The sequence below is a fragment of the Moschus berezovskii genome, chromosome 16 (assembly GCF_049115385.1).
Source record: "Moschus berezovskii isolate FMDL1 chromosome 16, NW_MosBer_1.0, whole genome shotgun sequence".
NCBI lineage: Eukaryota > Metazoa > Chordata > Mammalia > Artiodactyla > Moschidae > Moschus > Moschus berezovskii.
This window is the reverse complement of record NC_142475.1, coordinates 8,009,177-8,081,265: the sequence shown is the minus strand read 5'-3', so window position 1 is coordinate 8,081,265 and position 72,089 is coordinate 8,009,177. Positions and strand designations below refer to the sequence as shown.

Genomic DNA, 72,089 nt, shown 5'->3' with positions numbered 1-72,089 from the left:
GTGCGCTGCCAGTGTTCCCCGGTCCCAGCAGCCTGATGACCTCTTAGAAAAGGAAGTCAGCTAACTGAAGCGTGACTTGTGCTTCTTGAGTTCATGCTGGCTTGGAGTGATCACTGCTTCCCCTTTCCCTTCTTTTTGTAGATCTCATTCTGATTTGAATAATCTTAAATAACCTTCTCATGTGTTTAGTAGTCCTCCATATTTCATTTTTTAAAAGGTTCAGAACCCCCTAGAATCTCTCTGAAGATACTAACATGCTTATTTTAGCATTTTATTCTGTGTCCCTATATTGTGTATCCTCTGGGGTTAGATTTATTCACTGATTTTGGTGCTTTTATTTCCATCTTCTTGGTTGTTTTATCGTATTTATAGACAAAATGCTAACTTTGTGGCTGGGGAGTAAGAATTCTTATCGGCTTGACTGGAAGCTCAAGTTTGGATTAAATCAGCTTTGACTTAAGTGGGCACGTGTGGCAGGAATGTGGGCTTTCATTTAAGATGTGGATATGGTTTGTCTCAAGGATATGAAGCTCTCTTTCACCTGTGACAAAGTCCTGATTCTCTGGATATGTTGTCCGTTTTGAAAGCCTCTTGCATAAAAGAAAAATCTCACAATTCACAGCCTAGGGCAACAGAGCTCTGCCTTTGCCAGTTACCTGGCCCCTGGCCAGGAGTCTCTTCTTCCTGCCAGCTTCTGCTTATTTTGATTACAAGGCTTTTGCAGAATTCTGCTGGGACAGCTTTTATTTTTGAAGTTCTTTTTCACGAGTCGGGACTTGAGGATTGCTTATTCCATTGTGTTTTAGCATCAATATATCCCAGAAATTTGTCACTATTTAGATTGACTGTCAATAACTCCCTTCTGAATTTTCTAAAATTTTTTCTAAATTTTTACCCTTTTAAAAATATTTCTATGGGTTTTGGGAACAGAGGTAAATGCATGTGTTCAACTAGCTCTGGTGGGAAGCCACTGATTTTCTTCTTTGGTAACCAGCAGAGAGTGCTACTGGGAGTCACAGCAACCTCTCCCAACGTGTTTCTAGAAGACATTGCTTTCTCTGTTCTTAAATTAGGGCACGCGTGTATCCACGTATCTTGCATCTCTCCCATTCTCTGTGGGTTTTCAAAGACTGCCAGCAGTCCTTTGCTGACACTGATGATTCCTTTTAATGCTCTGGAAAGTATTTCATGGGGACATTGAAAATAGCTAAAAGGCCTTAACATTCCTCACCTATTCTAATGAACTTCAGTTCTCTCTTAGATGTGCTTGTTTTATCTTTTCAGGAGTTGGAACTTTTCACTGAAGATCTTTTTATTGATTAGAAAGATGGTAGCCAGACTGAAGTTGTATAGTTCTACATTTTCCCCCTGCCTGTTAAATATTACACCATCACCACTAATAATAAGGAGTCCCTTTTGTCCTTATTATCTCTGGCCTTTAATTTTTTCTCAGGGATAAACTCATTTCAAGCTTTGGCACTCCTGGCATTAGTCATAGAGGCCTGGTCATGACTCTAAATTTGTTCTTGATTTTTACCTCTGCTGTCGTCTTGTGTACCTGTTCTTTTAATGTCTGGGTGCTTGAAATGATTCCTTGTACCATCTTAGCAGCTCAAGGGCAGTAAAGGTAGAAGGAGAAACTAAAGGCTGGAAAGTAAGGAGTAAATAATTGGTGATGAAATACAGGCAGTGTGAATAATAAATTCTGAAGAATTTGCTGATAACATGTCACATGTGTAATATCTCCCCTGCTGAGACGCTGGGTTCCACCTGTCACGTCTGACCTGTGTCGTGATAACTCTTTTCGACTGACAAGACATAAAGGAGTCATCTAGACCAAGAGACTTCACCGTGTTTTACAGATTCCAAATCTCTGTCAGCTATGCTATCGCAGTTCAGTTTCAATTTTGATAACACTCCTTTGAAGGAAAAGAGGGGCCTAGTAGCTAGGGGAGAACGGACTGTATTTTCAGGCCCAGAGGAAGAGATGAGAGAGGGGAGGTGAAGTAGTCTGGTGAGAATGGGCTGCAAGTGACCTCCTTCTCGGTTCTTTGCTGTCTATAACTATTCTCTCTACTCCTTGAAACTCTGTCCTTGGCTTCATCAGTAGTATACTCTCTTGATTTTCCTTTTGCCTTTCAGGTCCATTGCAGTCCCCTTTGTTGACTTCTTTTTTTTTTTTTTAATCCGTCACAAATGGAAATCCTTTTGAAAAGGCAAAATGCTTTTGATATAGCCAAAATGTCATGTTTTAAATGAAACTTAACTCAGAACATTATTTTTGCCATGTGAGAATTACTTGCAGATTATTCAAAAGGAACTCTAACTGGAAAGGAAACAAAAGCAACCAAAAGTCTGGAAGGGTTAAAAAATGTTCTGAGACAGTCCTTAGCTTGAAAATAGAGGTGGTTTCTTAACAAATGGAAGAAATACTCTGTCACTTTGACTCATTCATTTCAAATGTGCTGACAGGAGACTAGATGACAGAGGAGAATGACTAGGGCTTACCTCCTCTAACCAAAACACATACCACAAGTTCCTGCTGAACAATCAGGGACATGAAACACTGGGACCTACCAAAGAAGTATTCTACATCCAGAGATGAAAAAGAAGCCACGACGAGATGGTAGGAGGGGAAGTTTTGTGATATAGTCAAATCCTGTACCTGCTGGGTGGGCAACCCCAAAACTGGAAAAGACTATATCATAGAGTTTCTCTAGTAGGACTGAGTGCTGAGTCCCACGTCAGGCTCTCCAGCCTGCGGGTCTGACGAGAGGGGGAGGCCCCAGAGCTTTCGGCTTTGAAGGCCAGTGGGGCTCAAGTGCAGGAGCTGCTGGACTAGAAGAGAGACTCCGCTCTTGGAGAGTGCCCATGAGGTTTCATGCGCACTGGAACCCAGGCAAAGCCGTGACTGCACAGGAATCTGGGCCAGACATATTTGTGGGTTGTGGAGGGTCTCCTGGGGAGGCAGGGTCAGCTACTGCTCACTGTGGGGGCAAGGACAGTAGTGGCAGAGGCTCCGGGGAATATTAATCAATGTGAACTCCCTCAGAGGCCACCGTTTTGGCACTGAGGTGGAGCCTGCAGCCTCCAGTGCTGGGGTGCCTCAGGCCAGACAACCAACAGAGTGGGGACACAGACCCACCTCTCAGCAACAGGCTGTCCAAAGTCACCCTGAGTGCACAGCTCCCTCCACACACACCCACTGACATGGCCATGCCCACAGAGGGACACACCTAGCTCCACCCACCAGTGGGCAGGCATCGGTCTCTCCCATCAGGAAGCCTGCAAAAGCCCCTAGACTAGCCTAACCCACCAGGAGACAGACACCAGAGCAAGAGCAGTAAGCCTGCAGCCTTAGAAATGGGGACCGCAAACCCAGAAAGTTAGACAAAGTGAGCTAGTAGAGAAATACATTCCAAATGAAGGAAAAGATAAAACCCCTGAAGAAAAGCTAAGTGAAGCGGAGATAGGCAGTCTACCTGGAAATGAACTCAGAGCAGTGATAACAAAGATGATACAAGGTCTCAGGAAACAAATGGAAACATAGACCAAGAAGATACAAAAACTGTTTAACAAGAACTAAAAGAGTTAAAGAAGAACAGAGATCAACAATACAATAAATAAGAAACACACTGGAAGGAATCAACAGCAGAATAACTGAGGCAGAACGAATAGGTGAGCGGGTAAACAGAATGGCGGAAATTACTATTGCAGAACAGGGTAAAGAGAAAGAATGAAAAGAAATAAGGACAGTTGTGAGACCTCTGGGACAACATTAAACGTACCAACATCCACATTATAGGTGTCTCAGAAGGAAAAGAGAAAGGACCTGGGAAACCGTTAATATTTGAAGATATAATAGTCAATAAGTTGCCAAAATGATGGAAATGCTCACTCAAGTTCAGAAAGTGCATGGAGTTCCCTCCAGGGTAAGTCCACAGAGGAACGTGCCCAGACTCATAATCACATTGACAAAAATTAGAGTCAAAAATAAAAATATTAAAACCAACAAGGGAAAAGCAACAAATAGCAAATGAGGGAATCCCCATAAGATTATCAATTGCTTTTTCAGCAAAACTCTGCAGGCCTGAAGGGAGTGACACAATATATTTAAAGTGATTAAAGGGAAAAATCTACAACAAACATGGCCCAGCAAGGCTGTCATTCAGATTCAATGGAAAAATCAAAGGTTTCACAGGCAAGCAAAAGCTAAGAGAATTCAGCACCACTAAACCAAAGCTTTACAAAAACTGCTAAGGGAATTTATCTAAGTAGAAAAGAAAAGGCCACAACGGGATGAAGAAATCATGAATGGGAAAGCCCACTGGTAAAGGCAAAGACGCAGTAAGTGTAGAAAATCACCCCACACAAATATGATATCAAAACCAGAAATCACTAGAAAAGGAGAGTATTAGAAATTTCAGGTTATTAGAAATTATTTGAAATTGAGACCAACAAATTATAAAGCAATCTTGCTCATATACTACTATATCAAAACCTCATGATAACTGCAAATCAAAAATCCACAATAGATACCCTCACTCACACACACACACACACAGCAAACCAAACACAACTCTAAAGACAGTTATCAAAAGAGAATAGGAAGGGAAGAAAAAATACCTGAAAAAAAACAGTCACAGCAACATCTTTTATAATCCATCTCCCAGAATAATGGAAATAAAAGCAAGAAAACCCCCCAGAAACAAATGAGACCCACTTAAACTCAAAAGCTTTTGCACAGCAAAGGAAACAATAAACAAAACAAAAAGACAACCTACAGACTGGGAGAAAACATCTGCAAATGATGTGACTGATAGGGATTAGACTCCAAAATTTACAAACAGCTTATGACACATAATAGCATCAAAACAAACAACCTACTCAAAAATTGAGCAGAAGATCTGAATAGATATTTCTCTAAAGAGGACAAACAGATGGCCAATAGGCACATGAAAAAATGTTCAAAACCGCTAGTCATTAGAGAAATGCAAATTAAAACTACAATGAGATATCACCTCATACTGGTCAGAATGGCTGTCTTCAAAAAATTCACGAACAACAAATGTTGGAGAGGGTGTGGAGAGAAGGGAAGCCTCCTGCACTGTTGATGGGCATGTAAACTGGTACAGCCACTCCAGAAAACAGTACGGAGTTTCCTTAAACTAAAAATAGAGCTATGACCCTGCAATCCCACTCCTGGGCATATATCCAGAAAAAAACATGGCCCCAAAATATACATGCACCCCAATGCTCATTGCAGCACTGTTTACAGTAGCCAAGACATGCGGACAACATAAATGTCCACTGACAGATTAATGGATAAAGAAGAAGTGTATACATATATATACATAAATGGAATATTATTCAGCTGTTAAAAACAGAATGAAACAGACTTCTGGTTCAAAATAGTGGAGTAGAAGGTCATGTGCTCATCTCCTGTGAGAGCACGAAAATCACAATTAGCTGTTGAACAACCATCAGCAGGGGCTTTCCTGGAAGCTCAGCTGGTAAAGCTTCTGTCTGCAATGCCGGAAACCCCGGGTTGATTCCTTGGTTGGGAAGTTCCCCTGGAGAAGGGATAGGCTACCCACTTCAGTGTTCTTGAGCTTCCCTGGTGGCTCAGATGGGAAAGAATCTGTCTGCAATGCAACACTGATTTTATTTTTAATTTTTTACTATTTATTGTATTAATGATTTTTTTTTATTGGAGGCAAATTACTTTACGTTACTATATTGGTTGGTTTTGCCATACATTGACATGAATCCGCCCCGGGTGTACATGTGTTCCCCTTCTTGAACCCCCCTCCCACCTCCCTCTTCCGCATATCCTCCCTCCAGGTCATCCCCGTGCACCAGCCCAATATTGATTTTAAAAATATGCAATTTAATATTTATCTAGTGAGTACAACCCACAGATTGTAAAACCCGATACTTTTCACAACTGCAGAAGTACGCATTTGAATGACACAGAAATTCCCAAATTTAAACGCCATTGGTATACATCTTGAGAAACAAATGAACCTTTCAAAAACATAATGCAATTTCTACAAAATTTAAATGTTAATGGCACTTTTGCCTAAGCCAGATTTTAAAAGTTTAAAATCATTTAACCTCAAATGATATGCTTATCTATAGTGAGCTTATTTTGCAGTTGTCTGCACTTTTTCCACAATGTCAGTGTGTTACAAAAAAAAAAGGTATAATTCTTATGTTTTCCATACTTTCATATTTAATCTTCCTTTTTTTCCTGTGCAACCTCAGATGTAATACTCACTCCAGAACATGATTGGTAGTATCAGGGCAGCGTCTTTCTCCGAGTTTCTTGGTGACACTTTTGAACAATTGTTCTTTCCCATCCCTCAATCGCCTGTCCTCCAGTCACGTTGTTCCCAGTTTCTCAGTCAAGTCCTCTTTGGGGAAAAGAGGCAAGCCTGGAGCAGCAGGGTAAACCGTGTCAGTTCTCCTTTCACTGATACAGTCAACCTCGCTCAACCGTGTCTTTGTTTTCACACCTCACAGTGGAGCTTTCTATGCTTTCTCACCTGATTTGTTGTTCAGTCGCTCAGTCGTGTCCGACTCTTTCCGACCCCATGGACTGCAGCACGCCAGGCCTCCCTGTCCATCACCAACTCCTGGCGCTTACTCAAACTCATGTCCGTTGGGTCAGTGATGGCATCCAACCACCTCATCCTCTGTCGTCCCCTTCTCCTCCTGCCTTCAATCTCTCCCCGTCAGGATCTTTTCCAATGAGTCAGCTCTTCGCATCAGGTGGCCAAAGTATTGGAGTTTCAGCTTCAGAATCAGTCCTTCCAGTGAACATTCAAGATTGATTTCGTTTAGGATTGACTGGCTTGATCTCTTTGCAGTCCAAGGGACTCTCAAGAGTCTTCTCCAACACCACTGTTCAAAAGCATCAATTCTTCCATGCTCAGCTTTCTTTATAGTCCAACTCTTGCATTCATACCTGACTACTGGAAAAACCATTGCTTTGACTAGGCAGACTTTTGCTGACAAAGTAATGTCTCTGCTTTTTAATATGCTGTCTAGATTCATCATGGCTTTTCTTCCAAGGAGTAAGCGTCTTTTAATTTCATGGCTGCAGTCATCATCTATAGTGGAGTCCAAGAAAATAAAGTCTCTCACCGTTTCCACTCTTTCCCCATCTATTTGCCATGAAGTGAGGGGACTAGATGCCATGATCTTTGTGTTTTGAATGTTGATTTTTAAGCCAGCTTTTTCACTCTATTTCACCTTCATCAAGAGGCTCTCTAGTTCCTCTTTGCTTTCTGCCGTTAGGGTGGTATCATCTGCATATCTGATGTTATTGATATTTCAATTTCTCATCCAATAAGGCAACCTAAACTGATACATGAGAGCCCAGAGGAGGCAAATTTCCTTTTCCTTCTAGATGATAAGTTTGAACTTATGAATTCATGTTAAATGTAATATTCTGTAATCCCTAGTGGTAGAAATTTTAGGCAACTTCAGAGAGTTAAATAAAGTATATGAATTAAGGAAATGTCCAAGGTCACATTGCTGGACCAAGTCAGGGCTAGAATACAAACTCCAATTATAGTGCTCATTCCTCTGAATCATAATGCCGTGGGTGTGAAGACTAATTGAAGAACAATGGCCTTGAAATACTCTTGGTTTACTCAGAGAAGTGAGGGAAAATGATAAAGCATGTGTCATTTAATTCTCTCTAAATGTTCGCGATCCTCATCTTAAAATATTTCCTGAAAAACAGCTAACACTCGAGTTGGATGATTCACAAAGTTTGTTTACAGTATTTTTTTTCACATGCCCTAGGGGTTTTCATAAAAATTTCCACTTTACTTAAAGGCTTTTATTTCCTCATTTTTCTCTCTCTGCCTGTATATATACATGCAAATTCTTCACTTCCTACTGCCTGTAGAGAAACAGACTATATTGAAATAGATAACCTGAGTGGAAAGGGCCACAGTTTCCATAAATCGTGACTAGATCAGTGAGATGAAAGACCAATGGCACAATGTCATTACTGTTAGTATTAAGAAAACATTAGAGAAGGAACTGATGTTGGTTTACTGTGAGCTAATAAGAGCAATAACTACTTGAGTTAAGAGCTGTAGTTTCATTTTCTATTCACTTTTATGATTGTAATACAACTTAACTTTTGTTAATGAACTAAGATCATAAATATATGCCCTTGATATATATACCCTTAATATAGGATATCCTCTTGCCCAAATTATAGATATTGGGTGAATTTTCATGGAAAAATAAAGAAAAAGAAGTATAGCTATCTAGTCAAGTATTTTTAAAATTCCACCAGTAAAATAAGCCCTCTCCAGCAGAGAAAGCGTAATCACAGTATTTAAATACATACATGTATATAAAGAAGCTGATAAATAGGCTACAGACACGTTCAAGTTGTTTTAGAAAATGACACGTGATTGCAGACATCCAATGAGTTGTACTTCGGTTTCTCTTCTCTTTCTCTCTTGTTCATCATCCAAGTTCCGCGGGTAACAGTAGCATAGTAACTGGCTGTTATTTGTTATTGGAGCTACAGCATACACGGAGAAACGAAACACTGGAAATCACATTAATGAGACACAATTTGGGGAAATATTGACTCTAAATGTTGCTAAGTATGACTCCCGGAGGCATTCCAATAGAGGTTTTCCCCAGCATACTTTAGGATATGGCAGACCTCTTATTAAAAATTCCAAGGAAAAAATTTCATTACTTCCCTTTGGGGAAAAATATCCACTGTTACAGAAACCTTATTGTACAAAAATTCTTCCATCTCCCTTTGTATATGGCAAAATTTTCTCCCTTTTCTTTGGAAGCAGAAAGAATGACGTTATCGCCTTTTATAAATATTTCAGATTATCTTTAAAGGAAGAACGCTGAAGAGAATCACATTCCTGAGCCATAGTTCAGGACAACCATCTGACCTTAATAAACTATTTTCTTATTTTAAGTAATTACCTATGGTTTATCATTTGAAATACACGGGAATAATTGTCACATTTTCACTCTGAATGTAAGCTTTATCTCTTACTTCCCTATATTGAATTAATATTGACATTCAAAATAAGACTAACAGTAGACAGCAAAATAATAAATAATTAGTCCTATGAAAACTAAAATTATGGCATCCAGTCCTGTCACTTCATAGAAAACAGAAGGGGAAAAATTGAAAGCAGTGACAGATTTTATTTTCTTATGCTACAAAATCACTGGGGATGGTGACTGCAGCCAAACCTAGACAGTGTATTAAAAAGCAAAGACATCATTTTGTCAACAAAGGTCTGTATAGTCAAAGCTATGGCAGCGACATGAGAGACGCAGGTTTGATCCCTGGCTCAGGAGGATCCATTGGAGGAGGAAATGGCAACCAACTCCAGTATCTTTGCCTGGAGAATCCCATGGACAGAGGAGCCGACAGTCCATGAGGTTGCAAGGAGTTGGATACAACTGAAGAGACTTAGCACGCATGCACACGGTTTGTCCAGTGGTCATGTATGAATGTGAAGATCGAACCGTAAAGAAGGCTTATAGCCAAAGAATTGATGCCTTTGAACTGTGGTGTTGGAGAAGACTCTTGAGAGTCTCTTGGACTATAAGGAGATCCAACCAGTCAATCCTAAAGGAAATCAGTCCTGAATATTCATTGGAAAGACTAATGCTGAAGGTAAAACTCCAATTCTTTGGCCACCTGATGCGAAGAACCGACTCACTGGAAAAGATCCTGTTGCTGGGAAAGAGTGAAGCCAAAAGAAGCAGCTGGGGGGTGGGGGGGACAGAGGACAGGATAGTTAAACAGCATCACCGACTCAATGGCCATGAATTGGAGCAAACTCCAGGAGACAGTGAAGGACAGAGGAGCCTGGAGTGCTGCAGTCCATGGGGTCACAAAGAGATGGACATCATTTAGTGACAGAACAACAACTAAGCCCTATGAATAGGCATATAGAAGTTATTTATTGTTTTCCCCGTTGTGGTCATTAAGCTTGAGATTGTTTACATGTAAAAGTCACAGACATGGCATCCGATCCCATTCACTTCACAGCAAATAGATGGGGAAATGTTGGAAACTGTGACAGACTATTTTCTTGGGCTCCAAAATTACTGCAGATGGTGACTGTAGCCATGAAATTAAAGGACGCTTGTTCCTTGGAAGAAAGGCTATGACAAATCTAGACAGTGTATTAAAAGCAAAGAGACATTACTGACAAAGGTCTGTCTAGTCAAAGCTGTGGTTTTTCCAGTAGTCATGTATGGATGTGAGAGTTGGACCATAAAAAGGTTGAGCACCGAAGAACTGATGCTTTTGAACTGTGACGTTGGAGAAGACTTGAGAGTCCCTTGGACTGCAAGGAGATCGAACCAGTCAATCCTAAAGGAAATCAGAAAATTTCCTTTTCTACTGGAATTCCATCACCTCCACTAACTTTGTTCATAGGAATGCTTCCTAAGGTCCACTTGACTTCACACGCCAGGATGTCTGGCTCTAGGTGAGTGAGCACACCATCGTGGTTATCTGGTCAGTAAGTTTTTTTGTACAGTTCTTCTGTGTATTCTTTCCACTTCTTCTTAATATCTTCTGCTTCTCTTAGATCCTTGCCATTTCTGTCCTTTATCACGCCCATATTTGCATGAAATATTCCCTTGGTAGCTCCAGTTTTCTTGATGAGATCACTGTTCTTTCGCATACTATGACTTTCCTCTATTTCTGTTTACTGTTCACTTATGAAGACTTCATTATCTTTCCTGGTTGCTCTCTGGAACTCTGTATTCAGTTGATCATCTTTCCCTTTGTACCCTGCCTTTCGCGTCTCTTCTTTTCTCCACTATTTGTAAGGCCACCTGACAACTACTTTGCCTGCTTGCGTGATGTGAGCCAGTCAGCTCCCGGTCTTGTTTTCACTGGCTGTATAGAGCTTCCCCATCTCTGATTGCGGTATTGACCATCTGGTGACGTTCACTTGTACAGTTATCTCTTGTGTTGTTGGGAAAAGGTGTTTGCTAACCAGCGTATCCTCTTGCCAAAACTCCATTAGCCTTTGCCCTGCTTCATTTTGTTCTCCAAGGCCAAACTTGTCTGTTATTCCGGGCATCTCTTGACTCGCTGACTTTGTGTTTCAATCCCCTGTGAGGAAGAGGCTTTTTTGGGCGGCACCCTGTGTAGAATGTATGAGCCCAGAATTTTGGTGCAAGCAGTTTTCAGTGTGGACGCTTGCCACATATTCCTCAGGCTGCGCCGGCCCTTGCTCCCTTGCTCGGGGGCGTGCCCGGGGTCATGGTGACCAGTGCTTGCAATCCGTGTTGGGCAGGAACTCCTCTTTGTGGTTGCCACCACCCTGCTGAGGGCAGGGTCTTTTGCCCAGTTGTTGCAGAAATTTCAAGCAGTTTTAGGCTGAGCTGTGAGATGGGCAGGACGGGAGGGCTCCCTCTGGGAAAGAAGCAAGTGCATTTTCTCCCCAAGAGCTGTTTAGCCAGTAAATGCGGCTCTGTGATGCCACCACCGCTGGCCCTGTCCTCTGTGCCCGCTTCCACTGGCGGGTGTGCCGTCATTGGCTTGGAGGTCCCTCAGGCCTGCATGTGTCATCACAAAGCCACTGGCATGAAAACATGCAGAAGCTGGTTCCTGTACCCAGCGTGGGAATGCTAGTAATTTGGACCAGCCCCGCCTCCACGTGTTCACACCCATAAAGTTTGCCAAACTTGCTGCGCCTGGCACCCTGCCCTACTGTGAGCAAGCTGCTAATGGCGCTGCTCCGGTGGACCCACACCCCGTCCCTGCCTTCTGTCGACAGCGTGGCTCCTGGAGCAGACCCACACGGTCCGTGCACACCCCAGGCCCTCAGGCTAGCTGTGCCAGACTGAGTGCCCTCCCCTGGGCTGTCTGCCAAAGCCCAGGGCTCAGCGCTGAGTAGCTGGGGACGCCCAGAGGTGTGTCTCTGGTGCGGGGAAGTGTGGAGACCCCTCAAAGACCAAAAGTGCTGGGCTCTTTATCCTTCGGGGTATAGGGCAGCTTCTGCACTTGCCTCTCAAGCTCCTCTGTCCTGGCAGACCTCCCCGCCAGTGAAGGAGGTTCCCAGGATGAGGAAATGTTTTTCCCAGTTCTCTCCCAGGGAAGAAGAACCTGTCCGGATTCCTCTCTTCCTTCTCCCTTTATCTTACCTGGTTATCTGGGGGTCTCAGTTGTAGCCTAGATTGTATGAGATTTCCTGGAGACTTTCAGTAAGTCTTCTGCAAGGATTGCTCCATATATAGGTGTATTTTTAATGTATTAATATTTGTGGAAGGAGGTGTGAGTTCCATACCCTCTGCCATCTTGATCCCCTTCTTCATGTTTCTTAAAAGGTCTCAAACATCAGAGATTGAGTCTGAGTGATCTGAAAGATCTGAGTGAGTTAGGGACCATGAGTTTGTACGTCTCACAAGTTCTGTGTGATTTTCATGTAGCTGCTCTGCGGACCCAATCTTCTGGGTAGCACTGCCTTAACATATAGTGCAAAGAATGCATGAGCATTACCTATTACTACTTAGTTAAAAAATAGATGATTATAAAATTCTAGGTCCCTCCTTAGAGTGACTGAATCAGTGTCATTTTATTCTCTTGTTCACATTCACATATACTACCTACAATTTGGTACTTCACATTGTTATTTGAATATTATAAAACACTTCATGTAGTATATATTATAAATAGAAAATTGGTGACACATATGTAGGTCATCTTCAAATGAAATACAATTCAAAAAGTTACACAATTCCTGCTAAACATTGTTCCTGAAGTCTAGTCTCTTTTCAGTGAAAGATGATAAAGGGGATAAAGGATGACAGCACAATTTTAACATTCCCCTTTACTTAACTAGAAGACCTGATTAGAAAGAACCTCCTATGTGACTTAAAGGTTAATTTAGTGCTGTTTGCATACTACCTAAAACAATCTCATCCACTACCAGCTGTATTCCCATTACATCTTGGGAAGTGTGATTTCAAGGAAACATCTTCCTTCTCTCTTCTCCAGCTTTCATTCCAGTGACATTCATTAAGGAGATATTCAAACAGAGTCTCTGCCAGGCCCTGTGCTATACTGACAGGTCAGACTCAGAATACCCTGTGGCAGCTTCCCCTAAACATCACTGCGTTATCAGGTATAAGTATAATGGAAACTGGCTGCTGAGACTGCAACAATTCTACTAGGGGCTGAGAGCTCATTGTAGTTCATCTTGATCCTTGTCATCATCATCTTCATCAATACATTGTTATTATTCACGCAGAAAAAGTCTGCACAGCTGAAATGGATGACTGCATCTGTGCTTCCCATATATTAAGTTAGGGAAGAAAGCGGCTGATATCCATGTAGTCATAAGCATACAGACTGGAAACCTTGAATTTTTAGATCTAGGCAGAAAATGAGAAAACAAAACAAAAAACAAGGCAAAGTTCACTCTATCAATCCAGATACATCATTAAACTGATATAAAAGTTAATTTGAAACCATCAAGATTCAAAATAATTAAAAAAAAAAACTGTATAAAGGGGGAAACCTCCAAATGATTTTCTCCCTCATTTCCCAAATTAAATCTTTATCCAAACACTTTAAAAATAAGATATAATAAAAGATAACTCATACACTTGGTTTCCACCTTTCCCTAGTAATTGCCATATTTCTCAGAGACACAGTAATGAGGCACCAGAGGCCCAGCTCCAAAATGGAGACTAAAATACCTATTTTAATAAAACATTTAATTGCCTCAGTGACATCTATTGATTTTACTCTTTTTTTCAAACTGTGGGTCATACTGTATAGCCCAACTTCAAAGTTTTATCCTTTCAAATTTATCTTACATCATACTTTTTGCTGACACTGCTAATAAACATTTTCAGAAAAGGGCTATTATTCCTTATTGGTTTTCACCTTAGTGACATAACCTATTAACCAAAAAAAAAAACCTCACACTCTATATATCATTGGTTTGAACAAGAAAATGGAAAAAAAAATAGCTCTAATAATATTATACAGCAATCAAAACTTATGAATTAAGCTTGAATGTGATCTGGAAGTCTTCACATGATGTACTAAGTGCAAAAATCAGGTTAAAGTATGATGTGTTATAACAATGATAATATTAAGAAACAATCCTTCCCCAAATGAGCATATATTTTAAATATGAGCAGGAAGAAAGCGACAGAAGGATACATATTAACCAGTTAATTTTGGCTGTTAGTTCAGGCTAGAAACAGGAGGACAATTTCTTTATGCGCTATACTCCTTTATCTTTGAAACAATCTTCTAGAGAAGTCAATAAATAACATTTAAATAAGTAATGCAGATAGCAGAGCTCAATGAACAACTCTCAAGAGGATGGAACCCAAGACTGTAGGGTAGGAATGCTGTACTATCTCTGATTTAAGTCTAAGGGGTATACTTCAAAAAGCCAAGCGTCTCAAACAAGTAATAAATAATCCACAAAGAAAGCGTGTGTGAAAATGGTTTCCACAAGAAACACGTGGAACCTGAAAACATTGATTTGTATAATAAACACATAATTATTAATTGAAACAAGTTTTAATTAACCAAAGAAGACAAAAATTGAACTATGCAGCAAAACACAAACTTTCTACTGTATTAATTTAAAAAAATACTATAGTATTATGGAAGGAGACTAATATTTATCTGAAGAAGAAACTGCATTAAAGTTTTAAATACTCATATGACTCTCATAAAAACAACATTATCAAGGCAAAAGAAATATAAAATACTCTTTTATACAGTGACTTCTTTTCTTGGAAATAGTTACTTTTTATGGCTTTTATTGTGAAAGAAATTTAAAGATGGTGATTGAGAAAGCACAAGTATTTCTGGGTAAGGTTGAAGACCCATTTGCTTATTATCTTTCAACTTTTGTACTATAACTCTGGCAAATTCTTCTCCTTGAATGTCAGTGGTATCCAACAACTGTCTGACTTTTGAGGTCCTCGTAGGTTTGGTACTAATGAGTTCATAGTCCTCCTTCATTATCAAATCTCTGGACAGGAGGGCATCTAGAGATTGGTTAAGGCAGGCTTCAGTCATCTGGCTCACAATGTCTTCCCTTTTACTCTGGATCCACTGTTGGGCTATACCAGGCTGAAATCGCCCTGTAGAAAAGCAATGACAGGTAAAAAGGTGGGGACAGATACATAGCTATGAGTAAAATCAGATGAAAAACAAAATAATAAGACATAAAATTAAATTTTTCTGTAATTATGCTAATATGAAATAGCACTATTTTGAAGGATGCTATTAATTTTCAGGAAAAATTCAGATATTTGGGTTCTCTCTTCCCTTCCCCTCTAAGAAAATGCACTGCATTTTCACTCTCTGTAAATCATGGAGGTAAACGTCACTTTTTTTCATATTTTTTTAAACATAAAGGATACTTGAATATTTGATAAATAAAAATATATTGACTTTAGTGACATATTAAGTCACACCCTCCCTAGACAGATGTTCATGGCATAACCATTTAGGCCTGTGTTCACATGTTAACACTCATGTCTTCAGGGACTGGGAGTGCTTTCGTACTTATGGTACATATATATCATACCGAAGAATACAAAACATTAAATAGCATATCTATTGAATCTACAGTTGTGAGGTAAACGGTATCATTTACAAAGCATTTCACAGCACATATTTACCTGAGTTTCCCTCAGCTGAGAGAGGATTCACTATTGCTAAAGAGCATGGGGCAGTCCTGTGGTCACAGAATGTGACCCGATGATCCACACAAATTTCACTGTCCCGACTGTGATTCACTGAACACTGACGCAGCTCAGAAAAGTCTTGAGTTTTTCCTATAAAACACAATATCTCCATTAGGGATAGGAGGGGTAGAATATTCCTATTAGCTAAAATATGAACGCCTGGATCACACAGAGGGTGGTATTTAATGTCTTTTAATTTTCACTGCATAAGCTCATTCATAAACCGAACTCACAAGTAAATAGTTTTTAGATCAAAAAGGTTTATGATGAATTTTTTTTAAACTACATTTCTGTCTGTGCTTGTCTGTCCTATATAAATTATAAATCATTGAATGTTACTTCTTTATATCATATTTTCTCTTGTGTCATCTTCCCCCTTCTGCACTTCAAATGCGTCCTGTGAATTTATATATATGTCTTTCCACAGTTTCCTTTGGCAGTCTTATTAAACATCAACATCTAAATGGTCACCTCCCTTCCCAAAGCCATGTAATTGAATTTTCTGTCTTCACTGAACTTTAAATCTTACATTTTCAACAGGATATAAGCCTCATATATGCTAAGCACCTCAAATTGTAAGAAGTTAAAAACAATTATTCATCTTAACTCTAAAACCCATTTCAACTCCTATTTCTGTTAACAGCACCAATGATCTTCCAACTAAACTTGTTCAAAGCTTTATCTTTATGTTCATCTTTTTTTCTCTACTCCCTCCTACAAGTGAAAAGTTGTGAAGTCCTATCAGTGTGTCCTCTGTAACATTTCTCACACCATTCTCCTCCTCTTATACTCCATAATTTCTCATGGAGTACATTAATAGACCAATAGACCAATAAGTCTCCTAACTCGGAGAAGGTAATGGCACCCCACTCCAGTACTCCTGCTGGAAAAATCCCATGGACGGAGGAGCCTGGTAGGCTGCAGTCCCTGGGGTTGCTAAGAGTCAGACACGACTGAGCGAATTCACTTTCATGCATTAGAGAAGGAAATGGCAACCCACTCCAGTGTTCTTGCCTGGAGAATCCCAGGGACGGGGGAGCGTACTGGGTTGCCGTCTATGGGTTGCACAGAGTCGGACACGACTGAAGCAACTTAGCAGCAGCAGCAGCAATCTCCTAACTGGGCTCCCCACCTTGAATCTCCTTTCCCTTCCAAAGTATCCTACATATTCCAGCCAGGATGAATCTTTCTAAAGCAAACAAGTTTATCATGTCACATACACCCCTGCTCAAGAATCTGCAATAGTTGCTTCCTACCCAAGCAACTGAGCCCAAATGCCTTAGCCTAGCGTCAGAATTCGTGGTCCTGATGACTCCACCCTCCTCATCCTCGATGACCTTTCGTTCACCGTCTTTGCCAGCTAGACCCAACTACTCACTGTTCTCTGGGTTTTCTTGCTTCTTTGCCTCTATGTAGTTCCTTTTGCCTGGAATGCCCATCCTTTATAACTATAGGTCCAACTTTCAGCCAGAAATAATTTCTTCATGATGACAACGTGGTGTAGTGGAGTGACATGAAAATATTTATCAAACAGACCTGGGTTCAAACCTTGGGTTTGCCAGTTTACTAACTATGTGATCCAGCAGTCTCGATCTTAAGAATCTGTAAAATGAGGAATATCTCCCTCACAAGGTTGCTGTGAAAGTACTTTGTAAAAAATGTTACTTTTCCACTATACCACCATAGCTCTACATCACTATATCTCGTACAGTATATTGCTTTTTATCTAATACTATGGTGACTTAGAAATATTTTTCTTCTTACAAGATATTTTAAAAAGTATCTTTCTCTAGTGTCTAACAGAATGCTTTTTATACGTAAATGTATTTGTTTAACATCCCATTTCTATTTCACATCTTTAGACTGTCACTTTAAAAAAAAAGTTCTGAATGCAAACAAAAGACACGTACCATACAAACCAGGACTACCTGCAAGAATATGATCTTGAAAGAAAACTGAAAACTTGTAAGTGATAACTGACTGAAAAATATACACACCAGATAAAAAGTGATTGTCTTGAGGAGCTGACAGGGACCTTGAGGTTCCAGGAGGACCACTAGTTTTATGGAGCTGAGAGGATCCACACGATTCCTAAAATAAATAGAAGATAAATTATTTATGTTAATGCAAAATTATTTTAAAAGTTATACAGCTTTAATTTCCAAACAGTTCTTGCTTTTGGCTATTATAAATAAAGAATCAAGACTAACACAAATTATACTTTACAAAATTAAACACATATATGAAATAACAAAAAGCAAAGTGAACTTGATTTATCAGGTCAATTGGGTGGGTGGGCAATAGTTAAATATACTAGAAATCATTATTTTTTCAATATTTTATATATAATTTACAGCTGATGAAAAACTTGAGATCTGTAACTCTGATTACCTAATACTGATTCAGATCAAATGCCTGTTTTCAAGCCTCAGGTTCCTTCAACATGGAGGAGCAGAAATTCATAGAAGAAGTAATACCGAACTTGGCTCCATTCCTAGCTGTGTCATGGAATTACTGCCTAACCTTTGACAAGGCATTTAAATAATCTAGTTCTCAGGTTCTTTCTGTATACCTATCTAAAAACGTGCATGGATGGGCTCAAAGATCCAAGAGATAGCATATGTGAAGACTACATACTGTGTTTTATGGTTCATTTTGAAGGTATTACTACTTTTCTGAATCTCCAAAGAGAACATATCTTATATGTTCCTAAAAGAAGGTATTAATATGAAATAGAAAGTGTTAGTCACTCAGTCATGCCCAACTCTCTGCAACCCCATGGACTAAAGCCCACCAGGGTCCTCTGTCCATGAGATTTTCCAGGCAAGGATACTGGAGTGGGTTGCCATTTCCTTCTCCAGGGGGTCTTCCCAACCCAGGGATTGAACCCGGGTCTCCTGCACTGCAGGCAGATTCTTTACCGACTGAGCTACAAGGGAAGCCCTTAATTCTGAATAAATGCTACTAAAGAAATCCCTCTATTTGAATAGCCACATAAATAGCATTTTCCCTTTATCCAATCATTGTAAGAAGTTAAGAACAAGGCACGTAGTACAGCTTATAGTGGCAGAAGTATATCAAAGATTTGCCTATGTACTACCCTGGGACAGCGGTTTTCACATAAAATGACAACAGGGACAGAATTCATGCCCAAGAAAGAAGTGAGCACTGTGATTTGATGAGATGAACCAAACTGGAGACTGCTGTCTTAAACTCCTAAAACCTCCCTGGACTTGAGCTTCTCATCTATAAAAGAGCAAGATAGACTAAAGGATCTTTCATATTCTTCTCACATTTTAAGTTTAATTAACATAATTTTTTTTTACCTCCTGTGGACCAGAATTTACAGGTATGTTCGGAGATAACTCCCTTTTCTTCTTGTCACTTAAGTGAACAGTTCTTGAAGCATTCTGTAACTGAAATACATACACACATACATGTGTTTGAATTAGAGATGATTAGAAAGTTATATGAGTAAAATACAATCTACTTAACATATTTTATGTTTATGCAAAATCAATGGAAAGAAAAGCTCAATCAGTTGAGAATATAATATCTAACTTAAAGGTAGAGATAGTGTAGAATAGAGGAAATAACTTTAGAGATATATGCTTTGAATTCTGTCTCATATTAACTGGTTACCTTGAACAAATTCATCCTTTAAAATGGAATGATATTTACATGCAGGATCATTCCAGAGATTGAGGTAATAAAGTACCTAGTTCAAACTAAGTACTTTATATATTTCAATTTCTGTGTATATCTATCCATAATTATTAAGCATTCACTATATTTTAGGCACCATGATTCTAAGTACCATTATTATTTCTATTTTAATGATAAGAAGTTGAGGGCTGGACTAAAAGTAAAGGAGGCAGAGTGACCTAACAGAATGATGGGGGCCAATCAGATCTGATTTAGAATGCCAGGAACCCTGTCTGATTCTGGGCATGAGACTTAATCTTAGTTTACTTATCTGTAAACTGGAGATGAGAATATCTATTTTTGTGGATTACTGTAACAAGGATTAGAAGTAACATATGCAGAGGCCCTAAGATTACTTTGTAAGCATTTGATAAATGATATCCATTAATAAGCTGATGATTTATTTAAATGCTATGCCTTTGTACTAAAATAATTTAGTGATTCACTCCTGTTTCTTTAAGCAAGGTTTGGATTAGTTGCCATCACTACTGAGTGATTGAAAAACAAACCCATCAGTCTGTTTTTCTTCCCCAAACCAACACAGTATCAGCTGCTCTACAGAACTTTAGAAATTGGTGGGATCCATACCCAGCCAAGGCTATGGTTTTTCCCATGGTCATGTATGGATGTGAGAGTGGGACTGTGAAGAAAGCTGATCGCCGAAGAATTGATGCTTTTGAACTGTGGGGTTGGAGAAGACTCTTGAGAGTCCCTTGTACCGCAAGGAGATCCAACCAGTCCATTCTAAGGGAGATCGATCCTGGGGTGTTCATTGGAAGGACTGATGCTAAAGCTGAAACTGCAATACTTTGGCCACCTCATGCGACGAGTTGACTCACTGGAAAAGACTCTGATGCTGGGAAAGGTTGGGGGCGGGAGGAGAAGGGGACGACCGAGGATGAGATGGCTGGATGGCATCACCGACTCTGTGGACGTGAGTTTGAGTGAACTCCGGGAGTTGGTGGATGGACAGGGAGGCCTGGCGTGCTGTGATTCATGGGGTCGCGGAGAGTCGGACACGACTGAGCGACTGAACTGAACTGATAGCCCTTCATTATGCACACTTAACAACTGTCTGCTCTGTAACATGTCTAAGAACTTTTAAGAGAAAAAAACTACTATTCATCTGTGTACATAATCTGACAGTATTTTGCATATAGCAGTCCAGTGAACATTTGTTAAACAGATTTTTATATAAACCTTTTAAATTCATCTTTAGATCCATTTCTGTTATATAAATCTTTTCTGTGCTTTTAAATTTATTAAAATATTTCTGATTATGTAATATAATTACAAACATCATTTTTCATAACTGATCAGTTAATTCAAATTATTTATGAGTCAGACCCTAGAAAGAAATACAATGAAATATGAAGAAAAAACTTTGATTCAGTTTTTACTATTGAAGCTATAAAAGATGCTATCCATGAAAACATGTATTATAGGAGCCAGTTCAAAGAAAAAATGAAAAAAATGTAGAAATTCAAACAAAACAACTCACCCCAAATGGTGATCTTTGTTTTCAGAAATTTCTTTATGAAAAATCTTATCGTATTAAATTTGTATTCTATTCTTGGCCCTGCCATTAGCTAGCTGTGTAGAGTGTTATGTGACTTACTTCCCTATACCTCAGTTATTTCGTCTGTAAAATGGAGATGATATTCTTTCCCTAAGAGTTTTACAGAATTGACGCAAAGATTCCAAAAAAAGAAAAACGTAACTAAAACAACCTGAGTGAAAATACTGCAACTTAAAAACACAGACTACAGACAGTAATGTTGTTATTAAATGATATTCAAGTATTTGAAAATATACACTTTAAATTACTTTATTTAAGAAGCAAAAATTTCTCCCCCAAATTAACAGTTTTAAGTATAGATCCTAGTATTTAAGTTGGTTGGGGACAAAAAAGGAACTGAACTGCTTCTCTTCCAGTTCAGTTTCTTATCATCAAGGTTGTAGGAAAGGTACAAGAAAACAGATCCTCCTATCCACCTTTGCTTGGCAGAAGAGCAGCAAGTTGTAAGGAGAGAAAAGGGAACTGAAAAGACAAAGCAAAAACAAACATTATCAGAAGTTTGTTTCTACTGAGAAGTGGAGAGACTGGACTGTTCTGGAAAAGACTACCTACTCAGAAGCAGGGAAGTCAATGAAAATTTATCAAACTATTAAAACACAGTTCCTCAAAACATTCAGGCACTAATATTGCCAACATCAACTTTAAGTTTGAGTGAGGGCAGTTGTTTCCTTTATGTACTTCCCTTTTAAACCAAAATTTTATGGTTACCCTTTATGTACTTCCTTTTTAAATCAAAATTATGTTAACAGATCCACAGACGGCAAGAGGCAAGCAATGTCATTCAGTGATAAATCAATGGTAGATGATGCCTGTCACAGCCTAAGAATTCGGCTAATAAATGACAGTTTTAATGATCATATCCCAAATGCTATTTCGTGAAACCCAGCAAGTGTTAAACTAAGCTGACTTTGTCCCTAGAAGACTGTAGTTGCTTTTTAAACAATTTTTAATAACAGCAAGAAAACCCTGCAGTAATAGGTCCCTTCAGTTGTTCTTCTGATTTACAAGAGCCAGAATGAGTAAATGAGACAACCATTCTAGGTAATTCGTATCAACTGCTACTTTGGCCCATGCAACATGGAGTGTCTGAGTGGGGAAAACAAAAATATACACAAATAAGCAATAAAATATTCACATTTTGGTCTCAATTATTAACAAAAGTTCTATAGCTTAATTTGGCAATAAACCTCTGAAAACCCCAAGAAACCTGAATAAAGGTAAGTACAATAATCCAGGCATCTTTTACTCTGTATCAAAACTTTTGGGAAATAAACACAGATTAAACAGCAACAACTGTGGTAATTTAGGGTAATAATTATACACAACAGGCATTCATTGCACATTTCAAATTTACATTTGATATATGGGAGGTCTGAAAATGTCTTGGAAATCTGGAGGTGGCTGTTTGAATGAAATAGAGAAGTTCTCTGGTGACAGATTGAAGACCGTATTCATACTCCCTAGTAAATTCTACAGCCTCACTACTGTAGCCTGTATCTGTGGAAGGTATAAAACTAAAGGAAAAAAGAAAAAAAAAAAACTAAACTAAAAGTCTCCACGATTTAAAGTTTTAAATTTCTAACATTTCATATGACAATTTACCTTTGTTTTCTTTAGCTGAATAACAGCTTCAAGAAAAGTTATCTCTTCAAATGTTCTCAAAACTGGTTCAAGTTCTATTAAACATTCTAAATAAGAAAAAAAGAGCTCAGGTTGTTTATAACCATTAAAATGAAAAACATAAATGCTAATATTAAGCGATAAGGCCTTAAGTCAATTTCTTCCCAAACTGATGACATTCAAAATCATTAGAATGTTTACTGCCAAAATAAGACTGTTTATTACAGGCATAAAGATAGATACATCTAAATAAAGACAGATCAACAGAATAAAATTGAGAGTCTAAAAATAAACCTCTGCAAGTATGGTCAATTATTTTTTGACAAAGTTGCTAAGATAATTCAACGAGGAAAGGACAGTCTTTTCAACAAATGTTGGATACCTACACAAAAACAGATTTTAGACTCTTACCTCACTACACAGAATTAACTTGAAATGGACTATGCACCATGGACAGAGGAGCCTGGTGGGCTACATACCATGGGGTTGCAAAGGGTGGGACATGACTGAAGTGACTTAGCATGCATACACGGACTATGCACCTAAATGTAAATGTAAGTGGAAATCTTCATTGTCTTGAGTTAGGCAAATAATTCCCTAGATATGTATCAGAAACAGGATCCATAAAATATCTTTGATAACTGGACTTCAAAAGAGTTGAAACACTTACATTAAGAAAAATGATGCATTAAGAAAAACAATGCTATTAAGAAAAATGAAAGACAAGCCCCAAACTAGAACACTTTTACCTATCATGGATCTGGTAAAGAACTTACATCTAGAATATAAAAAGAACTCTAACAACTTAAGATAAAGAACCCAATTTAAAACTGAGAAAAGGACTGAATTTCAGCAAAGGAGACATACAAATAGCTAAAAAGCACATGAAAATATGCTTAAACACCATTAGTCATTAGTAAAATGCAAATTAAAACTACAGTGAGGTATCACTCCATACTTACCCAAATAGCTGTAATTAAAAAGACAGACAATAACAAATATTGACAATGATGCAGAGAAAAGGAAAACCTCACACACACATTGCTGGTAGGAATGTATCACAATGCAGCTGCTTGGGAAAACAGCTTGGTGATTTCTTTAAAATGAAGGATAAATTTACCACACAACCAAGCAATTGCACTCATAGGTCAGGGAAATGAAAACATATGTTCACATACACATGCACATATGAACAGTCAGAGCAGTATCATTAAAAACAGCCAACAAGGAGAAACAGCCATAATTCTGCCATCACTACAGTGATATATAGACATGCTGCTCAAGGGAGAGGTCAGGGCTCCAGAAATAAAACTGAGCATCAAGATGGTAGAGATGGTATAAAAGCCATGGTTTGGACTGGATCATCTAGGGAGAAAGTGCAGATGGAAAACAGGAAAGAACCCATATTTAGCTCTAAGCCATTTTCAACAGTTAGAAACTGAGCAGAGGAAGGAAAAAAGAGAGGAAGAGATGATAATAGGGAGGGAAGCATGGTCTCTTGTGCCTTGGAAGCTATCAGGGGGAAAGTTTCAAGGAGGGAAGGAGTCAGCCAAGATTCTTCTGCTGAGAGGCTAATTGAGATTATCAACACTGCTTTCCTTGGCAACTTGAACAAACACAGCTTCAGTGGCAATATGAAACAGAAGATTGTTGTAAGTCTGTTAATAAATTAGAAGGGAAGAAGTACAGACAACAAGTATGGACAATTCCTACCAAGTGTTCAGATCCAAATGGAAGTGGAAAAATTAGGTGGCAGCTGAAGGATGATATGGGGTCAAGAAATTTTGTCCTATGCTGGGAAAGGTTGGGGGCGGGAGGAGAAGGGGACGACCGAGAGTGAGATGGCTGGATGGCATCACCAACTCTGTGGACATGAGTTTGAGTGAACTCCGGGAGTTGGTGATGGACAGGGAGGCCTGGCGTGCTGTGATTCATGGGGTCGCGGAGAGTCGGACATGACTGAGCGACTGAACTGAACTGAACTGAAAGATAGGATCTAACTATAACAGATCTGTATGACAGATGACGGAGCCGGTACACAGGCAGAGACTGGCAATGCAAGAGCGGAGAGAGAATATTAAGGAACAGAATGCTGGAGAGGAAAAGAATGGCATCCAGAGTCGATGAAACACCGCTGAGAGGCGTGTAAGAGCGCTTTTCTTTCCACTGTAAGAGAGGCAGTAGGACAGGTCAAGTACAGCTAAGTTGATGGACCTGGCAGTGGAACTATGAGGGAGTTCTCTCTCATGGTTCCTATCTTCTCAGTGCTCAAACATGGAACATGGGGTGTAGGAAGCTTAAGAAGGGAAGATAAGGTACAATATGCATTACCTGTCTTCTCTTCCTGAGTTCAGAATCTATTAAGAAAAGCTACACAATTATGACAGATGGTGATCAAAATACCACCTTTATTACAGATAAAGCTAAATGAAATTATGTCCCTTTTTAGATCTGTAGCATATGGGCTTACTAGTAATATTTTGCCCCTTCAACTGAGTTTTACTCACTCAGCTACAGGCCTCACCTGCTTCCGTATGGGGAAGCAGAAAAATGTATGCATCTTTTAGACAAGCTTACTTCCAAAAGTAGGAGAATACTGGGAATGGATTAGCTAAGTACACTTAGTTTTTCTCCAAAATTAACAAATGAGCAGGAGTGTTGAGGGGCAGACAGAAGCTGGAAATGTTCCTCCCATGCTTTTCTTCTTGGAGACTGAAACGGGATTTCATCTCCACTTTGGTAAAATAAAGGATGGGACTTATGCATCTCCTGCAGTAGTTCAAGATGATCATCTAGGACAGTAATTTTCAAACTTTTGGGCCTCCGAACTCTTCAAAATTATCCCAAAGAGCTTTTGTGTATGTTGATCATATATATTGACATTTACTATATTAGAAATTAAAACTGAGAACATTTTAAAACATCAGAGTATATGAAAATACATTACATTATCCCAATGATATCACTACACCTCATTTAGTCTCTGGAACTATTTTTCCAGAGGATGAGAGTGAAAAGGGAATATTTATTAGTTTGAAAAGTTTTGATTTTGTGAATCCTTTGTAAGTCTCAGGGACCAACCCCACCTCCAGGGGTCCCTGTACCACAACTTAAGAATAGGTGATATATGAGAATGTATTTGAAAACATAACAATGCTAAGTACTGTTTAGAGTTCAGTTTTAGCTATTAAAGAAAAACCAATGAATTCCATTTTCTGGACAAGATGAAGCAACACGGACCAATTCATTCTCCTGTCTTAAAAGCCCAACAGTCAGACAAAATGCATGAAACAGTGGGTATTAAGACACTGGATATCAGGCAACAAAAAGGGACAGTGATCTCTGAGTGACGAGAAATAACTGAGGTAAGCCTTACCATAGCCTGACTGCCCAAGCATCCTGCCTTGAGAGTTTCCAGCTATACTACAGGGATAGGCAAATAAGGTGAGCCTGGTGGGACCTCAAAGCTGAAGACACAGGGCTTAGAGTTAGGGTAGACCAAGGCAGAGAGTTTATGGGACACTGTAGGAAAGAGAAGAAGTACGCATACAGAGAACTCCAGAGATCTGCAGAACATTCCTCTCAAATATTCCGCAGCACTGACCAATGCAGCACGTACAACTCACTAAGCCAAAAGCCAGTGTTTTCAATGAACAATAGGGAAAAGCTAGGAAGTTTTTAGAGAAGTTAAGTGAGTCTTAGTCTTAGAGAAGAGAAAAAACTGGTAGTTGTTCAACTGTGTTCAACTCTCTGCAACCCCATGGATCATAGCCCACCAGGCTCCTCTGTCCATGGAATTCTCCAGGCCGGAATACTGGAGTGGGTAGCCATTCCCTTCTCCAGTGGATCTTCCCAACCCAAAGAATCTGCCTGCAATGCAGAAGACCAGGGTTTGATCCCTGGGTTGAGAAGATCCTCTGGAGAAGGGAATGGTTACCCATTCCAGTATTCTTGCTGGAGAGAAGTAAAGTAAGTTTTGACTAATGGCAAGATCTTCAAAAGAGCTAGAATCTTTAGGGAATGGAGAAGAAATTACAGTTAGAAAGTGACACTGGGGACAAAGGAGATATGTATTATCTCATATTAAATGGTGCTTGGAAACAAGAGAACATGCTAATCCATTATTACAGCAAATCTTGATTTTTTTTTAAAGTACAATGCTGATAAGCACTAGACAAGGTTTGAATGCAAAATATATTTCATTTTTTTTTTCTAGCTGGAAAGAAGATTCCCAGTCTACAGCTTCTCTTTCATTTTCTGTAGCATCTTTTGAAGTGCAAAATTTTTCAGTTTTTTTTGAAATTCAATTATCAAAAAAGTTTTTAATAGATCTTGTTTTTGATGTTATATATAAGAGCTCCTGGCTCAACCCAAGGTCATGAAGATTTTATTCTATGTTTACATTTAGGTGATGATCCATTCTACCTCTGAAATATATTTTAATTCTATCTGATGTTTTGATTTCCAGGATTGGTCTAGAGATTCTACTCTTGCCCTTCTCCGATCAATTTTTTTACATAGCAGCAAATAGCTCCTAAACTTAAATGTATCATGTTCTTTCTCTGAAAACTTGTATTTGGAATAACCTTCTAATCTTTTTATGACAGCCAACAGTCTCTCCTTATCACTTCAAACTCACCATCTCATATAATAAAAACAACTGAATAAAAAAAAACAACAAACTTTTGACTTCGTCATCTAACTTGTATGACTGTTCAAGGAATACTTTATTTATAGCATATTTGCTATTTTTCTAATTCAAAAGGTCCAGATTAAAACTGCACACTTACTTAAGAAAGATGGTCTTTCATCTGGATTTTGTGCCCATCCACTTTCTATTAGAGAGATCATAAGTGCTCGATGAGGTATATACAATGGCAAACTTTCTTCGTTAGTGTCAGGTCGATGTCCTTGTGATACACTATACATAATCTGCAAAGGATTGGTGACGTCTGTCGAAACAAATGAAAATATATTTCATTCATTAGAAGTATATTATGATCTAACATATTAATTACATTCTAAACTCAGATGAAAATCAGAGAATCTCAAAAACCTTAGGTATAGTTCATTACCTCCTTTTCTGTCAAAGGAATATATCCCAGCTATTCCCAGACTTACAGGAGGAGTTTATAGCTTCACCTCTTTAATTCTGGGCTTAGCCACGTGATTTGATTTGGCCAATGGAATATGAAGACAGCAGAGCAAAGCAGAGCTCAGCAGAGCTGAGTAGAACTAGCAGAGCCGAGAAGAGTCACAGCAACTAATCTAGTGTGAATAAGAAATATTATAAATGTTTAGTTTGTTAGCTACTGAGCTTTTGAGGTTGTTACACAGCAAACTGACCTAAACGAACCTCAAAGAAATAGACAACATTATCAGAAAATGTGAAAATTATTCTTCAATGTCTGCTGGTCTTTAGAAGGAGCACTAATTAAATTTTCATATAAAGAATTTTATAGGTGGAATGAACCTTAAAAATAAGAATTCAAAATTCTTATTTTGCAGATGAAAAAAATGAGGACTTAAAGAGATTCAGTGGCTTAATAATGGAGTTAATTACTATCAGAACAAAATGAATCTATATTTTTCTGATCCTTAATTCAGTATTTTCCAATATACACGGGATTCACATTGATAAACTGTTATAGTTTTTCTAGTGTGTTTTCCACAAAATGAATGGTAGACAGATTTAAAATAGGTGATCTTTATTTATATAGTTCGGAGTGTGATTTACCAACATGATGTCATAATAAGGAAATCAAAGTACACTTACCTTCAAAAGGCTGTTTTCTGGATAAAACTTCCCATGTAATAATTGCATAGCTGTTTAAGATAAAATATACACATAGTAACTATGCATAATAAACTAAATAGTATCGACTTTAAAAGCTGACAGTGGAGACACCATTTTTGAAAATAATACTGTAGTGAAATGCTGCTTAAAGAATCACTATATAGAACCAAGATGCTGAATATCTGTATACAGTTTTACTTTGAAAGGAAAATAATTCAATTTGAAAAATTAGGAAATTAGTATAATAAAAACAAAGTAACAGGCAAGGATAACTTGTGGATGATTCATTAATACTACGTCCTTTAATTACATGATTCTATTATTCACACAAAATAAAGAGCAATAAAAAAAACCTGTCTCATGTAGCCCTATTCTACTGACTTTTTTCTGGTGTGAGTACTGTCTCCTTTGGTAAAGTTAAATGTTATTCACACTGTTTCCCTCCCTCTCCCAAGGTCACATATGATAAAAGCCCTTGAATATTACAAATTAACAGAATAACAGACAAGTTTTAATATTTTTTAAGGATGTAAGAGTAGCTTAAAGCGACGCACCTTTATTTTTATATTTTTGTATTTTTTTGGCTGCTCTGCACAACTTGTGAGATCTGTTTCCCGACCAGGGATTAAACCTGGGTCATGGCAGCGAAAGCCTGGAAGCTTAATCATTAAGCTGCCAAGGAATTCCTTAAAGCAAGGCATTTTTAATTTGAAAAATATTAACCACTGCCTCTAATTTATTTTCACCACACCTATGAGAGAAGCATAAAAATCATACTTTTAAACTGTAGTTTCAAAAACTCTGACTGATTAATCTTGTGGAGAAGGAAATGGCAACCCACCCCAGTACTCTTGCCTGGAGAATCCCATGGACAGAGGAGCCTGGTCGGCTACAGTCTCCAGGGTCGCAAAGAGTCGGACATGACTAAGCAACTTCACTTCACTTTAGGCAAAGTTAACTCTGAGCAAAAGTCACACACTGTACCTATATATATCATGCTTGACAGAAGCCCGTGCTTTCTGTCCGGGCTCATAGTTTTCAGGTGGCATATAGACAATTGTCCCTCCTTCTGGTGCAGACTTACTACTTCGTGATTGTGAGAGGGACATCATGCGCCATTTTGATAAACCGAAATCTGCAATCTGGAAGGGAAAAGAGTAATTTAAATCCATGAATTGTTTGCCTTTCCTTATATTTACCATGCTTAGACATGAGACCAGAATAAATGCTATGTATATAAACATATATATTAATATTTTATTTCTATATATTCCACCAATTCTTAACAAATTGGATTCCATAGTGCTGAACCCAACCACTCTAGAAGCAACACAAACTGAATTAAGAGTTCAGCATAATATCACAAGTTTTAAAAGAAACTAAGATTTAAAAAATTAAACAGGAGTATTTTTTGCATTTAGAATAAAAGAACAGAATGAGTATATACCCACTTTATCATGTGCTTTCAAAATTTACCTATACCTCATAAAACTGCTAAACTACTCATATCTAATATGACTGTCACTGTGTATATGTTCTTCTTTATATGTGCTTAAAATAGTACTTTTATATTTTGAAATAAGTAAAATTCCATTAAAGTATAAGTCATTATTATGATTTTTGCTTACCACTAAAACAGTATCTGCTGACAGTAGTATCGTCAGCAATATAACATATTTATGTCCATGCCAAGTGGTACCTAAAGAATTGTCAGGGACAGATATTCTGTACTTTTGACATGTTCTTCATAGTTTACTTCACTTGGAAACTTTGTGCAGATACTACACAGTATTTTGTAACTATCTAAAATGTTCTAATATTTTTAAAAAGGGAGATAAAAATGTAAGAACAGAAACAATATTTAATGAACAAAAAAGTATAAGGAAAGCTTTGAAGACATTTAAATTACTTAGACCTTGCACTGTGCCATTTAGGAGCTGACAGAGTGGAATGAGCTCCATCCACCATACCATTTGTGTTTCAATCGTTTCACTCTTAAAATACAAGCTTTAACAGAAGAAATAATTTCTTTAGTGTTTAGATGAATTAGAGATTAAAAAATTATAGCCCCACTCCAAAAAGGGACACAGAACTATACAAATCTTTTATATATTACCATAATGAAAGGGTAAACTTAAGAAAAAAAATTAGAAAAGACCAAGAGAAAAAATGGTGCCATGACATGAAGAGCTAAACGTTATTTAGTCACTAAGTCATCCAACTCTTTTACAACCCCATGGACTGCAGCCTGCCAAGCTCTTCTGTCCAGGGGACTTCCCAGAAAGAATACTGGAGTGGGTTACTATTTCCTTCTCCAGGGGATCTTCCCAACCCAGGGACTGAACCCAAGTCTTCTGCATTAGAGGCAGATTCTTTACCACTGAGGCACCAGGGAAGCCCCACTCAGAACAGTATTTGACACATAATGGGTGAACCATGTGTGTTAGTATTATTAATGTTTTATATACAGGAATAAACCTCTAACGCTTGCTCTTATTCATACAATACCAACAACACAGAATACAGTTTGAGGGTCTTTAACCTAAACTTTTAGGTGGTATTAAGACTCTGGGCAACTGTATCCTAGTTACTCTTACTTGCCACTACAAACTCTTATTCCTCTCACTCTTCCTCTAAAAGCAAAAACAGTGCTCCAGTTACACACTGTAATAAGCATTACTATGAGAAGGCAAAGAAGGCTGAGTGCCAAAGAACTGATGCTTTCAAATTGTGGTGCTGGAGAAGACACTTGAGAGTCCCTTGGATTGCAGGGAAATCAAATCAATCAATCCCAGAAGAACTCAACCCTCAATATTCACTGGAAGGACTGATGCTAAAGCTGAAGCTCAAATACTTCGACCACCTGATGTGAAAAGCTGACTCACTGGAAAAGACTCTTATGCTGGGAAAGACTGAAGGCCAAAGGAGAAGGAAATAGACAGCATTGCCTACTCAATGGCCATGAATTTGAGCAAACTCTGTCAGTTAGTGGAGGACAGAGGAGCCTGGCCTGCTACAGTCCATGGGGGTCACAGAGAGTCCAACACAACTTAGCGACTGAACAACAACAGGCTCTTTTGTCTGAACCATAAATTGCAAACTACTGGCTGAATTCTGGTTTGAATACAGTGCTGCAGAAAATGTACTCTTAGTTTGCTTATGTGCTCCTTTGACTTCACATTTGTGTTTTGAAACCTTATCTAGAAAAATTAATCAGAATTCCCTTTATCAGTTAATTTAGTTTGGTTTTCACATGGAACTACATTTCTTCCCCTTCTCTATCACAACCACCATATACAAAAGACAAGATTCATTAAGTCTGGATCTTCCAAAGAAGAGAAAAAGTGAAAAATATGAGAGGGATACAAGTTCTATGGTTTCTTGAGGATCCTGAAATATTTGGCATTCAACAATGAAGACAGAAAATAGGAACTTTTCATTTCTACACAAGATCTTAACATTCATTTTAAAGAATCTGTTTAGTTAAAAACAGATGATAACACAACAAGAATTTATTGTATAGCACAGAAAACTATATTCAGTACCTTATAATAACCTATAGAAGAAAATAATCTGAAGAGTATATCAAATTGAATCACTTTGCTGTATAATTAAAACTAACATAACACTGTAAATCAACTCTATTTCAATTAAAAAATTTTTAAAAATAAGAGGAAATTAAAACACTTTGCTCATAAAAATCATCCCTAATCCTACCACCCTACCAGAATAGCTATTTTCATTTACATAATACTATCTGTCTCTTTCAATTTTATCATCAGTAAGAAGCTATGAGAAAGAACTTCCAAGCATTCTGGTTTCCACACAAGACTGACAGAATAGAGAAATCATACAGGGTACATATAAATATTTACTTCAAATAAGCCTATCATGGGTTCATTTATATATAAGGTGCTGATCGCCAAAGAATTGATGCTTTTGAACTGTGGTGTTGGAGAAGACTCTTGAGAGTCCCTTGTACTGCAAGGAGATCCAACCAGTCCATTCTAAAGGAGATCAATCCTGGGTGTTCATTGGAAGGACTGATGCTTAAGCTGAAACTGCAATACTTTGGCCACCTCATGCGACGAGTTGACTCACTGGAAAAGACTCTGATGCTGGGAAAGGTTGGGGGCAGGAGGAGAAGGGGACGACCGAGAATGAGGTGGCTGGATGGCATCACCGACTCTGTTGACATGAGTTTGAATGAACTCCCGGAGCTGGTGATGGACAGGGAGGCCTGGCGTGCTGTGATTCATGGGGTCGCAGAGAGTCGGACACGACTGAGCGACTGAACTGAACTGAACAGATACTGACCAGCAGACCAACAAATGTATTCTTTTTACAGTAGAAAAGTCTTGATTGATCTTAACTAGTAGTAAATATTTTTCTTCTAGATACTATTAATATGTTTTTGATTAACATTACAGTGAGAAAATTTACTTAAACTAACAAGGTGTGAGGTTCCATTCAATCTCATTAAGTACTTCAAGAGGTTTTTTTGTATTTCATTTAAATGGCTCTTTCAAGAAGACAGGTAGATAGGATAACTTAATTTTTCATGAGTTACGGAAACTCTTACTTTTAAAGGACATTTATAAAATAAAAACTAGAGACACACCAGATACATATAAAGGAGTGTCACTAATTTATAAGAACCGTATTAGAAAGGTCACAGTTTTGTATGTGCTAAGAGTAATAAAAATTAAAAAAAAAAAAAAAAACCACACACACAAAGCCAAACTATTTTAAATTCTATTCAGGTCAAAGAAATACTATGAAAAGGTATTCAATGAGAAAGAGAATGATCAATGAAAAAGAGAAAGTAGGGATCATCATCACCTATTGCTTTGCTTCTGTCTTCTCTATCAAGAATGGTTTCTGGACTGAGATGAAGAAAATAAAGTCCAAGGAGGTTGAAAAGTTTATAAAGCACAAGTCTCAGTTCATTTTACATATATTTCAGGTTTAGTTAGAATATTAGCAAATACCTCCACGGTGAGATAAAAGGTTACAGAACAGAGAATAGCATTTGTTTTGTTGAAGGTCTGTATGGACATCATGATCTGACCCATAAGGACAGCTGCAAACACAAAAGGTTCCAAGAAACTTACCACCACCATCCATACCCTCTCGCCTTTTGGTATGAAAACAGAAGCCTGAGTTCTAGCTTGGGTGAAGTGGTTCTTTGGGACAATCGGCCACCATTTTCTTGGTCTACTGGCTTTCCAACTGAAGTTGCTGTCCCTCGCCCCAGCAACTCATCTGTTGATTTACTGGCCCTGCTGCGTGGAGAGCAGCATAAAGATGGACACTTGGGAAAGCAGCCAAAGAAGGACTTTTGTGACACTTGTATGAAAAAAAAGGGAAAATGGGCTGTCTAACAGTTCTGTTAGGAGTATGCCAAACAAAAAGAATGCTTGTTCTCCAAAAGTCCTAATAAATAAAAGGCCTGATCCTGACCTGAAGGGAGGTTTCTAGCACCATGCTGTGTAGCTCTGATCTGAGCACTGTAATGGTTAACAGGTAATCATGACTTGAAGATACAAAAAGTAGCTAATTAAATTTGAGGATGATGCAAAGCTAAAAGACAAAGTTAAAAATCCTTGGACTACAGAAAAAGAAGGTCATGACAGCAAAAGCATGATCATAAAAGAAAAAAAATTAAAACTTTTGCTCTGTGAAAGACCTTGCTAAAAAGGATGAAAAGAACAAACTTTGGACTGGCAGGAAAGATCTGCAAACTATCAATACACATCTGATGAAGGACTTACATCTAAAAAATACACAGAACTTTTAAAACTCAATAGTAAAAAAGCAAAGAGTACAAGTAGAAAATGGTCTTAAGATCTGAAGACACACATCACTGGAAAGGATATAGAGATGGCAAATAAATAAATAACACTATTCAACATCATTGAAAATGAAACTTAAGATCATGGTGATACATCACTATATATCGACTAGAATGCCAGAATAAAAACTGTGACAATACCAAATGCTGGTGAGGGTGCAGAAAAGCTGGGTCTTTCATACACAGCTGGTGAAATGTACAATGGTGCAGCCACTGTGGAAAACAGCTAGTTTCTTAAAAAGCTAAACATACTTTACCATATGACCACGCAGTTAAACTCTTGGGCATTTATCTCAGAGGAATAAAAACTTACATTTGTTCAAAAAGTTGTACAGGACTATTCAATGGAGCTTTACTGTAACTGCCAAAGGCTAAAAATAACCAAACATCTTTCAATAAGTGAATGGTTAAACAACTCTAGTACACCCATACCATGGAATATTATTCACCAACAAAAAAGAAAGCAACTCTTGACACAAGCAAAGACTCAAACGGATCTCAAAGGCCTTATGCTAAATGAACAAAGCCAATCTCAAAATATACACTGCATGATTCCATTGTCAAAACAACAAAATTATAGAAATGAAAAACAGATTACTGGTTGACAGTGGTTAGGGATGATGGAGGCAAGGTGAACAGACTACAAAGGGATAGTAAAAGTGGTATCTTTGCTGTGACAGAACAGTGCTATATCTTGACTGCTATAATAGTTTCAGAACTTTACACAAGATAAAGTGAAACAGAACTACAAACTACGTATGTGCACTGTACCAGTGTCAAATTCACGGCCTTGAAATGGTACTATAATTATATGTGATGTAACCACTGGTAGAAACTGGGTGAAGGGTACATGAGAATTCTTTACTTTGCAACCACCTAAGAATCTCTAATAACTTCAAAATAAGAAGTAAATAAAGGTATACTTAACAATTTAAATTAAGAATATAATGACTGTATCTGAACCGTAGTTTTATCAGTATCTGTAGTCTAGGAATAACTAACCCACTGCAGCAGGAAGAAGTGGCACTGAATCAGGGGCCGTGGAAAAGGCAGAGACATTAAATCGGCAAGGTAGAAAAATTAACCAAAAAGTCTTTAAAACCATTAAACACAAGGATGCAGATAAGCTTTTTTGAAAAACAGTAATTACCTTAACATGAAATTCATCATCCAATAAGATGTTTTGAGTCTTCAGGTCATGATGAAGTAGAGGAGGATTCATATTGTGCAGGTAATTTACACCTAGGGCAATTTCATGCAGAATACGAAATCTCAATGGCCAAGGAACATCAGGATATTCGATTTTCTTCATATATATGAAAATAAATAAAACCAAAATTAGTGGCCAAATTTATTTCTACTTTGAAAATGAAATATTCCATGAGGAATACTATAAACTAAATATCTAGTATAACTAAGTATAGGGCAAAATATACTTATTTTATTATATAGTATCTATCTGACATTCTTTAACATCCTTGGATCTTATTTTCCTTATAGAGGAAATAATGACTTTACAGTACTAATATTTCCTTTTAGTATAAACTGGCAATGTAACTACATGGTATGGGGTCTTTCTCAATTGAGATAGTTTATTTTTATCTGTATAACACCCAGAAACATGTATTTATACTCTACATGTCTTCTAATTCCAGGTTGTTGTTCAGTTGCTAAGTCATGTCCCATTACTTGTGATGCCATGGACTGCAGCATGCCAGGTGCCTCTGTTTTCTACTATCTCCTGGAGTTTGCGCTCCAATTCATGGCCATTGAGTTGTTGATACTATCTAATCGCCTCATCTTCTGCCTTCTTTTGCCTTCAATCTTTCCCAGCATCAGGGTCTTTGCCTATGAGTTGGCTCGTCCCATCAGATGGTCAAAGTATTTGAGCTCAGCTTCAGTATTGGTCCTTCCAATGAGTATTCAGGGTTGATTTCTTTTAGGATTTACTGAATTGATCTTCTTGCTGTCCAAGGAACTCTCAAGAGTCTTCTCCAGCACCACAGTTCGAAAGCATCAATTCTTTGGGGCCCACCCTTCTTACAGTCCAACTCTCACATCCCTATGTGACTACTGGAAAAACTATAGCTTTGATTACATGGCCCTTTGGAGCAAAGTGATGTCTCTGCTTTTTAATACTCTAAGTTTGTCATAGCCTTCCTTCCAAGGAGCAAGTGTCTTTCAATTTCATGGTTGCAGTTACAGTCCACAGTGAGTTTTAGAGTCCAAGAAAATAAAATCCATCACTGCTTCTACGTTTTCCCCTTGTGTTTGCTATGAAGTGATTGGACTGGATGCCGTGACCTTAGTTTTTACAATATTGAATTCCAAGCCAGCTTTTTCACTCACCGTTTCGACCCTTATCAAGAGGCTCTTTAGTTCCTCTTCACTTTCTACCATTAGGGTGATATCATCTGCATATCTGAGGTTGTTGACTTTTCTCCCAGCAATCTTGATTCCAACTTGTAATTCATCCAGCTCAGCATTTCACATGATGTACTCTGCATAGAAGTTAAATAAGCAGGCTGACAATATACAGCTTTGTTGTACTCCTTTCCCAATTGGGAACCAGTCAGTTATTCCATGACTGGTTCCAAATGTTGCTTCTTGACCCACATACAGGTTTCTCAGGAAACAGGTAAGATGGTCTGATACTCCCATCTTTTTCCAGTTTATTGTGATCCACACATTAAAAGGCTTTAGCATAGTCAATGAAACAGAAGATGTTTTTCTGGAATTCCCTTGCTTTCTGCATGATCCAATGAATGTTGGCAATTTGATCTCTGGTTCTTCTTCCTTTACTAAATACAGCTTGTACATTTATAAGCTCATGGTTCACGTACTGCTAAAACCTAGCTTGAAGGATTTTGAGCATATCCTTGCTAGCATGTGAAATGAGCACAATTGTATGATAGTTTGAACATTCTTTGGCATTGCCCGTCTTTGACACTGGAATGAAAACTGACCTTTTCCAGTCTTGTGGACACTATGCACTTTCCAAGTTTGCTGACATATTGAGTGCAGCACTTTAACAGCATCATCTTATAGGATTTTAAATAGCTCAGCTGGTATTCCATCACCTCCACTAGGTTTGTTCACAGCAACACTTCTTAAGGCCCACTTGACTTCACAATCCAAGATGTCTGGCTCTAGGTGAGTGACTACACCACCATGATTATCCAGGTCATTAAGACCTTTTTTGTGTAGTTCTTCTGTATACTCTGGCCACCTCCTCTTAACCTCTTCTGCTTCTGTTAGCTCTTTGCCATTTCTGTCCTTTATCATGCCCATCCTTGCATGGAATGTTTCCCTTGACATCTCCAATTTTCTTGAAGAGATTTCTAGTCTTCCCCATTCCAGTGTTCATTTAAGAAGGCCTTCCTATCTCTCCTTGCTGCTCTCTGGAACTCTACATTCAGTTGGGTGTATCTTTCCTTTTCTTCCTTGCCTTTCGTTTCTCTTCTTTCCTCAGCTGTTTGTAAAGCCTCTTGGACAACCACTGTGCCTTCCTGGATCCTTTCTGAGATGGGTTTGTTATTGCCTCTTGTACAATGTAATGAACCTATGCCTATAGTTCTTCAGGCACTCTACCAGACCTAATCCCTTGAATCTATTCATCATCTCCACTGTATAAACATAAGGGATTTGATTTAGGTTATATCTGAATGGCCTAGTGGTTTTTCCTTACTTCAATTTAAGTCTGAATCTTGCAATAAGGAGTTCGTGATCTTAGCCACAGTCAGCTCCAGGTCTTGTTTGGCTGACTATAGAGCTTCTCCATCCTTGGTCGCAAAGAACATGATCTTTTTTGGATATTGACCATCTGGTGATGTCCATGTGTAGAGTTGTCTCTTGGGTTGTTGGAAAAGGCTGTTTGCTGAGATCAGCATGTTCTTTTGACAAAACTCTCTTAGCCTTTGCCCTGCTCCATTTTGTATTCCAAGGCCAACCTTGCCTGTTATTCTGGGTATCTCTTGACTTCCTACTTTTGCATTCTATATATAATATAGAAACATTACAAATGTAATGCCTTTATTTCCTGGTTCAGTTCAGTTCAGTCGCTCAGTCGTATCCGACTCTCCGTGATTCCACGAACCACAGCACGCCAGGCCTCCCTGTCCATCACCAACTCCCGGAGTTCACTCAAACTCATGTCCACAGAGTCGGTGATGCCATCCAGCCATCTCATTCTCGGTCGTCCTCCTGCCCCCAACCTTTCCCAGCATCAGAGTCTTTTCCAGTGAGTCGTCATCTGAATTTTCTTAGATGTTTTCCTAACTTAAACATTAATACAGCTTCCCAGGAAGATGAACACACTCAGAAGAAGTAGATAATCACTGAGGAAGCAGGTAGATGAGTGCTCAACTTATATTTTACAATTCCTTCCAGGAATTAGCAATGCCCCTTAGGAGGCTCCAGAATTTGGGTACCACAGTATCTACTGGGGTGCTGGGGTATGGGAGGAAAACATTAGAATCTATGCTTACATTCATTCAAAAAAAGGAAATTATTTTGTATCTTAATTGTTGTGTTTGTTACACAAATCTTATGCACTGACACTAGTCACTTTACTCTGCCCTTGTTTTAGATCGTGCCATCACAACAGAATGTGTTGCATCCTAAAATCAAGAGGAAGTCACTCCATGAGTGGTGATAGGGGCACCCATGCTCCCTCATTTGCTTATAGAACATTATGATGCACCAGAATTTAGGAATGCTCAATGACTGGATTTTACAGATTACGCTACTACTCAGTTTTAACTAAAGCAACCCTCACAAAACAGACCCAGGTATTTAAAAATATTTCTTGAGGGAAACTGTGGGCTAGAAATAATATTAATAAGGTCAAGCAAACAACAGTAGATGAATACACACATTTTGAGAATGAGGACCTCGCCCTGTCAAAGTTGTTTACTAATGGCTTTCATAGTTAAAGACAGAGTAATTACCTTGAGAAAAAGGTAATATGGCTCACGCCATTGCCTATTATTGGAAAAACTCGGGTATTTGATACTTAGAGATAGATAATTTGGCCTATTAATTCAGAACTTTGTGAAAGCTGCTAAGTCGCTTCAGTCGTGTCTGACTCTGTGTGACCCCATAGACGGCAGCCCACCAGGCTCCCTCGTCCCTGGGATTCTCCAGGCAAGAACACTGGAGTGGGTTGTCATTTCTTTCTCCAGAACTAATACTACTAACATTTAATTACAATACTAAATTGTCTTTAACATAAAATAAAAGCTGGTTTAAGCCAACAATACTTTGGCCACCTCATGCGACGAGTTGACTCACTGGAAAAGACTCTGATGCTGGGAGAGATTGGGGGCGGGAGGAGAAGGGGACAACAGAGAATGAGATGGCTGGATGGTATCACCGACTCGATGGACATGAGTTTGAGTGAACTCCGGGAGTTGGTGATGGACAGGGAGGCCTGGTGTGCTGTGATTCATGGGGTCGCAAAGAGTCGGACACGACTGAGCAACTGAACTGAAACTGTACAGTGTGCAGACTCTGTCTTTTCTCTCTCCTGCTCCTCTCCCACATATCCTAACCTGCGGGTACTGGGATTCAGTGTAAGCCTCAGGAACCTAAGCAGCATAATCTAGGTGACTAGAATGCAGGGTCTGGCTGCACAGTATTTTTAACAACACAAAAGCCAGAAATGGTAAAATTTTACCACTGCAACTGTTTGTCATTATTCTTATTTTGGCTCACATGTAAAACCAAAGCACTGTATAGGTTAACTAATAGAATTCCAGCCACTGAAAATGTATAGTACTTACCCTATGTAGGAGCTCATTTAATGATCCATTTGGCATGTATTCAGTAACTATTCCCAAAAATTCAGGCTCATTGCAAATTCCCAAAATTGGAAGAATGTAACTAAATCGAGCTTTGTGTAAAATTTCAGCTTCTCTTAAGACATCATTTCTTTCACTAAAGAAAAAAACATAAACATAATTATTTCAAAATAATGAAAAATACATAATTATCATGCCCATAATATTAATTCTGGATTTTTTTCATTCATTCATTAGCTTTTGACCTCATGTAAATTAGGCAACTTTTCTTAGTTTCTTCATATTTAAAGGAGGGATAATATCTACCCTACATATTCCATAGGTCTGTTTAGAGACCAAAATAACATATATAAACCACTGACAGAAAAAAGTGCTACACATAGATTAAAACTGTACTTTTCCTAGGAAAGGGAAAGAACACAGTGTTTGTTTATAAAGTCTATTTGTATTAAAATGACAGGTGCTTGGACTAATTATATAAGTTTCTGTTACATTAAAACGATAAAATTCTATTAGACTGTTACACTAAATTTTATGGTTGCATACCATATAAAAATTTTCTAAATATTCTGAATATTAAAACACTTAAATGTAGATTTTAATGACTAGATGATAATAGTTGCGTATGGGTCAATACTACTCAGAAATTATAGGCTGGAACTCAGGAAAAGAACACCAAGAAGAGATAAATGTTTATAACATTACTGGGCTAACTCTGGATTCCAGATTCATTTCCTTATTCAGTCATAAAAGAAATAAGTGTTGAACTTTCATTATGAATAAACCACAGTGCTCAGCCCTACGGAGACAATTACGTCAAAAAAAAAACCAAAAACCCCAAAACATAGTTTGGTGACGTCCCTGGTGGTGCAGTGGATAAGAATCTGCCTGCCAAGGTAGGAGACATGCGTTCAGTCCCTGGTCTGGGATGATTTCACATGCCATGGAGCAACTAAGCCCACGGGCCACGACTCCTGAGTCCACTCACCCCAACTACTGAAGCCGCATGCTCCAGGGCCCTGCAGACACAATTAATGAGGCCCTGTGCCACAACGACTTCAGCCAGTGCACCTGGAGTCTGTGCTCCACAAGGAGAGAAGCCACTGCAACGAGAAGCCTGCGCACCACAACTAGAGTAGCCCCCACTCTCTGCAAATAGAGAAAGTCCATGTGCAGCAATAAAGACCTAGCTCAGCCAAAGATAAATAAAGCAGTGTGTACATGTCAAGTAAATAAAAAATTAGATAAAAAAATACAGTCTGTGATCTCAAGCTGTCCAGAAACCATTTTAAGAAACATACATACTCATCGTGGTCTTGACTTGTACATTTCCAATGACTAGTGGGCAATGGCAAGCCACTCCAGTACTCTTGCCTAGAAAATCCCATGGACAGAGGAGCCTGGTAGGCTGCAGTCCATGGGGTCGCTATGAGTCAGACATGACTGAGCGACTTCACTTTCCCTTTTCACTTTCACACATTGGAGAAGGAAATGGCAACCCACTCCAGTGTTCCTGCCTGGAGAATCCCAGGGACGGGGGAGCCTGATGGGCTGCCGTCTATGGGGTCACAGAGTCGGACACGACTGAAGTGACTTAGCAGCAGTGGGCTTCCCAGGTGGCGCTAGCGGTACACAACCTGCCTGCCAATGCAGAAGACATGAGAGACTCAGTTCAAACCATGGGTCAGGAAGATCCCCTGGAGGAAGAAATGGCAACCCACTCCAGTATTACTGCCTGTAGTAATGATGAACACAGACACAAAAATCCTCAAACAAATATTAGCAAACCAAATACAACAACATACTGAAAGTTTCATACACCATGATCAAGTGGGATTTATCCCTGGGATGCAAGGATTCTTCAATATATGCAAATCAATGAATATGACAAACCATATTAACAAACTAAAAATCACGTGATCATCTCAATAGATGCAGAAAAACCTTTTGACAAAATTCAACACCCATTTATGATAAAAACTCTCCAGAAAGTGAGCATAGAGGGAGCCTACCTCAACATTATAAAGGCCATACATGACAAACCTACAGCAAATATTCTCAATGGTGAAAAACTGAAAGAATTTCCTCTCAGATCAGGAACAAGACAAGGGTGTCCACTCTCAACACTGTTTTCAGCATAGTTTTAGAAGTCCTAGCCACAGCAATCGGAAAAGGAAAAGAAATAAAAGGAATCCAAATTGGAAAAGAAGACGTAAAACTGTCACTGTTTGCAGATGACACAATACTTTACATAGAAAATCCTAAGATGCCACAAGAAAACTACCAGAGCTCATCAGTGAATTTGCTAAAGTTGCAGGATACAAAATTAAAACACAGAAATTTCTTGCATTCCAATACACTAACGAAGAAAGATCAGAAAGAAAAATTAAGGAAACAATCTCATCTACTATTGCAACAAAAAGAATAAAATACCTAGGAATAAATCTACTTAAGGAAGCAAAAGATCTGTACAGAGAAAACTGTAAGACATTGAGGAAAGACACTAAAGATACAAACATACAGAGAGATATGCCATGTTCTTGGATTGGAAGCATCAATACTGTGAAAATGACTATACCACCCACAGCAATCTACAGATTCAATGTAATCCTTATCAAATTCCCAATGGCATTTTTCATTGAACTAGAACAGAAAATTTTACAATTTGTAGAAAATACAAAAGATCCCAAATAGCCCAAAACAACCTTAGGAAAGAAAAATGGAGCTGGAGGAATCAGGCTCTCTAACCTCAGATTATACTACAAAGCTACTGTCATAGAGACAGTATGGTACTGGTACAAAAATGGAAATACAGACCAATGGGATAGGACAGAAAGCCCAGAAACAAATCAATGCACATAAGGTCACCTAATTTATGACTAAAGAAGCAAGAATATACAATGAGGACATCCTCTTCAATACACAGTGCTGGGAAAACTGGACAGTAAAAGAATGAAATTAGAATGAAATTAGAACCCTCCAATGCCATACACAAAAATAAACTCAAAATGAATTAAACACCTGAATGTAAGGCCAGACACTGTAAAACTCTAGGAGGAAAATATAGGCAAAACATTCTCTGACATAAATCACAGTAGGATCTTTGCTGACCCACCTCCTAGAGTAATGTCAATAAAAACCAAGATTAGCAAGTGGGATCTGTGCTCATTATGTGCACACGAGCTCATTCCCTCAGTAGTGTCAGCCACCCTATGGACTGCAGCCCGCCAGGCTCCTCTGTCCATGGGATTTTCCTGGCTAGAATAGTGGAGTGGGTTGCCATTTCCTCCTCCAGGGGATCTTCCTGACCCAGGGATTGAACCCACATCTTCTGTATTGGAGGTGAATTCTTTACTGCTGAGCCACAATTGAACTTACAATTGTCCTTACACAGCCAAGGACACCATAAACAAGACAAACAAGAAAATATCTGCCAATGTTTTCTCCCTCAGAATGGGAAAAAATACTGGCAAATGAAGTAACTGACAAGGAATTAACCTCCAAAATATACAAACAGTTCAAGTGAAAAAAACCCAAAAAAGCAAACAACCCAATCAAAAAATGGGTGGAAGACCTAAATAGACACTTCTCCAAAGAAGGCATACATACAGCCAACAAACACTTGAAAAGATGCTCAGCATCACTTATTATTAGTGATGTGAAAATCAAAACTATAATGAGACATCATTCACACCCATCAGAATGACCATCATTAAAAAAAAAATATCTACGAACAATAAATGCTGGAGAGGGTGTTGAGAAAGGGAACTCTTGCACTGTTGGTGGGAATTATGGAGAACTTCTCTGGTGGTTCAGATGGTAAAGTGTCTGCCTACAATGTGGGAGACCCAGGTTCAATCCCTGGGTCAGGAAGATCTCCTGGGGAAGGAAATGGCAACCCACTCTAGTATTCTTGCCTGGAAAATATCTTGGACGGAGGAACCTGGTAGGCTACAACCCATGGGGTTGCAAAGAGTGAGACACAACTGAGTGACTTCACTTTCCTTTCCTATGGAGAACAGTATGACGGTTCCTTCAAAAATTAAAAACAGAACTACTATATGACCCAAGAGTCCCATTACTGGGCATATCTACCCAGAGAAAGGCCATAATTCCAAAAGATAAATGCACCCCAGTGTTCATCGCAGCACTATTTACAATAGCCAGAACATGGAAGCAACCTAGACATCCATCTACAGATGAATGGATAAGGAAGATGTGGTACATACGCACAACAGAAAACTGTTACTCAGCCATAAAAAAGAACTAAACTGGATCATTTCCAGAGACATGGATGGACCTAGAGACTGTCATACAGAGAGAAGTCAGAAAGAGAAAAACAAATATTGTATATTAACGCTTATATGTGGACTCTAGAATAATAGTACAGATGATCTTATTTGCAAAACAGAAACTGAGACACAGACAACAAACACAGGACACCAAGGGGTTCAGCGGTGGAATGAACTGGGAGATAAGGACTGACATATACACATTATTGATACTATGGGTAAAGTAGATAACTAATGAGAACCTACTGTATACTTCAGGGAACTCTACTCAGTGCTCTGCGGTAACCTAAATGGGAAGGAAATCCAAAAAAGGGGATACACACACACACACACACAGATGATTCAGTCTGCAGTACAGTAGAAATACAACATTGTAAAGCAACTATTACTCCAATAAAATTGATTAAAAAAAGGCAAAACAACAAAAAATGTGAAGCAATGAGGGTCTGAAACTAAAAAGGTTGCAGTGGAAATGGGAAGAAAAACATTAGCTGAATAGAATGCCCAGGCTGTGATGATGGACTGACTTTATTGTTTAAGGGAGTATAATATACCTTATTAAGGAAGTATAACATACTGGACATACAGATAAAAAGGAAGGGAATTGGATTTGTCATCAATTTTTATTGTGGATGATTTGGTGTTGGTAGCAGCAGTAATAGAGAAGAATAATCTGGTAGCAGGAGACTTGGGTTCGACTCCTGGGTTGGAAAGGTCCCCTGCAGAAGGGAAACACTACCCACTCCAGTATTCTGGCCTGGAGAATTCCATGGAATGTAGAGACCACGGGGTCCCAAAGAGTCGGACACAACTGACTTTCACTTTCAATCTCTAGTAGAAGCTATTTGGCAAGTGATGATGACTGTTGTTTAGTTACTCAGTCATGTCCGACTCTTTTGTGACCCCATGGACTGTGGCTCATCCAACCAGCTCCTCTGTCCATGGGATTTTCTTGGCAAGAATACTGGAAAAAGTTGCCATTTCTTTCTCCAGGGACTTACTCCACTGTGCAACAGCAAATCCAAGTTCCCCCTCTTAAAAGGAATCTTTCTCCTCTGTCAGTAATGTTCCCCCTGCCTGCATTGGCTAATGACAGGAAAAAGTCCTGCCAGCAAGCCATGTCCATTTCTAATTCACTGAAACCATGTTTCCTAGGAATCATTCCTCCCTTGAGTACTAAAACCTCCAAAACCACTAAGACTGAAGCTTTAGGGACAAAAAATTCTTCAAGTGGTTTACTAGGCATAATAAGAGAATGCAACGCAAATGCATACATGTGTACACCAAAAGACGTACAACAATAGAATGGATAAATAAATGTGTTATAAAGTAGAATACTGAAAACTGTATAGGAATGAAAATGAATGAATGTTACCTGCTCCAGGTAACAACATGGATAAATCTCACAATGTTAGATAAAAGAAGCCAGAAACTAAAGATACACTATATATTTAATTCATATCAAGGTTAACCACTATCAAGCCTAATCTTTGGTGTTAGAATTCAGGATGGTACTTATCCTTGGTAAGGATGACGAGTAATGACTAAGAAGGGACATAGTTATTGATGTGGGTGATGACTATAGTTATCTTCACTTTGTGATGTCATGCTAAACAATTATATTTGTGTTTTTCTATATATGTTATGCTTCCATTAAAAAGCTTATTAAAAAATTCATATAACTGTCATCCTGCATATAATGTATAATTTCTCCAGATGCTTTTGTTTAAACCATCCGAGTTCTTGATGAATGGCTGCTAAAAAACAACACATTCCAGACCAGACTATGAGGCTTCCTTTAAAAACAAACAATAAACAAAATAAAGCAAAAATATTTTAGCTACCCATGTTATGAATAGGTAATATATTTACATGCTTCAAAATTTAAGAGTTACAAAATACATAAAGAGCCTCTATCTTTCTTCCTGTTCTTCAGACACTTAGTACCCCAACTGTGAGGCAACCAATTATACCAGTCTGTGAGACCAGCTTTAATTAAATTTGTTCCCTAAATTGAAACAGGTCTGTATCTGCCTTAAGAGATGTAGATCAACAAGACAGTTACAGAGTAGCACCTTTGCAGGGAAAACACTGGATTGACCTGTAGGTTCCTAGATACCTTGAGAATTATAGAGGGCACGCTAGGGGAAATCCTGGTGATACGTAACATACTAATTCCTCCTCCCATTAAGAGTATGAGGCAGTCTTCCTTTTCTTGTGATCCTATTATGTATCAGTCACTTTACTAAAGTTGGTTTTATTATCCCTATGAGAGCACTGCTGCTGCTAAGTCGCTTCAGTCATGTCCGACTCTGTGCGACCCCATAGACGGCAGCCCACCAGGCTCCCCCGTCCCTGGGATTCTCCAGGCAAGAACACTGGAGTGGGCTGCCATTTCCTTCTCCAATGCACGAAAGTGAAAAGTGAACATGAAGCTGCTCAGTCGTGTCCGACCATCAGCGACCCCATGGACTGCAGTCTACCAGGCGCCTCTGTCCATGGGATTTTCCAGGCAAGAGTACTGGAGTGGGTTGCCACACTGGGCTGAGATTAATGAATAATTTTCTCATGGTCATGCTAATAATAAGTGGCAGGGTTGGAGTCAGATTTTAATTGCAACTGTGTGTTCTAATACCTTTGTTTTTTCCAATCACTGCTTAATCAGAGAAGGAAAATTTCTGAAGTTATATTTTGAAAAGAATGAGAGAGTGGGAAAACAGAATAAGCTACAACAGTGTAAAAACAGGTTTTTATTGAGTTGGCCAAAAAGTTCATTTGGGTTTTTCTACACCATCTTGCAGAAAAATCTGAATGAACTTGTTGGTCAACCCAATACATTAAAAAAAAAAACAAACACAGACGTAAAATACAGCTTCTATAGACATATTGGCAAAAAAGAAAATTTCAGTCACAAAACAGGTAAACTGTTTACACAAGGTGTTTGAACAACCAGTCATGTACTCATAAGGAGCCGGGAGATTGTAGGGGAGGGTCCGTTCATTGGGCAGAAGTCAGGTTATAGAGAATAACTCATCAATCACTAAAATAAGAACACGTAACAGCACATAAACTTTTCTTTCCTGTCAAAGAACAATGCAAACATCATCCACACGAGAGCCCAAGGAGTACATGCATTTGTCATCCCCACTTCGTAAGTGACGACACAGACATCCTGTGAGTCAGCTGCATATCCCGTCCTACGCTCAGACGTCATAAATCCAGCTAATGTTGACATTCCAGGTCACAAGCAGGAGGAAAAACATGACGCTGTAATGCCAGGGTGTTGCACTGGTCCTTAAGGCTTCTTTGAAGGCAGAATTAATTTCCTACCCAGTTTAGTAGGAATTTTGGATTATGAAAATTGTTAATGATCATGGAAAGTGAACTCCCCCTTCATTTCTTGGCTCCAAATGGCACAAAACTTAGATAAATAAAAATCTTGAGAAGCAGCATCCAAAATGGGAGGATCAATCTGCTTTAAAATACCTAATGAGTCCATAACTGCTCGATTTCCATATATTTTAGGTTGATTCTAAAATACACCCACCCTCTCTAGTCAATCACCACCCTCCAAAGTTGACCACATAGCCCCATACTTGCTGCACAGAATTCAAGACCCAGGGTAAACATACCCTGCATATCACTAAATCTGAATTATGGTATACAAAAAATGGAAGCAATCCCTAATGGAGTTACAGGTATCTCAAACTCACTGTGGGACCTTGCCCATCCAAGACTGATAGCAAGAGAACTAAAAAAAAAAAAAAACAAAACACTGGCAGATGAAAGTCAATAGCATTAGCAGGGCTGAAGCTGAGGACTTTATCTGCTGTTGGATACTGAGAGCTAATCAGGCATCTAGCATGATGTATTTTCACTTATATAATATAGGGGGAAGACCTGGGTTCGATCCCTGTGTTGGGCAGATCCCCTGGAGAAGTGAACAGCTACCCACTCCAGTATTCTGCCCTGGAGAATTCCATGGACTGCATAGTCCATGCGGGTCGCAAAGAGTCAGACACGACTGAGCGACTTTCACTTTATAGGGGTTGGTAAGAGAGCAGAATGTTTGCAATCATGGATGTTAACTTGCTAAGAATTGAATGCAGGGCCTAGTTAGATTTCTACCGGAAGGAAAACAGACTAGTGACGAAACTCACTGACATACATATAGTTGAAAGGTTTTCCTGGAAACAGAAACTAATGCTAGCCTTCCCATGAAATCTGGATAGTGCAATAAAATTGTTCGATGGGAGAGGCATTCAAAAGTTTTGTCATTTAACAGTCTTCTGATTCCAGTTTATTGTTAGCAAAAATAACACAAGTTTCCTCCAGAGACAGACTTCCTTTCCTGTGAGAGTGAGGAGAAACCAAACCGAGTTGAGTTTGATGTCTAAACTTCTCTGACTACATGCAGTAAACCAAAAACCACAACAAAAAGCCCAAAGCAAAACGTCCCAGATTCTACAGCAGTGCTGGTCAATAAAAACATGTGACCCACATATACAATCTGAAATTTTCAAGTAGCCACTTTAAAAAAAAAAAGGTAGAAAGAAATATGCCAAGTGAACTTCACCAATATATTTATCACAATATATCAAAAGATACCATCTAAGCATATCATATAAAATTATACATGAGATATTATAAGTTTTGAGAGTAAGTGCTAGAAATCTAGCGTGTATTTCCCACTGAGAACATATTTCAGTTCAGACAGCCATCGTTTCAGCGCTCAACAGTGATGTGTGGTTAACAGCTACCCATTGGGAGATGCGGCCCTAGAGTCAGACTTCAGAAGAAAAAAACGAAGCCAACACAACTGAATTTCAACAGACAGGACGTTTAGAGTTGGGCTGCGATTGCCGGCTCTGGTGTCTGGAGAAAGGCAGCCCAGGGGAAAAATAGCAAAGCAGTGACAAGAAGCGAGACTGTGGCATCTCCAGAGGAGCCGGCCGTTCCCCCGCGGGAGCCGAAGCCTTGAAGGGCGCTTCGCGGGGAAGCGGCCGGCGTCGTCGGGGCTCCGAGCCCGCGTGCCCGGGGTGAGAGCCTCTGAGCGCGGCGGGGCCGCGGCCCTACCTGTCGAGCAGCGGGCTGTGGATGTGCAGGTGCTTCACGGCCACGCGAACGCGCCAGTCGGCGTGGCGGGCGGACGACACGGTGCCGGACGCGCCGCGGCTCAGGTAGCGCAGGTCGGCGAGCTTGTGGTACGGGATGGCGGGCAAGGCGCTGCACACGGCCTCCGCGCTCATGGCGGCGGCCGCGCCGACCGCTCCCGGAAGTGCCCGCCGCGCCGCGCCGCAGCACGCTAGGTCCCCAGGCCGTCCATCCCCGCGGCGACCCGCGCCGCGCGCCTTCTCCAGGGCCCGTGCGACCTCTCTCCGGAGACAGGTTAACGCCGAGGCGACGCGGCGCTCAGAGGACGGGCTTCCTCTCGCCGACCCGGCCCTCCAGGGCGCGGCCGCCGCTGGGGCTCCGCCCTCCTCAGGCGCTCCAGCGGCGTCAGCGCGCGACTCCGAGCCCGGGGCTTTCCCGCGCGGCCGCCCTCGGAGCTCCGCCCTCCGCAGGCGCTCCGGCGACGTCAGCGCGCAACGCCCAGTCGGGGGTTTTCCCGCGCGGCCGCCGCTGGGGCTCCGGCCGCCGCTGGGGCTCCGGCCGCCGCTGGGGCTCCGGCCGCCGCTGGGGCTCCGGCCGCCGCTGGGGCTCCGGCCGCCGCTGGGGCTCCGGCCGCCGCTGGGGCTCCGGCCGCCGCTGGGGCTCCGCCCTCCGCAGGCGCTCCAGCGACGTCAGCGCGCGGACGCCCAGCCGGGGGCTTTCCCGCGCGGCCGCCGGCGGTCAGGGCCGCGGGGAGCCACGGCCGCGTGTCCCGGGCCGGCGCGGCGCGGCGCGGGCGATGGCCTGCGAGTAGGAAGGCCGCCCGGCGCGCTCGGTGCGTCTTCTCTCCGCGCCCCCGACCAGCAACAGGGTTTCCTGTGAGGAAATTTCCCCTCAGCCCCCTGACGCTTGGGCCGCAGGCCCTCCCGCCCTGGAAGACGCGCCTCTGCTCCCTCTCCCATGCTTTCTCCTGACGCCCAGAGATTGAAAAATAACCTTGAGAGAGTCCTTCCCTCTGATTTCAGATAAGACTGCAAACTTTTCTTTCTTATAGATCTGGGAAGACCGCAATATTTAATGCCAACCAAAAAACGATGGAAGTATCTTTCCGTCTTTTTACCGTAAACACGTGTCTACACCTGAAATGGCTGTTTCGCAACGTTTGGTGCAGATATTGTATAGAATAGCAAGTTCGTGCTAGGCATTGAATGAGTTCTAAAAGACGTGTACTCCTTGGAAGGAAAGTTATGACCAACCTAGATAGCATATTAAAAAGCAGAGACATTACTTTGCCAACAGAAGTCCATCTAGTCAAGGTTATGGTTTTTCCAGTGGTCATGTATGAATGTGAGAGTTGGACTGTGAAGAAGGCTAATCGCCAAAGAATTGATGCTTTTAAACTGTGGTGCTGGAGAAGACTCTTGAGAGTCCCTTGGACTGCAAGGAGATCCAAACAGTCCATTATAAAGATCAGTCCTGGGTGTTCGTTGGAAGGACTGATGCTAAAGCTGAAACTCCAATACTTTGGCCACCTGATGCGAAGAGTTGACTCTGGAAAAGACTGATGCTGGGAGGGATTGGGGGCAGGAGGAGAAGGGGACGACAGAGAATGAGATGGCTGGATGGCATCACCAACTCTGTGGACATGAGTTTGAGTGAACTCCGAGAGTTGGTGATGGACACGGAGGCCTGCCGTGGTGTGATTCATGGGATCGCAGAGAGTCGGACACGACTGAGTGACTGAACTGAAAACGTAATTAATAGGAAATGCCTGAGTTGATTCAGGGATTTCTGCCTAGGGAAATTCAACGCTTCCTGTATTTCTTTGTTGCCCGAAACGTGAGTTGTAACGCTACATTTTGCAATTAATGGAAGCTGTAATAAAGATTGTTTTGAAATCTGGTAACTTAAAATACATTCAGTTCAGTTCAGTCGCTCAGTCGTGTCCGACTTTCCACGACCCCATGAATCACAGCACACCAGGCCTCCCTGTCCATCACCAACTCCCAGAGTTCACTCAAACTCATGTCCACAGAGTCGGTGATGCCATCCAGTCATCTCATTTTCTGTCGTCCCCTTCTCCTCCCGCCCCCAACCTTTCCCAGCATCAGAGTCTTTTCCAGTGAGTCAACTCGTCGCATGAGGTGGCCAAAGTATTGTAGTTTCAGCTTTAGCATCAGTCCTTCCAATGAACACCCAGGATTGATCTCCTTTAGAATGGACTGGATTGCTTAGCTTTAAAGCTATGGTCTGATAATCTGTGATTTATTTCTAAGTAAGCTTTTTTTTTTTTGCTACAAAAAGTGCTTAGAAAACTTTTCGTAGTCATTCATTCATCCAGTTTACAAACTAAGAGCTCTGGAGAAAGAGAACAAAAACGTAGGGAGGAAATTATCAAAATAATAACTCAGGAATTTTTGCCAGGATCAAAGGTCAAAGGCCTTCATATTGAAAGGGTCTACCCGCTAAGGTGGCCACAGTGGTAAAGAATCTACCTGCCAATGCAGGAGACTCAAGAGACACCAGTTTGATGCCTGGGTTGGGAAGAGGAGGAGGAAATGACAGCCCACTGGAGTATTCTTGCCTGGGACGTCCCTTGGACTGAGGAGCATGGCGGGCGACAGTCCATGTGGTCACAAAGAGTTGGACACGACTGAGCGACTGAGCAAGCACACGTGTAAATGAGAGGTAAGCTTTCCTTGACTCTTCAGATCTCTAATCCAACTCCCTAAGGCAACAGATAAATTTAACAAATGTTATGTGCCATAATGTAGTGCTACGAGGGTAACCAAAGGCATGTGATCTCTATCCTTAAAATACTTTTAGTATTCTAAGGAAGATAGCACCTGAGCACACAATTACAGTAGAGTGTGATACATGTTCTGATAGTGAAGTCCAGAGCACACTCGGATACTCGGCGGAAGAAGCATGGATGGTAAGGCAACTACCCAAAGTCAACAGTTTTTTTAAATTACAGGGGCATGATTCCTGCACAAATCTATTTGAATTAAAGCTCACATTCTTTCCGGGAACTGCTAGAGTATTCCATTTCCAGTTTCACATTATATGATGTCCCAGGAGAGGAATTTAGTAGCAAGAGGGAATTTCCCAGCTACGAAAAGACAATGATGGACCAAAACTAACTATTAATGGACACATCATGGGAAATTCCATTTGCTTTTGACATTTTGCTTGGCAGGTTTCCAAGAGTGGAAAGCCCTGTTACTAGTAGCTCTGTCTGCATTTAGAATTTTTAGCCTCTGAATTTAGCAGGATATTTTGTTTTCCAAAATGACTTCAGAACTCAAAATCATTTTCTCCATCTGTCATTCTTATCTTGTATGCAAAATATACTAAGGTATATTTTTTAGACAATGCACACGCACACACACTTTTTTTTTCTTTAGACAGTGACTGTATGAAAGAGATTGTAAATTTAGTACCCTTTTTAGCATCCTTTATTTTGGGCAGACAGACAAAATTGTGGAAGTAGGCCGAATCTTGCTCACTGCAGTAGCCAATATAGTCTGGGTCATAACAGCATAGGCTGGTGTAATCAGAAACTATGACTGATGCAGGGATCCAGCAGCAGCAGCTGAACAGGTTGCCAGAGAGAACTCTAAAGTTTGTTAGGAACTAAGGAACACGCAGGAAGTTTCTTAATTTTCCCAGTTGTAAAAAGGAATAGAAATGTCTGCCCTGCCAGGGAAACCCTTTTATACAACCCCAGAGGACACTATTCCCGCTGGGGAGGTGCCAGTGTACACCACAGTGTAAATGTATTGTAAATGGGCCCCCTAGTGTTGCACAATGTGGAGGCCCTATGGCTTACCTATCTCCCAGAATTGTTCTGAGAGACTCAAGTTATACAACGAACATAAAAGAGCTAGAAATTATAAACCTGTTAATCTATGTAAATAATATAATAATACTTTACAAGTTTTGCCCTTAAAGTAAAACATTCTTACCTAGTCTGAGAAAGAGAAAAGCAGCCACTATTAGCTGGGAGCTGGCCTGACATTCTCAGTGAATCTACGGCATTCTGTTCAATATAAATAACTTTCATAGAACACCAACCTCAGACAAGACTCCTTTCCTGTGTAGAACAAGAGAAAATAAGACCACTTCATGATCACGTTTGAACAGACAGAGTTAAAAGCATTGTTCAAACCACAAAAATGAACAAACATCCCCCTTCCTTGGCTAATAGTGAGTACCTACTGCTTCTTTAACAATTTTAGCTTTAACTTGATCTCATTGTTCTCATTGTCTAGATACAAATTAAGATATCCCATCAGAGAATCACTCCTCTTCCAGATAGTATTCAGTGCAGGGAAGATACCTGTTTTTCTTGAATGCTCCTCAAAATCACCTACAATAAGCCCAAATCCTATAAAATTATTTCTAATATCCTCTTACTGAAATGTCCTGTGGTTCCTAACGTTACAGAACTCCTGCTTGCAATGAGTCAGTAAATCCAGTTCATAGAACTGCAGGTGTGTTGCTGATGGTCTTTGACTAGAGGACATTGACAGGTTCACAGAGCAGTTATTGCCCAGCCTGGAGCCCTCACCATCTGCATCTCAGCTCTCCTAACTTCTGTAGGGACACGTCTATGGTGTTGATTCTGTTTCACAACACAGAACTCCTGAGGAAGAGATTCTGGCTGGCCATAATCTCATCCTTCAAGCCCTTTGTGGATTATGGGGTTATGGACATGAGGTACTGAATTTCTAAAATGGCAACAACAATTTAGCAACATCTATAACAACTAACACATACAATGCTTGCTATGTGTCAGGTACACTTGTAAACAATTTGATAGAGTAATTCATTTAATACAACAACACTGTACAGTAGATGCTATTATCATTCTCACTTTGCAGATGTAGAAACCAAGGCATAGAGACGTTAATTACTTGTGTAAAGTCCCACAGCTATTAAGAGGCAGAGCCAGCCAGCAACTGAACCAAAAAATTGTATTGCTATATTCTGAATCAGTTCAACTGTCCTCACAAATAGAGTACTGAGAGATGGAGCATGACTGATTTGGCCCCACTGAACACAATTTTAGGGCTTCCCTGGTAACTCAGAATAAAGAATCTGCCTGTGATGCAGATTCCTGGGTTCAATCCCTGGGTTGGGAAGATCTTCTGGGATAGGGAATGGCCTGGAGAATTTGTATATTTAGTGTATTTGCCTGGAGAATTCCATGGATATGAAGCCTGGCAGGCTGCAGTCCAGGGGGCTGCAAAAAGTCAGACATGATTGACTGACCAACATTTTCAGCACACTTTTAAATGAAAAGTTATGTTCTATGTGAGCAAGGATATGTTTTAGAGAAGTTCAGTCTAGTAATCTTAAAGTGTTGATATATCTCTTTGATAATGGTATCTGTTAGGAATAATTTAAACTTTATGGAACCAACACTGTTGACTATAATTTGCTTTATTGTTTATGTATTAACATTTAAATTCAGCATTTATTGACTGTCTATGATGTGAATGGCTCTTTGGTACATAGAATGGGACACACAGGACAAATAAGCTCTACATTGCTATCTACAAAAGTTATGACTAAAGTCTTTATATACATCATTTTTACCCTTAGAAATCTTCCTTATTGTAATAGCAACTTAGAATTGGGATATGACCAGATCAAGGCAAATGCTGTAGAAAGTCTCTTTAGGAATTTGAACCCCAGCATGCGTGTGTGTGTGTGCGCGCGCTCAGTCATATCCAGCTCTTTGCAACTCCATGGAATGTAGCCCGCCAGGCTCCTCTGTTCATGGATTATCCAGCAACAAGAATTCTGGAGAGGGTTGCCATTTCCTCCTCCAGGGGATCTTCCCAACTCAGAGATCAAACCAGCATCTCTTGCAGCTCCTGCATTGAGATGATGAATTCTTTACCACTGAGCCACCTGGAAAGTCCATGGGATATAATTGGCATTAACTTATCTGATTCTAGTGGAAATATATGAGGCTTTGATATCTAATGGAGTGAAATGTCTCCTTCTTCATTAACCAGTGTGTGTGACCTCTTTTGTATTTTGTAATCTCAGTGAGTCTCATTTCTTTCATGTATTGAAGAGTGAAAACAATATTTTTCTTAAGTGTTTTAGGAGAATTAAATAGGATAATGAGAATAAGATTATACCCAATAAATATTACTTTTCTTTCAAAAATTACTTTATTTAGAAAATAAAGTGTTTGAGTCTTGCCAATTTTAGTTGGGCTTCCCAGTTGGCTCGGTGGTAAAGAATCCTCCTGCCAATGCAGGAGATATGGGTTCGACTTTAGGTCAGGAATATCCTCTGGAGAAGGAAATAGCAACCCACTGCAGTATTCTTGTCTGGGAAATCCATGAAGAGAAGGCTTGATGGGCTACAGTCCACAGAGTTGCAAAAGAGTCAGAGATGACTTAGCAACTAAAACAACAATTTTAGTTTAAGTGAGAATTATCAACTTTATAAGATGATTGTCAAAGTTGGCTTATGAATTACTTAAGCCAAATGGCTTAACTGTGTAGCCATGCTCTTGTTTCAAATGTGATCTCTATGAAAACGTGGGCTATATCTGTTTTGTTCAACATTACTTAGGACAATGAATGGAAGTCATAATAATCTTCCTATTGTCACTTTAGACTGTGGAAGGATCTTATGGCCAGTAGAAGACTGCAGTTCTCGGGTGAAAAGCATGCAGAGTTATCTGGTGTGCTCATTTCAAGTTTTTGTTTTTTCAGAGTTACAAGATCATGTTAAAAATCATTAGAGTTCACAGAGGTAAAGTTATGATTAAAGTACCAGACTTTTAAAAATCTTTGCAGCCAAAATTCTGATGACTCTCTGAATCTAAATTGTATCTCTAAACTCTTAGACTGTATCCAGCATTTTCTTTCAGTTATTCAGAAGTTTAAAATATTACTAAATAAACCATGTATAACTGAATCTGTTGGATGGAAGATGTTTTATTTCAAGCATAATTACAAATATTAACAAGTTTATTCTTTAGTAGATTTAGCAAAAGCAGTCATCTGATTGAATGAGTAAATCAGTCTCCTTTAAAAACTTACTATGAAATAAATGATAGAATTATTAAAATCAAATACTAACTCTTCACACATAAAAATGTTTTATGTTTACCAAATGTAATATCATAAGACAAGCTTGTGTTGTAATATTTTCCCTATTGAGATTTGATGGGGGTAATAAATAATGCGAAGGCAGGAAGATTCCAAAGAGAAAGGGAAGAAAAAAGGATGAGCTACTATGTTACCAAACTCACAAGTCAGGTAAAATACTCCTTTTCTCCTAGAAGAAGGACAGGCCTGATGGGGGAGGGGGCCTGGATGGTGCAGCCATTTGCTGGGTATAGTATTCCAGTGAAAGAATTCCTCCTGGAAGAGAACATCTGTAATGAGTGGATGGTGGTAAGTGTTCTCCCCAACAATTTCCATTTCAAAGATGGGAAAACTGAGTCTAAGAGTAGAGTGACTAGCCTCAGGTATTAAAAGTAACAAGTGATAGAACTGGGAGTAAACCAGATAGTTAATTTCAGGTTTATTACATCAGGGAACCCTTGTTAATGAAGTCCATGATAGAGTATCCTAGAGTCACAATATAACTAGGACTTGTACATATAAAAGTCAAAGCCGGGAACTCATGTACACCCGGGGCAGATTCACGTCAATGTATGACAAAACCAACCAATATAATATTGTAAAATAATTAGCCTCCAATAAAAATAAAAATTAAAAAAAAGTCAAAGCCAAATATCATAAATTTGCAGCTTACTTTATATTTGCTTTGTGATGAGGTGATGAACTTATTGCTTTCCTTGTGGCTCAACAGGTAGCTTATTAGAATAAAAGCATTGTATATATTTGGTGAATACTCAAACTGTGCATAACACTGAATTAAATTCCTGCAATACTTCAGTCATTAAGAAGCTGTCATTGGGGATGTAGCAGAGTGTACATATGGTTTTACATACAAATATTTAACAAAAATACTGTAAAAAGATTCAGTTATATTCATGCTGAAGTATGGAAGTTGCCAGAGAGTTAGTGAATGAGGAATTGAAATGCTATTATTTTGTAGAGTGTGAATGACTGGGAGAAATTTATGGGAAAAGGATGATCTGAAAGTCAGTTCAAAGGAAAGAATCACTTTAGTTGTTTTCAGAGACTTTTGGGTACATTTTGTAGAGGGCTAGAATATCCAAGAATGAGAATTGTGTCTTTCAGGACAACTGGTGGGTCTGCATGCTGCAAAAGAGCAATTGAGTGGCAAATGAAGTCTGGACCTGCCTAACTACACTCTGGGCAATAAAGTGTTTTAAGAGTCAGGTTCCATATTTTAGTACCTGCAGTGCTTATCCTTACTGAGACTAGCTTTCCTCATTCATAAAAGAAGTACTCTGTGAACTGCGACATATTAAGTAATTTTAGTTTTGAAGGATAGCTCTACTCTAAGGTTTTTTTTATTCTAGTTTAGTGTCATTTGAGGGTGAACACTGGACAAGGCACATACAGAAAAACACAAGGTATTTCCTGCCTTCCAGGAGTTTTAAGAGAAGAGAGAAGAGTTTTTAGAGGCTTAGCATTTATTCCACCCTTGGATGGTTTCCTGCTAACATGGTTTCTAAAATTACTCATCTGTGTGGAGCGCAATAAATATTTGTCCACTGACTAACATAAGACAGGCAGATCAAGTAATTAAATATAACACTTAAATTCACATAATGTAGCATGTTATCTTACACATGGAAATTGGCAAAATGTTCAAAGGGTAACCAAATTGGCTTTTAGGATCTAGCTGTGCTAGTCAGATTTGATTTATTACCTCTCCTCTGCCTGCTGTAACTTGTGTTTATTTATGTAATCTTCATGTGTACTTCTTGTTTACAAGAGGTAGACACTATGGTTTTAATAAAGTCACCATATGATTAAGGAATTGTTTTCTTTTAAAAAATTATTTAATTGAAGGGTAATTACTTCACAGTATTGTGATGGTTTTTGCCATGTATCAATATGAATCAGTCATAGGCACACATGTGTCCCCTCCATCCTGAACCCCCCTCCCACCTCCCTCCCCACCCCATCCCTCCAGATTGTTGCAGAGCACTGGCTTTGGGTGCCCTGTGTCATACATCAAACTTTCACTGGTCATCTATTTTACATATGGTAATACATATGTTTCAATGCTGCTCGCTCAAATTGTCCCACCCTCTCCTCCCACCAGGTCAAAAAGTCTGTTCTTTATGTCTGTGTTTCCTTTGCTGCCCTTCATGTAGGATTGTCTGGACTATCTTTGTAGATTCCATATGTATGTGTTAATATACGATATTTGTCTTTCTCTTTCTGACTTACTTCATGTATAATAAGCTCTGGGTTCATCCACCTCATTAGAACTGACTCAGATGTGTTCCTTTTTATAGCTGAGTAATATTCCATTGTGTGTATGTACCACAACTTCTTTATCCATTCATCTGCTGATAGCTTTTGCACAGTGAAAGAAACTATAAGGAAGGTGAGAAGACAGCCCTCAGAATGGGAGAAAATAATAGCAAAGGAAACAATGGACAAAGAATTAATCTCCAAAGTATACAAGTAGCTCATGTAGCTCAATACCAGAAAAACAAACAACCCAAACAAAAAGTGGGCAGAAGACCTAAAATAGAAATTTATCCAAAGAAGACACTCAGCCAATAAACACATGAAAAGATTTTCAACATCACTCATTATTAGAGAAATCCAAATCAAAACCACAGTGAGGTATCACCTCACACCAACCAGAATGGCCATCATCAAATATCTACGTATACAAATGCTGGAGAGGATATGGAGAAAAGGGAACACTCTTGCACTGTTAGTGGGAATATACATTTATACAGCCACTATGGAGAACTGTGGAGATTCCTTTAAAAACTAGAAATAAAACTGCCATATGACCCATCAATCCCCACTAGTCACAGATTCTGAGAAAATCACAATTCAAAAAGACACATGTACTCCAATGTGCACTGCAGCACTGTTTATAATATCCAGGACATGGAAGCAAACCTAGATGCCCATCAATAGATAAGCTGATAAAGAAGTTGTGGTACATATATACAATGAAATATTACCCAGCCATAAAAGGAACAAACTTGAGTCATTTGTAATGAGGTATATGAACCTAGAATTTGTTATACGGAGTGAAGAAAGTCAAAAAGAGCAAAACAGCTATCATATACTGACAGATACATATGGAATGTAGGAAAATGGCGTTGATGAACCTATTTGCAGAGGGGGAATGGTGACTCAGACGTTGAGAACAGACTTGGCGCAGTGGGGCAACGAGGGCGTGGGAAGAATTGAGAAAGTAGCATTAACACATGTGCACTCACGTCTGACTCTCTGTGACCCCATGAGTGAGGTGCCATTTCTTTCCCAGGGATCTCCTGATTCAGGGGTCGAATTAACATCTCTTGTGCCTCCTGCATTGGCAGGCAGGTTCTTTACCACTGGGCCACCAGTTGTTGTTGTTTAGTTGCTAAGTTGTCCTAAGCTGTAGACTGTTAGAACCTTACATGGAACAACTGAATGGTTCAAAAGTGGGAAAGGAGTATGACAAAGCTGTCTGTATATTGTCACCCTGCTTATTTAACTTATATGCAGAGTACATCATGCGAAATGCCCAACCAGATGAAGCACAAGCTGGAATCAAGACTGCTGGGAGAAATATCAACAACCTCAGATATGCAGATGATACCACTCTAATGGCAGAAAATGAAGAGGAACTAAAGAACCTTGTGATGAGTGTTAAGGAGGAGAGTGAAAAAACTAGTTTAAATCTCAGCATTAAAAAAGCTAAGATCATGGCATCTGATCCTGTCACTTCACGGCAAATAGAGGGGAAAAAGTAGAAGCAGCGGCAGATTTTTTCTTCTTGGGTTCCAAAATCACTATGAATAGTGACTGCAGCTATGAAATTAGAAGAGTCTTGCTTCTTGGAAGGAAGGCTATGAAAAAAGCAGTGTATTAAAAAGCAAAGATATCACTTTGCCAGCAAAGGTCCATATAGTCCAAGTTATGGTTTTTCCAGTAGTCATGTATGGATGTGAGAGTTGGACCATAAAGAAGGTTGAATGCTGAAGAATTGATGCTTTCAACTTGTTGTGCTGGAGAAGACTCCTGAGAGTCTCATGGACAGCAAGGAGATTAAACCAATCAGTCCTAAAGGAAATCAACCCTGAATACTCATTGAACACCCAAAAAAGATGTCCTTTTCATTATAGGGGACTGGAATGCAAAAGTAGGATGTCAAGAAACACCTGGAGTAACAGGCAAATTTGGGCTTGGAGCACGGAATGAAGCAGGGTAAAGGCTAATAGAGTTTTGTCAAGAGAACACACTGGTCATAGCAAACACCCTCTTCCAACAACACAAGAGAAGATTCTACACATAGACATCACTAGATGGACAACACCGAAATCAGATTGATTATATTCTTTGCAACCAAAGATGGAGAAGCTGTATACAGTTAGCAAAAACAAGACCAGGAACTGAGTGTGGCTCAGATCATGAACTCCTTATTGCCAAATTCAGACTGAAATTGAAGAAAGTAGGGAAAACCACTAGACCATTCAGATATGACCTAAATCAAATCCCTTATGATTATACAGTGGAAGTGAGAAATAGATTTAAGGGACTAGATCTGATAGAGTGCCTGATGAGCTCTGGACGGAGGTTCATGACATTGTAAAGGAGACAGGGACCAAGACCATCCTCATGGAAAAGAAATGCAAAAAAGCAAAATGACAGTCTGAGGAGGCCTTACAAATAGCTGTAAAAAGAAGAGAAGCGAAAAGCAAAGGAGAAAAGGAAAGATATAAGCATCTGAATGCAGAGTTCCAAAGAATAGCAAGGAGAGATAAGAAATCCTTCCTCAGTGATCAATGCAAAGAAATAGAGGAAAACAACAGAATGGGAAAAACAAGAGATCTCTTCAAGAAAATTAGAGATTCCAAGGGAACATTTCATGCAAAGATGGGCTCGATAAAGGACAGAAATGGTGTGGACCTAACAGAAGCAGAAGATATTAAGAAGAGGTGGCAAGAATACACAGAAGAACTGTACAAAAAAGATCTGCACGACCAAGATAGTCACGATAACGTGATCACTGACCTAGAGCCAGACATCTTGGAATGTGAAGTCAGGTGGGCCTTAGAAAGCATCACTACGAACAAAGCTAGTGGAGGTGATGGAATTCCAGTTGAGCTATTTCAAATCTTGAAAGATGATGCTGTGAAAGTGCATCACTCAATATGCCAGCAAATTTGGAAAACTCAGCAGTGGCCACAGGACTGGAAGAGGTCAGTCTTCATTCCAATCCCAAAGAAAGGCAATGCCAGAGAATGCTCAAACTACCGCACAATTGCACTCATCTCACACGCTAGTAAAGTCATGCTCAAAATTCTCCAAGCCAGGCTTCAGCAATATGTGAACCGTGAATTCCCAGATGTTCAAGCAGGTTTTAGAAAAGGCAGAGGCACCAGAGATCAAATTGCCAACATCCGCTGGTTCATGGAGAAAGCAAGAGAGTTCCAGAAGAGCATCTATTTCAGCTTCATTGACTATGCTAAAGCCTTTGACTGTGTGGATCACAATAAACTGTGGAACATTCTGAAAGAGATGGGAATAGCAGACCACCTGACCTGCCTCTTGAGAAACCTGTATGCAGGTCAGGAAGCAACAGTCAGAACTGGACATGGAACAACAGACTGGTTCCAAATAGGAAAAGGAGTGCGTCAAGGCTGTATATTGTCACCCTGCTTATTTAACTTATATGCAGAGTACATCATGAGGAACGCTGGGCTGGAAGAAGCACAAGCTGGAATCAAGATTGCTGGGAGAAATATCAATAACCTCAGATATGCAGATGACACTACCCTTATGGCAGAAAGTGAAGAGGAACTCAAAAGCCTCTTGATGAAAGTGAAAGAGGAGAGTGAAAAGGTTGGCTTGAAGCTCAACATTCAGAAAACAAAGATCATGGCATCTGGTCCCATCACTTCATGGGAAATAGATGGAAAAGCAGTGGAAACAGTGTCAGACTTTATTTTTTGGGGCTCCAAAATCACTGCGGATGCTGATTGCAGCCATGAAATTAAAAGACGCTTACTCCTTAGAAGGAAAGTTATGACCAACCTTGATAATATATTAGAAAGCAGAGACATTACTTTGCCAACAAAAGTCTGTCTAGTTAAGGCTATGGTTTTTCCCGTGGTCATGTATGGATGTGAGAGTTGGACTGTGAAGAAGGCTGACCGCCGAAGAATTGATGCTTTTGAACTGTGGTGTTGGAGAAGACTCTTGAGAGTCCCTTGTACCGCAGAGAGATCCAACCAGTCCATTCTAAGGGAGATCGATCCTGGGTGTTCATTGGAGGGACTGATGCTGAAGCTGAAACTGCAATACTTTGGCCACCTCATGCGACGAGTTGAGTCACTGGAAAAGACTCTGATGCTGGGAAAGGTTGGGGGCGGGAGAAGAAGGGGATGACCGAGAATGAGATGTCTGGATGGCATCACCGACTCTGTGGACATGAGTTTGAGTGTACTCCGGGAGTTGATGATGGACAGGGAGGCCTGGCGTGCTGTGATTCATGGGGTCGCGGAGAGTCGGACACGACTGAGCGACTGAACTGAACTGAACTGAACTCATTGAAAGGAATGATGCTAAAGCTGAAGCTCCAATACTTTGACCGCCTGATGCAAAGAGCCGACTTATTGGAAGAGACCCTGATGCTGGGAAAGATTGAAGGGAGAAGGAAAAGAGGGCTGCAGAAGATGATATGTTTGGGTAGCATCTCCAATTCAGTAGACATAAACTTGGCAAACTCTGGGAGATGGTGAAGGACAGGGAGGCCTGGCATACTCCTGTCCTTAGGGTCGCAAGGAGTCAGACATGTCTCTGTCCATGGGATTTCCCAGATGAAAATACTGAAGTGTATTGCCATTTCCTTCTCCTGAGGATCTTCTCGACCCAGGGATGGAAACTGTGTCTCCTGCATTGGCAGGTGGATCTTTACTGGTGAGCCAGCAGGGCAGCCCCATATAAACACTACCGTGTGTAAAAGAAATAACTAGTGGGGAACTGTTCTATATCATAGAGAGTCCAGTCTGGTGCTCTGTGATGATCTAGAAGGGTGAGATGGTGGTGAGTGGGAGGGAGACTCAGGAGGGAGGTGATATATATATATATATATAGTTATGATTGATTTGCTTTGTTCTACACAGAAATCAACACAGTATTGTAAACCTATTATCCTCCAATTAAATAAATAAGGAAGTAAGTTTTAGGGCAATGTTTGGAGTGAGCATCACTCAGTGTTGTGTTCTGCATTTCTGTGATGAAGAACAATTTACCAGATGGTTCTCCAGCCTTTTGGAAAACCTCTTCTTTTCTTTCTCTGTATAGATAGCAGTGTCCTTTCAAAGGTTAATATTATCCAATTCTAAATCATTTATTCTTATTGACTCAGGAATTATATATCTACTTTATTAGCTTGTAGTTTGCTGAGTGTAAAGGAGTTGGTGTTTGCTGTTCAGTCACTAAGCAGTGTCTGACTCTGCAATCCCATGAACTAGAGCATGGCAGGCTTCCCTGTCCTTCGCTATCTCCTGGATTTTGTTCAAACTCGTGTCCATTGAGTCAGTGATGCTATTTATCCATTTCATCCTCTGTTGTCCCCTTCTCCTTCTGCCTTCAATCTTTCCCACCATCAGGGTCTTTTTCAATGAATTTGCTCTTTGCATCAGGTGGCCAAAGTATTGGAGCTTCAGCTCCAGTGAATATTTAGGGTAGATTTCCTTTAGGATTGCCTGGTTCAATCTCCTTACAGTCCAAGGAGACTCTCAAGAGTTTTCTCCAGTACCACAATTTGAAAACCTCAATTCTTCGACACTCAGCCTTCTTGAGGTTCCAACTCTCATATCCGCACATGACTATCGGAAAAACCATAGCTTTGACTATCCATACCTTTGCTGACAAAGTGATATCTTTGCTTTTTAATATGCTGTCTAGGTTGGTCATAGCTTTTCTTCCAAGAAGCAAGAATCTTTTAATATTATCACTGCAGTCACCATTCACAGTGATTTTGGAGCTCAAGAAAATAAAATCTGTCACTATTTCCACTTTTTCCCCTACTGTGTGCCATGAAATGATGGGATCAGATGCCATGATCTTATCTTTTTTAATGCTGAGCTTTAAGCCAGCTTTTTTCATTCTTCTCTTTCACCCTCATCAAGAGGCTCTTTAGTTCCTCTTCCCTTTCTGCCATTAGAGTGGTATCATCTGCATATCTGAGGTTGTTATTTCTCCCAACAGTCTTGATCCCAGCTTGTGCTTCATCCAGCTGGCATTTCACATGATGTACTCTGCATATAAGTTAAATAAGCAGGGTGACAATATACAGCCTTGACATACTCCTTTCCCAATTCTGAACCAGTCTGTTGTTCCATGTCCAGGACTGTTGCTTCTTGACTTGCATACAGGTTTCTCAGGAGACAAGTAGTCTGGTATTCCCATATCTTTTAAGAAATTTCCAGAGTTTGTTGTGATCCACACAGTCAAAGGCTTTAGCATAGTCAATGAAGCAGAAGTATATATATATATATATGTAGTATTTATGTATCGGAGAAGGCAATGGCAAGCCACTCCAGTACTATTGCCTAGAAAATCCCATGGATGGAGGAGCCTGGTAGGCTGCAGTCCGTGGGGTTGCTAAGGGTCGGACACGACTGAGCGACTTCACTTTCACACATTGGAGAAGGAAATGGCCACCCACTCCAGTGTTCTTGCCTGGGGAGTCCCAGGGATGGGGGAGCCTGGTGGGCTTCCGTCTATGGGGTCACACAGAGTCGGACACGACTGAAGTGACTTAGCAGTATTTATATATATATATATATAATTCCCTTGCTTTCTCCATGGTCCAGTGAATGTTGGCCATTTGATCTCTGGTTCCTCTTTCTTTCCTAAATCCAGCTTATACATCTGGAATTTGTTTGTTTACATGCTGCTGAAATCTAGCTTGAAGGATTTTAAGCATTACCTTGCTAGCATGTGAAATTGCTCAACTGTATGTTAGTTTGAACATCCTTGGACTTTGCCCTTCTTTGGGTTTGGAATGAAAACTGACCTTTTCCAGTCTTGTGACCCTGCTGATTTTTCCTAATTTCCTGATATTGAGTGTAGCACTTTAACAGCATCATCTTTTAGGATTTGAAATAGCTTAGTTGGAATTCATCACCTCCACTACGAACAAATCATAGTAATGCTTCCTAAGGCCCACTTAACTTCATACTCCGGATGTCTGGCTTTCATTACCATCATAGTTATGCAGATCATTGAGATCTCTTTTTGTCTAGTTCTGTGTATCCTTGCCGCCTCTTCTAAATCTCTTCTGTTTCTGTTAGGTCCTTACCTTTTCTCCTTTATCGTGCCCATCCTTCCATAAAATGTTCCCTTGACATCTCCAATTTTCTTGAAGAGATCTCTGGTCTTTCCCTTTCTATTGTTTTCCTCCATTTCTTTGTATTGTTCACTGAAGAATAAGCCAATGCTTTCTTATCTCTCCTTGCTGTTCTCTGGAACATGGCTGAATTCAGCTGGGCATATCTTTCCCTTTCTCCCCTGTCTTTCACTTTTCTTCTTTTCTCAGATACTTGTGAAGCCTCCTCAGACAACCACTTTGCCCTATTGTGGAAAAGAGGTATAATCCTTATTTCACTGTGTATGTCAGGAAGCTTTAGAAAGACTCAGTTAAGCCTGTGGCCTAAAATATATTCATAATCATAGAGCAATAATAACAACAGTAATAGCTAAAAATGTACTGAAAGTTTTATTTGACATGGAATATCTAATCTGTAGGTAGCTATTATTGTTGGTATTCTCATTTTACAGATGATAAAGATGTTTAGAGGGATGAAGTAACTTGTTTAAATTCATAGCTACAAGTGGTGGATTCAAGCTCAGACACACTAGCTTTGAGTGTGTGCTCTTAACCACTCATTATTCTACATTAACAACTCTGCATATTAACCTTGGGTCACATTTTCCCTTTAAGTTGTCTGTAACATTTGACTCTGAATTCTCAGTATATGCAATATCACAGGAATTGCCTTTATAATATTGTAATGAACTTAGAACTCTTAGGTTATTCCTTCAGATGAATCTTAATAGCATTTCATATTTTGGAAAACACTCTGACCCTTTGGTTGACTCAGTGAGGTAACAGTGGAGAACAGGAAAATGCTGAGAATATCAATAGACAGTAAACTTGCATTTTAGGAGTGAGTTCTTCAATATTATAGCAGTAGAAGAGCTTTGCTATCTTCAGCTAAGCATACAGGTCTGAAATTAACTTCCACTAAAGATATGAAAAGATGATAAAGACACAAGAATATTTTTCATTCATTCATCCATGCATTAGCTTGTATGTGTAAGTAATAAGGAGAAAATATCCTTGAAGCTCCTAGATGATGGTATTTTCTAAGTTATTAGAAGTTTTGAGATTAGCAAATGCCAAAACAATCAATTCACTCATCCTTTTAGACTCATGTGATCTTATTTCACGGGCAGCTGTCAGGATAATGATAAGGTCTGCTCAAACAGATTCCTTTGAGTGGCAATGTAAAGCACTTCAGGTTTGCTGTGCTCATTCATTTAGTCGTCATTCTCTTATTCACCTGCCTGGTGCCGGGTTTTGTATTAAGTTCTAGGTCTACAAGGATGTGCTTTTAAGGAGGTCACAGTTTTGGGACTGAGTTAATGGAGGTGAATGGGAAAATAAAAGTAAAGAAAGAGTACTTTATAGTGAAGAATGTCCTAACAGGGTTATGGATAAAACATGGTTGAAAAAGAAATCAGCTCTTTTAGGGAAAGGTATAGTACCAAAAAGGACTCTTGGAGGAAGTGACATTTGGATTAGATTTTAGAGGATGAGTGAGGTTTTGACTTTAATCTGGATTCACTGGAAAACTCTCTATACTTCTTTGGCACAAAGTTTTGTGAAGTCTCTCTTAAACTGCTGTTGTTAGTCTTCTCTGATGTTTCTTATCAAATTACTCATCAGACAATGCTGCTGCTGCTGCTGCTAAGTCACTTCAGTCCTGTCCGACTTTGTGCAACCCTATGGACAACAGCCTACCAGGCTCCTCTGTCCAGAGGATTCTCTAGGCAAAAATACTGGAGTGGGTTGCCATTTCCTTTGCCACATCAGACAATGCTTGTAGATCAATGAATCATATATGGACTTCCCTGGTGGCTCAGCTGGTAAAGAATTGCCTTCAATGTGGGAGACCTGCGTTCAATCCCTGGGTTGGGAAGATCCCCTGGAGAAGAGAACGGCTACCCACTCCAGTATACTGGCTGGGGAATTCCATGGACTGGGTAGTCCACGGGGTCACAAAGAGTCAGACATGACTGAGTGACATTTCTCCTTTTTCGCTCATATGTACATTTATAGTGAACCGTGAATTTCCAGATATTCAAGCTGGTTTTAGAAAAGGCCGAGGCACCAGAGATCAAATTGCCAACATCTGCTGGATCATCGAAAAAGCAAGAGAGTTCCAGAAAAATATCTATTTCTGCTTTATTGACTATGCCTTTGACTGTGTGGATCACAATAAACTGTGGAAAATTCTGAAAGAGATGGGAATAGCAGACCACCTAACATGCCTCTTGAGAAACCTATATGCAGGTCAGGAAGCAACAGTTAGAACTGGACATGGAACAACAGACTGGTTCCAAATAGGAAGAGGAGTACGACAAGGTTGTATATTGTCACCCTGCTTATTTAACTTATATGCAGAGTACATCATGAGGAACGCTGGGCTGGAAGAAGCACAAGCTGGAATCAAGATTGCTTGGAGAAATATAAATAACCTCAGATATGCAGATGACACCACTCTTATGGCAGAAAGTGAAGAGGAACTAAGGAGCCTCTTGATGAAAGTGAAAGAGGAGAGTGAAAAAGTTGGCTTAAAGCTCAACATTCAGAAAACTAAGATCATGGCATCTGGTCCTATCCCTTCATGGCAAATAGATGAGGAAACAGTGGAAACAGTGTCAGACTTTGTTTTTCTGGGCTCCAAAATCACTGCAGATGGTGATTGCAGCCATGAAATTAAAAGACGCTTACTCCTTGGAAGGAAAGTTATGACCAACCTAGATAGCATATTAAAAAGCAGAGACATTACTTTGCCAACCAAGGTCCGTCTAGTCAAGGCTATGGTTTTTCCAGCGGTCATGTATGGATGTGGGAGTTGGACCATAAAGAAAGCTGAGCACTGAAGAATTGATGCTTTTGAACTGTGGTATTGGAGAAGACTCTTGAGAGTCCCTTGGACTGCTAGAAGAGCCAACCAACCATTTAATCCTAAAGGAAATCAGTCCTGTATATTCATTGGAAGGACTGATGCTAAAGCTGAAACTCCAATACTTTGGCCACCTCATGTGAAGAGTTAACTCACTGGAAAAGACTCTGATGCTGGGAGGGATTGAGGGCAGCAGGAGATGGGGATGACAGAGGATGAGATGGCTGGATGGCATCACCGACTCGATGGACATGAGTTTGGGTGGACTCCGGGAGTTGGTGATGGACAGGGAGACCTGGTGTGCTGCGGTTCATGGGGTTGCTAAGAGTTGGACACGACTGAGTGACTGAACTGAACTGAGTACATTTATATTTATTTTCATTTAACTTTGAACCCATGATAGGGAAATACATTCATCTTCTCACTGGGAACTGCTTGCATAATTGCTTGATACAGTAATACTCAATGGTTGGTTGATTAAAGAATTACAGATACTGTGACCAGCTGCCCTTTTGATCTTAAATAGTATAGAGGATTGCACACTGCTTGATCCAGCTGGTTCCAGGACTATCTCTTGTCAAGTCATGTACAGATATTCATTTTCTCTTTCAGAGTGAGGAAGATTGTTTAAAGCTTTGTTTTTCGCTTGAGAAAGAAAACAGTACATCTTTCAAGAGGATGTCTGTATCTAGTTTTGATTAATTGGGATAAATTGATTCAAGATATACTACACTAGGCAAAGTTTCTGACGTTTCTGAGATGTGTCTTTTGGTGTAATGAATCAGCTCAGCGTCTCTGTGATAGGATGAGTGCATATGATGACAGTACCATCTCAGCTGTCCCTTACTCACCTGTGTGTGTATTTTTTGTCTCAATTATCTCAAGCCTCACTTCTCTATCGTCTCTTATCAGCTCGTGTCTCTAGCTTGCTGACCTAATTTGCTTTACTGCTTTATTTTCCCCTCCTGTCTGTTATCTGTCTTGTAGCTATCTTTTCTCTCTGTTGTTTTACATTTTACGTCCAGGTTGCCAAATTTGCCTCACGTAAGACCTCTTTCTTCTGGACAGATCTGACATTAAAATGTCTTTCTATTGCTTATTCTGAATACCAGCAGTTATGTTCCACAGACTGTGAACTCTGATGCTGCTGGTCTTGCTAGTATATTTTTATAAACAATCCAGGTGCCACTTTTTACCATTTCCTGTGTATCTACTCTGTGTGAAGTATTTTAATTTTTATAATTTAAACTATTACTGAGTTTTCTCCAACACCCATAGGTGGTGTTATTCCTGCTTTTCCAATAATGAAATTGAGACTCTCCCAAATTCTCACAATTTTCACCAGTGAGGACTCTATCGCAAGTGAGAGAAATCCAACTCAAATTATCTTAAACAGAGGTTTTGATTGTCTCACATTCTTGGAAAGCTGTGAGCCTCATTAAATCCAGGGATTCAGACCACGTCATCAGAAATTTGTCTCTTTTTCCGCATCTCGTGGATTTCCCTCCATGTGGGATTTATTTTCTGGTAGCTGCTTCCATGCAGTAACACAAAATGTTGCTGGTGGCTCCAAGCTTACACTTTAATTGCAAGAGATCCCAGAGAGGATATGTACCGGATAGTTCCAGAAAAAGCCCTGGGAGGGAGTCTGAACTGACTTGATTTAGATTCTTTGTCAATCCATGGACCAGCCATTGAGGCCAGGGTAACTGCGTTCCCTGAGTGGCCCATCCTGTGTTTGTTGCCGCCTTGGAGCTGGAAGGTGAGTCCAGTTTCCTGGGCTACGTGGATTGTGATTAGGGATGGGAGGTTCTCCAAAATGTGCTGCGGAGAAAGAAAACATTTCCACTACAATTCTGGAGATGGAAATTGCTAATTCACATAGAATTTCAACCTACGTTTGTGTAAATTAGAACACCAGTGTGAAAACATTATCCATTCAGTCAAGAAACATTTAGGCACTTTTCAAAGCTGTATAATACAGTCATGAACAAGACGATGTGCTTGCCCTCAGTCAAGGCAGAAAATAAAATACTTGAAAGGCACAATATAATTTCAGATAACAGTAAGATATATAGAGAAAATAGAAGTGTATTAGGGAATTAAAGAGTGACTGAGTTGACTGAGTGAGTGGTTCATTTCGCTAGTGAGGCTGGGGAGGCAGGGTCTGAATGAAGGTAAATTGGATGCTATCAGCAAGTCCCAGGGAAGAACATTCCTATACGACAGACAGCAGGGACCTTGGGAGATGATGTATATGACTTGAATCTCTTTTCACTTAATTTCTCTCCTTCCCACCTCCTTAAGTGTCAAACACCTAGCATTCTACCCATTGAATTCATGAGTAAGCCTGGGTTGATTACTACATGGATTCTTAATTTTTGCTCCTGGAAATAGCCACTGCAATGATGATTAAGTGAGGAACATTGAATTTTGTAGTCCTGTTAGACTTCAGAGCTGTACTAGCACCTCTATCTCCATTGTTAATTTAATTCTTCTTTTTTGTCAATGTGACAGTTTTTTGTCACTTCCAGTGCCTCTGTTCTCCCCTGCCACTTGTTTTGCCTGTCTTCTTGGCTGCTTGCCATTTGCTTATTTTTTCTTATTTCCTCTCTCTCCTTTATCTTTTTCTGTTGTTTAGTCCAGGTAGCTTAGGTTTTGTACAAATGGGCTTGGCTAGTATAGTCATTAGTATTTACAGAATATCCTTTCATTCTGTATTTCTATCAATCCTTGCACATTCTGTGTGCTTTTCAGGTCTTCTTTTCTTAACAGTTTTGCTCATATTCTCTTTTCTTCTTCCAGAAGTACTTACACCTATTTGATGGGTGCCATTCTGAAAGTTTCAGGCTGCACGACAGCTGACAATCTATGAGGGTCATTATTCTATTTTATTTTCTTCTTGCTCTTTGTAACCTGCATCCTAATATAAGAATCCTTGATATTTGCCAAATCTTTTAAATTTAATCTTGGCGTCATCCTTTTTTTTTTTTTTTTTTTCCTTACTGCTTTTAGCCTGACCAATGTAATTCAGACTCTTACAATCTCATACCTGAACTAATGTAGCAACTTTCACCTGGGCACCTCTATCTTTAGCCTCCCCTGTCTGTCATGTACTTTTCTGACAATATCATTCCTGAAATACTACTTTCATTATCCTTGTGGAAGGACTACTTATGTCATCCCTGTGATCAAAATCTTTTAAAGTCAAATTGCCAAATAGATGAA

General features: G+C 39.7%; 1 protein-coding gene across 1 annotated transcript; it reads right to left on the bottom strand.

Moving 5' to 3' along the window:
- Positions 1-14,788: 14,788 nt before the first annotated feature.
- RIPK2 (receptor interacting serine/threonine kinase 2) lies at positions 14,789-49,892 on the bottom strand. The gene is made up of 11 exons (XM_055431938.2): positions 49,484-49,892; positions 40,098-40,251; positions 35,465-35,620; positions 29,445-29,602; positions 28,440-28,489; positions 27,454-27,615; positions 22,646-22,731; positions 19,086-19,175; positions 17,757-17,850; positions 15,694-15,849; positions 14,789-15,150 (listed from the first exon to the last, which is right to left on the bottom strand). The coding sequence occupies exons 1-11, from the start codon at positions 49,654-49,656 to the stop codon at positions 14,807-14,809; spliced, it is 1,623 nt and encodes a 540-aa protein (XP_055287913.1). The 5' UTR covers positions 49,657-49,892; the 3' UTR covers positions 14,789-14,806.
- Positions 49,893-72,089: the final 22,197 nt, after the last annotated feature.

Coding starts and splice junctions, on each gene's coding strand:
- RIPK2 (XM_055431938.2), bottom strand. CDS start 49,656: ATGAGCGCGGAGGCCGTGTGCAGCGCCTTGCCCGCCATCCCGTACCAC. Junction 28,490..29,444: donor GTCAAGCATGATATATATAG/GTACAGTGTGTG, acceptor TATCTTAAACAG/CTATGCAATTATTACATGGG. Junction 15,151..15,693: donor CTCAGCTGAGGGAAACTCAG/GTAAATATGTGC, acceptor GCTTTTCTACAG/GGCGATTTCAGCCTGGTATA.